This window comes from Petromyzon marinus, chromosome 5 (assembly GCF_048934315.1).
Source record: "Petromyzon marinus isolate PM22_M1 ecotype Great Lakes invasive population chromosome 5, UKy_Petmar_22M1.pri1.0, whole genome shotgun sequence".
NCBI classification, from domain to species: Eukaryota; Metazoa; Chordata; class Hyperoartia; order Petromyzontiformes; family Petromyzontidae; genus Petromyzon; species Petromyzon marinus.
In genome coordinates this window covers 8482538-8543485 of record NC_133671.1, presented here as the reverse complement: position 1 = coordinate 8543485, position 60948 = coordinate 8482538, and the positions used below count along the sequence as shown (strand labels likewise).

The following is a 60948-nucleotide window of genomic DNA, read 5'->3' as shown; positions in this document are numbered from 1 at the left end:
TCAGCTCGTTTTCTGTATAAAAGACATCTGGGAGCCAGAAATCTTTCCAATTGAGAGGGGGTCAAATACTTATTTCCCTCATTAAAATGCAAATCAATTTATAACATTTTTGACATGCGTTTTTCTAGATTTTAGTTGTTATTCTGTTTCTCACTGTTCAAATAAACCTACCATTAAAATTATAGACTGATCATTTCTTTGTCAGGGGGGAAACGTACAAAATCAGCAGGGGATCCAATTCGTTTTTCCTTCACTGTATTTTATACAGATAGGCAGTCAGCCACAGAGACCCATACACTAACACAGAATCCCACAAACTCGCATAATATGCAATGTGGACTTGCAGAGCGTCTAAGTGCGACCGCATATCAATGCGCTGTCCAGAAACAGTGGGTATGTTGACTTTATAGACAGTTATAGGCAGAGGGAAAGTGAAGTTCTTGAGCCTGAACTGTAACCACTGGAGGGAGGCGTTCGAGACCAGGGGTCAGCAACCCGTGGCACCGGAGCCGCATGCGGCTCTTTTAAGGGCCGCTTCGTGACAGTTATTTATTAAGGACCCATCGTCTCGTATTCATATGCATCGCGTCTCTTGAAATATTGAGGGTTTTTTTTTTACCGAATTCGAAAAACATTGTCTCTGCTTGTTATTTTGGTTGCCGACCCCTATTCTAGATTATGGAGGGTGGACAACAGATAGCAACGAGCGACCTCCCACGCAGCAACCATTCATGTTCCAATCTCGTATTTCAGACAAACAAGTGTCACATTTTTTCCACAGCGATTTGACCTCTGAACTCAAGAGCTGTGCCAATGTCTGCAAGTGGTCGAGTGCGGATTGTCTGCGAGGGGCTCGGGTGTGATTCATCAAATCCACCCGGGCCTCGATGGTTCAGCACATGACTCAAGTCGCGTTTTGTTGTGAGCTCTGTTGGTGACACACGCACGATGACCACCCCGCACCCCTTTATCCGCTCGTGGTTTTTTCCTTCCTGCGCGAGTTTCCCAACCCCCCCTTGCTGTGGGCTGTTTATTCCGGAGCTGAGCTCCACCGCAAAGCAAAGATCCGAGAGATCTCAAGTTGATAAAGCCCTGAGCCAATGGAACTCTGGCTGTGGGGGTCTCATGCCCTCCTGCATCCATAGTTGGGGGAGGGAGCTGATTTTTTGCGGTATTTAAATTTAGCCCATAACACTTTGCCCTCTTCCCCCCCCCCCAACACCCAACCGTTCCGTTTTCTACAATGTGGGCGAAACGTCACTATTAAGGGTCGCGAAGTATACATAGAGCAAATATGTTTTAACACTGGAGTGAAATTGTAACGCCCCTAGTGGGGACATAGGTAACGCATGAATGTTACAATTTATTTTGAAAATAATTGACGCCAACACACGCATGATTCGATGCGCGTATCGTGAGTGTATACATCGGTTTTAATCGACGCATCCTTCCAAGCCTGATATAACCAGGCACACATTGTCACTGGGAGCCTATGGTAGTCAGCACTCTCACGTTATAGATGCAATGCCGAGAGGTCACCACAGCCAATGACGTTGATAAGAATAATAATCAAAATTCATGAAGTGCCCTTCAAGTGAGAAAGACGTTTGAAAATAGATATGTTTTTAGTCGAGAGTTGAAGATTTGTAGTTTTTTTAAAGTCCTGACCTTGAAGGGCAAGGAGTTCCAGAGTTTACGTGCCTCAATTGCAAAGACACGATCACCTCAAGTGTGAATCCAAGACCTTGGGACAGTGAGCAATGCACAATCTGAGGATCTTAATGATCTTAATGGAATATACGAATATACGTGGCTGAAAGAGGTCATGAATGCAGGGAGGAGCAAGTCCATTTGAGGCCTTGAATACCAGCAAAGATAATTCTTAAAATCAATACGGGTACGGACAGGAAGCCAGTGAAGGGACAGGAGCACAGGTGTGATGTGATCCTTAAAGGATTTACCAGTTAGCACCATGGCGACCGCATTTTTAACATACTGCAACCATTGCTTCCTTCCATCGCTTGATGCCATTGTTTCCTTCCTGCTGCATGATCCCAAAGCTGCCGCCAAATCAACACCTGACTTCAAAGTTACCTTTGAGTGTCCCATCATCTGGCTTTAGGGTCTTCCCCATTGCTACACAGTTGAGGGCTCACTCCTGAAGTTTAAACACCACCATCACCACAATACTGTATGGCAACAAAAATGACACCTTGTAAACATGACTACTTGTAAAAAAAAGGTGTCGTTTTTGTTGCCAGATAAAAGGGTAAAAAAAACAATTATCATATTTTGCTACTGGCAAATGAGGTTTCCAATGGTGTGAATGCTTACCCCGAGCTCTCATACTCTGATGGTGCATTGTCTTTGAGTTGTGCGCCTTTTGGCGTCATCTGGTCCAACACCATGTGAGACTAGGCTAAGGAAAGCTGTCTCGGGTGTGGACCAATCAATTTCAAGGACAGTGCCAATACATGATCAGAGTTCATGTTTTTTGTTTGCATTCCGACCGCAGGTATTGTGGTCAATGCAAACATGACTCCTTGTAACAAAAAGGTGTCATTTTTGTTGCCAGATAAAAGGGTAAAAAAAACAATTATAAATCTAGACACATGTTTCTAAACGGTAAAGGTTTCCCCAATGTTCGAATTAGTGGTCTTCTCATCTATCTTTAGTTGTCGGGAGATCGAGTAGTGGTAAAACGAATTCCACATTACCGTGGCCAGGATTATTCTCCATAGGGCAAGGAGTTGTTGACTTCTCACCAATCGGTGCAGCATCGCAGGGTGTTTGCTAGTTCATCCCCCAACCTCGGAGTGACGATGCAGCAAGTTGACACTGCCTTGGTGCATTCACAGGACGAGTTCCATCTCAAACGGGAACGTGGGATTATGCCCCAAAGTCAATGAGAACCACTCTGCATGCATATCCCAGTACTCCATTGCTCACTTTTCGACTTTTGTTCCATTGTTGGTGTTGTTAATAACCATATTTATGAAACCATACCATGAGGTACGTACTGATTAGAAATGTACTTCTGTAGCCACATTGGTATGTTGCTTGTATTATCAAGTTCAGATTTCCAAAAGCGCTCTCATCTGCTTCTTTATTCAATCATTTTCATTCCAGTCCACCCTTCCGCTGTGTTTTCCATGTGTGTCCCTCCAAATTATATCACCTTAAGAAAGTTTTTATTCAGCAAACTTTGTTGTGCATTATACCTCTGATTTGCTCGTGTTTATCCTGAGCTCAACTGACACGGACGCAACAATGAATCAACACGAGCCACACAAACACCTCGTAAAGGGACACTTGAACTCAAATCAAATGTGGCATTCTCATCTAATATTATCGCGCAAGGCTATCGTGTAAGGCAGGGGTCCCCAACCCCCGGGCCGCGGACCGGTACCGGTCCGTGGCCTGTTAGTTACCGGGCCGCACAGCAGCAGCAGGAGGTGAGAGCGGTGAGTCCGCGCGTGGCCCCCCGCCCACATTATTTTATTATTCACCACTTCCATCCGCGCCTCTTTCCCACACTGCACACTTGTCTCAGTCACAGTGTTGTTAAGCCCACAAGCTCTAACCCCTAGTAGCCACAATGAGTAACAAACAAACGTCGCTGGAGAGCTTCTTTGAAAAAGGGGGAAAGACCCAATGATGAATCCACCCCCCCCCCCCCCCGGTCCGTGAAAAAAATTGTCTTCCACGAAACCGGTCCCTGGTGCTAAAATGGTTGGGGACCGCTGTGTGTAAGCCACTGCCTTTCACGGACAGAGTCTGCAGTAGTTTCGCAGTAGGGGGCGATGTTCCCGGAATTCTCTTTTTAACGAATTTTGACAGCGACACCAGTGCGGTGGGTGCTCAACGTTCTTCGTCACCCACGGTGTCGCGACACACCGAACCAAAATATCACTCGGGGCCCTTCATCTAGCAGTGGACTGATCATGGCCGATGGTGATGTTGAGTGTGGTGGATGCGCACGCGTCTCTTTCTCAAGTGACACGCCACTACGGACGGACCTGGTGCCGTCACGACAACGTGGAATTTCCGCAATCGCGTCGTTGGTCGCTCTCTCCCCCTCGGATCACCGCGTGTTTTTTTGTTTTCCCCAGTCCTCATCGACTCAACGAAATTATGGGTTTAATCTTAATTCATTGGCTCAGCCAGTTAATTGCCTCAGCTCGGCGTGCCTCGGCTAAGTTGGCTCAGCCAATTAACTAAGACGGAGGAGTTGTGTTGTTGTGTCAGCCAGTGCGAGGGTGCGTGCATGTTCGTGTGCGTATGTTTCAAGGCTGTAGTCATGGAGTCAACATTGGGGGGACCAAATTTTCCAGGGGGTCTGGGGGTCCTCCCCAAATTATTTTTTAAATCAATTTTAAAACGAATTTCCTGCCTAAAATATTAAATTCACTAACACATAGGATGGACTTTTTATTTATTTTTTACAATGTCTAATAGTGTTATTGTATTACATTGCTCTGTTTTTATATTTTTTTACCTTTTCTTGTATCATTGTATGTAATGGCAGATATTAGGGATTAATAAAATACAACCATAACCACAATCATATAAACAGAAATCTATTTTATAGCAATATATTGGGGGGGACATTTTGAGCATATTTGATTATAATGACGGCCTTGGTGTGTTTAATTGGTAATACTTGCTATGGGAGCAGTAGTGTCAGCGGATAACGCGCTGCGCATCAAACCCGGCGACCCGAGATCGATTCTCGCTCACGATCAACACCAGTGACTATTATCGGAACCGGTCCTGGGCCTCTCCTAGATCGACTCAGACTCCATCGCCACTGGGGAGACAAAGGTGGCCGGGCGTGGTGCTGGCCACCAAACCCCTCGTGTGCCGTTTCGTCCTTCATAGGTGCTCGCTAACAGCACTTATCCCAAAAGACAGAAACGGCTATACGGAGGATCTCTGTCTTTGTTTTGATTGATAATTGTTAGGATGGCTAGTCTGTTCGTCTATTTCATGATTTTATTTGGAATTCTGCGTCTGTCTATTGTATTCATTTCAATGTATGCGTATTTGTTTTATGTTTGTTTCTATGTGCTTGCCTATTCATTATTTAATAATGGCATAACGTTATCTTCCTCGCCTGGTATGCGGGAGGTTGTGGGTTCGATCCCGACGCCTGCTGTATATTTGGAGTTTGCATGTCTTTCTCCCCGTGGTAGTCTGGGGTTTTTTTTCTCCGGGTCCTCCAGTTTTCCCCTCCACATTTGTAAACGTGCGCTTGGAGTATCTGGCTGATATACATTTCCTCACGATAAGCCGCTTCATTGAGCTATCATTTATGGCCAGGCCCTTTAAAAAAAAAACGATCTAAATAGCTCAGTGGGCCTTACCTGGTAAAATAAAAACTTAGTGTTTTAAATCGTTTCTAAAATACCACGGCACATCTGAAATTTAGCCGAGACACACCGCTTGCAAAGCACTGCCAGACCAGTGCACGTGGGCTTTAGCCTTTCTTTGAATAATGTCTTGCCATTCTTTGATGTCCACTGTCGACCAGACGGCGTGCATTTGATTGACGCACGCGCAGTATTCACGAGGGTGGCCGCGGGGGCTTGAATCGTACACCTTTTAGTACGCGTTGGGCAAAGTAACCGGAGAAATTTTACTTTAACTTGCTGCGTATTTTTCACGCACTGTAAACGACCACGCAAGGTTGATTTTTTTTAACGGAAGCGGCCTGTGGTTTGGTTTTTAGCACACGCTCGTGGAAAAAAAAGGTTTGAAGTGTCCATCTTACTTTTTGGTCCATTATTTTGCAGCAATTTAAAGTTGTATTTTTTTATTTACACGCGTCAAGTCCTGGGTTTGTCGTGTGATAAGTCACGCTGACAGGGGTTATTTTAGTAGAATGTCTTCCAACATATCTCATGCACAATCATCTTCAGCCATGATGAATGCAGGTGCCGTCCATCACGGCCCTGCATTACGCTTTGTAACTGAACTTTAACACCCACAATGCTCCACAACCACGCACACAGTAATGAAGTTTCGAGACAAAAATGCGTTTTCCGTAAACTATTATCTATTTTTATTTCACTAGATAAGACCGACTGAGCTATGTAGCTCTTTTTCAAAAGTGTCCTGGCCACAAATGATAGCTCAACGAAGTGGCTTATCACGTGGAAATATATTGCAACCAAATACTCTTAAATGGATGTTTAGAAATGTGGAGGGATAACCCGGAGGATACAGATACAAAACCACACGACCACGGGAAGAGAGAGCATGCAAACTCCAAATATACAGGTGTCAGGGTCGGGATCGAACTCACCAACTCCTGCATATCAGGCGAGGTAGTTAACATCTCGCCACCGTGGCGCATTGAGCAGGGCTCCATCGTTTATATTGAGTGCTCTTGCCAATAACAGCAATGTGACGAGCAGGCTTAACTGCGGAGATCTATGGCGAACGAAACTGGTCCAGTTAGCCTGCTAAAACAAAGAAAGGCTGCTTAATATTAAAACTCGACAGTCGTCAACACTGCCCTTAAAAGTCAAATATATATGTAATCGGCGACGTTTCGGGCAATGGCCCTTCTTCATAGCACATACACGGGTTTATGATGTTTTTTTGTGACATAAACAATGGCTATTGTCTGCAACGTTGCTGCTTGTTTTGTTTTAAGGCAGTGTTGTTGACGAATGTGTCGCGTTTGTTGATCATTGCACTTGTGCACCATTTCCAAGGCAGCGTCCTCCAATAAAGTTGATGAATATTGGCCCAGAGAGCCAACGAAATTAACTACGTTATTTATTTACATGTGGCGACACAGAACAGAGTTCCGATGCTATGTACTTTTACTAGCAATGCATCACAGCTGAACATGAGCCTCTCGGGATGCATATGTATGTTTAATTTATTTCGCACTGTACATAGCCAACCGTGCTAATCGGATGTGTGGGGATGAAAAAACTAAACACAAAAAAACATTACCAATGAGATTTCGATCTAGATTCAAAATTGCATAGTTCCAGCAGCTTCCGAATATCGGATGAGGGTTCCAGACGGCCGCAGAAGCGTATCTTGTTGACATCGATGATTACATTGAGGACCATAGTTTGCAGAACTAACTTGGCACGTTCCCCCCCAACAGACTCTTGAGTCTCTCATTATTCAAAAACAAACTATTAATTTCAAATTTGAAATAAAGGAAAGATTTGTCCTCGACTAGACTGACCATATAAACACACTGTCGTTGACAATACTAGGGTTGAAAACAGATATAAAGATGCAATTAATGTTTGTGCCCAAGTTTTATTAATGATTTTCCCTCGATCTGTATTGGCATCGTCGGGACTGTGGAATGCTCACGTGTTTCTTTAAAACGCGTGCGTAGCTCCATCGGGTGCACAAGGCGAGCACAGAATTAAATAAAACATTTAGCAACCAAGACTCCCCCTGCTGACAAACACACAATGCATATTTATAAGATGGCATATAAATACAAGCACATCTCAAGGTGCTGTACAGAACACATTTTATTGGGACATACGGAAATTGGCAGAGGCAAAGAGGGTACAAGGGAAAGTGACCTTCTTTGGTTCTTTCGGTAAAGTCACGTAGAATGAGAATAAAATAATAAATTGATAAAATAAAATAACACAATATTCTCACGACGTTTCGGCCACAACACAAGCGGCCTTCATCAGGTGAAGGGACGAGACTGTCTGGAGGACAGCGCTGGAGTGAAAAAGCCATGCTCAGATCGCGACCTTTAAGCCTCAACTTTAGCAACACGGATAGCTACGGGCCCCGTTCAGACGGACAAGCATAAAGGTCGCGATCTGAGCGTGGCTTTTTCACTCCAGCGCTGTCCTCCAGACAGTCTCGTCCCTTCATCTGATGAAGGCCACTTGTGTTGTGGCCGAAACGTCGTGAGAATATTGTTATTTTATTTTATCAATGTATTATTTTATTCTCATTCTACGTGACTTTACCGAAAGAACCAAAGAAGATGAATCCTTGCAGTCACGAAAGCTTTAAATCGGAAAGTGACCTCCCAACGAGCAAAGGTTGACGGTGGGCCTTTCACTAAATGCCTTGGTTGCTGGAGCAGTATGTGGATAACACGAACAGTTAAGACGAAAAAAAATCTCACCTGTTTCCACGTTGTGCCGCTGGACCGGAGGTGATGGGCAAGGCTTGGAAACGTCATTGGCATCATCAGTGGCGCGCATGTGTAGGCGTGGCTTGCAGGGGGTTTCCTGCCTTTGGGAGGCCGGACGTGGGGAGTCGGCCTGCACTTCCATGTTTCCCTCGCTTTATGCGATAGTAGTAGATGCGTTTCCAAAAAATGGCGCACAAAGTGAAACCGCACGCAACAGCTGCCTGCCGAGCAGCGAATGCAAGCATGCACAAATATTGTCCCACATTAAAACCCATCAAGATTGTTTTCATTGAATTTTACCAGGTAAAGCCCACTGAGCTATGTAGCTCTTTTTCAGAAGCGACCTGGCCACAAATGATAGCCCAACGAAGTGGTTTATCATGTGGGAATTTATAGCAGCCTGATAGTCGAAACGCGTGTTTCTAAATGTGGAGGGGACAAACCGGAGGACCTGGAGGAAAAGCCACGCTGCCACAGGGAGAACGTGTGCGACTGCATAGCCGCATATGAGTGAGTTCAAACCTTACATAGCGCATTTTGGGTAGAAATAGGTTAGCCCCATCGCAGCGAAATTGCACAAACCGAAACCCGCATAAAGCCAGGAAAATCTTTGATCGTCCACAAAAAAGACGTTAATAACATTTAATTCATATTATCGATTCAATTATAATCTAATCATCCTAGCTCTCGTCACAAGGACTGGAGTTTTGGAAACCCTGGGGTGGAGTTTTTGTTGTATCACCCGTATATGTATACTCGCAGAGGGTGCGTAAGTCCCGCATGGGTGCCTTCAAAATGAATACTTCGGGTTCCTCCAATAACAGAGGGAAGGGCACAACCCAGGCTGATTGATGCAAATGTAGATGTTGCGTTTGTAATTATTGAGTCCCACAAATTAAGAGCCACTGTGTATAAGTGACTTGATAATAGAATCCCAATACAATCCACTTAAGCAAAATGGAAGTTAGATTTCTTGGGCATGCAATGAAAAAACAAGAGACTGAATATAATGTTTTGACTGGGAAATGTATAGGTACAAGAAGCTGGGGAAGACCGCAAATCAAGTTACATCACAAAGTTTAACAATTGGATGCAACTGGGTATAAATAGAGGCCATGATTGCAGACATCTTTGACAAAGGATATGGCACATGACATGGTATAAGAATTCACGGGCGATTTTCAATTCACTGCCGGATGAAGGTCTCCCCACCACACGTCGGTTGTGGGTATTGCTTGCCCATTCTTCACCTCGCTGGTCAACGCTGGTTGAAGGGGCTCCGAGGTACCCATACCTGTTTAGAAAATATCAATCGTCACCGATGTTAGCCATGGTTGAGATTCAAACTCGGGGTCGCTGGGTTCGTAGCACAATGCACCACCACTACCCCCCCCCCCCACAGTGTAATAATAGCATGCTCAAAATGAGCAGCGAGTGGCACTCATCGTCTGCAGTCCTGAATTGGTTGTAGAAATCCCACATTCCTTTGAGTGGGAATTTCATTCAAATCGCTCACAATGCACTCCAATTTCTGGTGCGTCAAAAGACGGTGACATTATATATAGCCTGCTCTTTTGGAATACCAGTGTTTAATATCCGCTTCGTATTATACTTCATCTGCGAGGTGGTTGGGTTACTCTGGGAGCTAATATCATGGCATGTATCTTTAACTTCTATCAAATCATACGTAGCCAACCGTGCTAATCGGAGGTGCAGCGGAAGGACAAACTAAACACAAACAACAATTCAAAGAGCACCGAGCTGCGACCACTAAGATTCTGGGTTTGAATCAAAGAAATTGAATCTCAGCCTGGCAAGATGGTAATGAGCTCGCCTGGTTTATAGGTCATGGGTTCGATTCCAACCCTGATGCTTGTATAATTCGGAGTTTGCATGTCTCTCTGTGGTCGTGCGGATTTTCCACCGGCTTTTCCCTCCACAGTTAGAAACATTAGAAACATACATTTGGACGCGGTCCCCAAACTTTTTGGCACCAGGGACCGGTTTCGTGGAAGGCAATTTTTTCACGGACCGGGAGGGGGGGGTCATCATTTGGGCTTTCCCCCTTTTCAAAGAAGCTCTCCAGCAACGTTTGTTTTTTTACTCATTTTGGCTACTAGGGGTTAGAGCTTGTGGGCTTATCAAAACTGACAAAGTGAACAGTGCAGTAAAGAGGCACGGACGGAAGTGGTAAATAAAATAATGGGGGCAGGCCACGCGCAGACTCACCGCTCACCTCCTGCTGTGCGTCCCGGTTCCTAACAGGCCACGGACCGGGGGTTGGGGACCCCTGATTTTGAAGATTCAGCAGCTAAACATTTCCACAATCCACTGCAATGGACTATCATTGGTGGCCAGTTCATTTGTGAAAAAGTTGAAGAGCTCAGTCGGCCTTACCTGGGAAAATAAAAAGTTTAGTCGACTGCAAAAAAAAACAATTAAAATGAATTTGGTCTGTAGCTTACTTCGGCTCTGGGAATTGAAGGTTTTACTTGATATATGGGGAACACCCTGTTCAGAAAATGCAAAACGTGTTCCAAGTGCTAAGAGGCATTTTGAAGAGACTTCTAAAGTTATTCTGTGACATCTTTTGCAGCCATTCTCTAATACAAGCCTGGTGCACTACTTGATGTGCACTATCGTCGTCCCGACAGTTCTGTACCTTTCACCTGAAGACGACCGCTTGCGTTGTGGCCGAAACGTCGTGAGAATTTTATTGTGTTATTTTATTATTTTATTCTCATTCTACGTGACTTTACCGAAAGAACCAAAGAAGGTGCACTATCCTGTCAAGACAATGCTCCACTATTCGATATTTTTAAAGGGAACTTCATATAACATTTTTTTATATCCTATAACGGATTTATTTTATCCACAAAACACTCTTTTCAATGTGAACACAAATGTCACGCAATAAAGATCCCCGTATAGCCTTAACAGACCGTTGTAGCAAGTGCTATTAGCGAGCACCAATGAAGGCCGGCACGACACACGAGGGGTTAGGTGGCCAGCACTACGCCCAGATGCCATCGTCTCCCCAGCGGCAATGTTTATACATTGCACCACTATTCACTGGGGCCGAGTCAACCTAGGGGAGGCTTGGGATCGGTTCAGATAATCGTCATTGGTGTTGGAAGATGGTGAGTGGGAATCAAACTCAGGCCACCGGGTTTGTAGTGCAACGCGATAACCGCCACACAACCGCTCCCCACGCACAAACATCACAAAAACAACAAGTTTTCATTAAGCTTATTTTAATAACTCAAACTAAGTTAGCAAAGCGTACATATCAACTACAGTACACAAATAAAAAAAACACAATCTAAAACCTAAAAATCATGTAAAATTTCAAGAGTTAAACTGAAAATGTAGTTTTGATGACAAAAAACCCAAATTTGGAATTCAAGTGTTTTTCTCGAGTACGTGTAGGTTTTCTCCATAACCCCATTCCACCAACAAAAATACTCAAAAATATATTAGCTAAACATCCCAAACAGCACCATCCTGAAAGTCTTGAGACTAAACGAGCCTTTCATAGGTAAACATTAATGAATGCTTGCAATGTTTTGTTTAACGTATATGGTTTTTGAGCAATGTTGTATTCGTCCTGCATCTGCGACAATTTCTGAATGTGGGTGAAACATTTCCAGGGTTTATTGAACACTTTGGTATCTTATAAGGCTGACTTCATTTCACTTGAATACTTTCTCAACGCAACTAACGAGGCAGTTTCAACCTCCAGTATCTGATCTTATTAACTCTTGTTCCGTTACTACAGCAGCTGTATTGTTTAAAACAGCTCGCATCACGTGTACCAAACTTGATAAAGCAGAATTGTAAGCAACCCAGCATTTAGGTTTGGTCTATCGATGCTCAACGTATCGTTTCTGAAATCTTTCGATCCCCTATATTGTCCATATCTTGCCTTGGCTTCTGCAGAATATGCACTGTTACACTACAGGCAATCCAGAAAATGGCAGCCAGACTTATCACGAAGCAAGTGACCTCCAATCCGGAAATCCACCCACTGGCTCCCTGTCCATCTAAGTATTGCCTGCAAAGTAATATTTAAAATATCCTTTATGGATTCATCTCCACCTCTTCTCATTACACTATCCTCCTCACCCCCCATTTTTCCAGTAACCATCTCCTAATGCCATCAGTCCAACTTCACTCAAGAGGTGGGGGGCAGGGTTGCTCCTCCTCTGCATCCCTGTCTGTAATTGTCCTCATCAGCGTTGCCAGCTCCCCCCCACCTCAATTTAAGACCTTGTTTAAATCAACACCGAACTTTGCACTCTGATTACGATTCACTATTACAAATGACTTCTGTGTAATTTTTAACACTGTAGTAACTCATCCCTTTCAATCTTTTTCTTTGGTGCCATGCCTCAACGGCAGCTCCTTAGATGCAATCATCTCCATCCTATTCTCTGCCCTCTTCATTTCCACAAGACCCTCCCTTCGGCTTTTTCAACATCCCAATCTTCGGCCTCTCTCATTATTTTCCCATCCACTCTTCCTTGTACAATATCCTTTATCAAAGCATTCCTTTGTAGAATGTGTCCTATCCAGTTCTCCCTCCTTCTGATGACTTCCATTATCATTATTTTCTTGATGCCATTAAAGATGTCTTCGTTGGTCTTCTCTTTCCAGCTCTCTCTCTCTCTACATCACTGATGAGCAACCCAGACGAGTCAGTGGGACACACGAGCGGCCCTCCTTCACATCAGTGGGCCACAAGCTTCAAAACTTGCTTGTCCACTCATCATGCCATCACACATCACTCTAGACACACTTAGACCAGGCCACCACGAGTGGCTCCACCAGTCGTAGGTTGCCCACCACTGGCTCTAGATCCTTCTCCACCGACTCCATCATTTCTCAGTCTTCACGTATCCGCTCCAGGCAAAGCAGCGCTCCGCACCTTCATCTCAACCATCTTCCTTTTTCAGTTTCACAGATTGTTCTTGTCAACAACTCTTTCTTGCCGATTACCTGTTTCACCATATCAATCCTTGACCTATATCGCACTACACATCCATTTTGCATGATAAATGCTCCCAAGTAACTGAATGTCTTCACCTGTTCTACCAGTTGTCCAGCAATCGGAATATTCATTCTTCCTCAACCTAAACCTTGAAGTAGTAACCCCTCATCCTATTCAATAATAGTTTCAAAAAATTGCCACAAACGTTTCTACCCATTTTCACAACCTGTGTTGCACTGCTCTAAAGCGTTTTGATTAGATGTGGCGTTCAAAAGCGGTGCGAGTTTGATATTGTATCATTCCAAATATAAACTGCTATAGCAACTGGGTTTCCAAACAAAATGCACGTTGATGCTTGCTGTATTTTACCGTCACCATTAACTATCACCTCACATGGATCAATGGAGCGCCTCGTATGACAATAAGAGTGGAGGGGCCATTTTAGAAACTGTCACCAAGCCAAATGAGTGCAGTACAGAGAAAGGAAGCACCATGTTTCCTAAACACATCGCCGGATTCTTCTCCAGTTAGTGAGGCAGGCGCACATCTGACTGATCACTTGACAATATGAAATGAACTCATAAAGGAAAAAAAAATATACCAGTTTGAAACGATAAACCAAAAAAGGTTAACGGTTACAAGCCTGCAGACTGGGGCGGGTGGGCACATGCTGCTTCAGTTAGGTCGAGGGTGGCACACGGTAGGCACACTGAATAATCAACAAGGAAAAATGCAACTGGGGCATTTCAACACAAAGTGCTGGTCAACACCCCGATGCTCGACACCGATCTAAGCTGGCATGCATAAAGCATTTCCCTTTTTGTTCACCGTGTGTTTTACACATTCATGCGCATTCAGCATAAATTGAATCGATCCTTTAACTTGAGCAATGTAAACAGACGTACGTACACACTCTCCAATAGAGCTCAAATGATATGTGATAACCCGTCACTTGCATGAGCACCCACAAACTGGGCAACAAGGTTATGCCATCAGTACGGGCAGGAGGCTTCTAACAAATTACCCGTGTTGACTTGTGTGTTCTCCTCTAGTACGCACGAGTTTTCTCTAGGCACTCCAATTTTCAGCCACGTGCCAAAACACTCCCCCAAAACATAAATGGCTTATCACGTTCGGCACTCTTGAAAATAAATCTTGCCTTAAGACTCATCGATGTTTTCTTGCAAGTTATCCAGACAACGTTCTAGTCCACTATCCTATCACAACGCCAAAGCTGATTTTTTTTCCCCACCGCTGCATGTTCACTTGCTTGGCGTGCACGAACACAAAGTGTACCAAGGACAGTTTTAGGTCCGGATTTATGCCACACTTATCCCATTTGGCAGCAGTTATGTAGATACCACTACTAATTCTGCATTCAGATATTTGTTTTCAATTCCTGCCATTGGCTCAGTGTGGCCTGTGATGTTGATGCTTGTGAACGAAGACAATGTAAAAGACATGAGCCCTCAATACAATTGTGCATTATATAAAATGGACCATAAAAAAATTAAAACGTGCCAGTGATCATTACATGTGTATTCTTGTTGTAAACTTGCAACAAGGTAATGCTTTTACTGGCAGCAGTTCTGACGACACACACGTGAAGATATATGGACGGATTTGAGTTGGACCACAGAGTAACTTTTATACTTCAGTGTTAGTGACTGTCATTCGAAGATAATAAACACCTACGTCACAACAGCAATAAAAACAAAAAAAACATCAACTCAACCACTAATGGGGCACCATCAGGAAATCCGCCACGTCTATTTCTAAGCAGATTTAGTCTTTGCTGCCGGTCTGCCTCGCTTAGGGGCCGACTTGCCTGGCTTGGCTTGGCTCTGACCGCCCTGCGAGGCCTTAGTGGCCACTGCCTTTCCTCTTGATTTTCTGGCGCTTGCCTTGACGCTCAGCTCCTCCTCAATTCGGCCTCGTATGGCCACCTCCAGACGCTGAGACGCGCACAAGCACAACACAAGCGCACGCACGCACACACACGCTTCACTTAACACCAGCAATGCTACGTGAAGTTCACCAGCCATGCCACTGGAGCCAAGTACAAAACTTAAGTGGTAGAAATGTAATCCGTTGCCCGAGTCGGCATTTCTCACATGAAAGAAACTGGTCCAGTTACCTCCTTTGCCAGTACCAAAATGAGAATAGGTTTTCCCCTTTTTTCTGGCAACAAAAATGGTGTTAAGATGTTACAATACCAAACTGAAACCTTTGACAAGGAATCACATGTCTGCATTAACCACAATACTTGAGGTCAGAACCCAAACAAAAAAACTCTGATAATATATGCATTGTCTTTGAAACTGATTGGTCCACACCAAGAGTATGTTTTTTGTTTGCATTCTGACCACAAGTATTGTGGTCAATGCCGACATGATTCCTTGTAAAAGGTTTCATTTTGATATTGTAACATCTTCACAACTGTTGTGTTGCCAAAAAAAAGGAAAAAAACTATTCTCAAACTGGTCTGGTGTAAACAAAAACATTTTTCAAAACATTTATCAATAACACTGCCTTAATAGGAAATATATAAACATCGCCAATGTTTTGGGTAATGGCCCTTCTTCATGTGCTATGATGAAGGGCCAATGCCCGAAACGTTGCCAATTATATTTTCTTTTTAAGGCAGTATTAATGAAGAGCATGTTGAGTTTTTGTCACTTGTGCTTGTACACCACTGCCAACCCACTGTCACCAAAATAAGCTGTTCGGTGTATTTTGTCCAAACCGTATGGTATAAAAATAAGAGGTAGGAAGTGGTCTTAGGTCGGACATGCCACTAAAAAGGATGATGGCCGATGGTCAAGAATGTTGATGGGAGACAAGAGGACGACCATTGGGGGAGATGGAGGGATGAAATGAGCTTGTGTGCAGGCGCTAAGGGGGATAATTGCATGACAGAACCACGAGATGGCAATGGCTTGGGGAGGATTAATCATGTAGATTAAATCATGGCTGACCATGACGACGATGATTCACATGTGATGAGCCAAAAACGACTGACCTCCACAAAATTCAAATTAGGTCAAAGAAGTTGTTATTCGTCTGCGATTTTGTTTTAGCTGCAGTGGTCCCTCTCGCGGAAATGCTTCATGTAAACGAGGCATGCGACGGACAGGTTTTGCTTTGCATAGCAATCTCGTGACCCCTTTGTGCAATAGAAAAAAAAACACAACAGAGCAACATTATTCATGTAAACCAGCTGAGATCCCATTGAGGTGATACGTGCTGGGAATCTGCAACGCTAAGTAGGGCGAAGATATTTTTTGGGTTGATTAAATAACACAAAAACCGTTAAATATTCCAAATGTGTGAATTAACCATCTCACGATAAATCACCATTCCTAAGGGATCAAGGAAAAACGTTATCAGCAGCTACCTATGTGTAAAACGCCCTTAGGCAAAGAGCCATTACCCTAGCATTAGCTAAACACTTGATAAATTTGTTCAAGTACAAGAAAATGTTTGTTCAAAGGCATGAAAGTGCTCTCGATCTGTGTTTGTCCACACAAGTGTTGTATTCATTAGGCACAATGCCACTTGCCTTTGAAATTATAAATGAGCTCGGCTGTACAAAGGTGAGACTGTGATCATAAAAATACAAGCACAAACCTAGACAAGACACATTTGAACAGTCAGTGTGCCTTTCCAATGTGACTTGGCGTGAAGATTGTTATTCTCAAGTGTTTTTTGTGTATTGTTACCGATTAAACCCTGTTAAATATGGCTGATAAAAGGCAAAAACACATCGGCAAGTGATATCTCTGCTGTTTCTACCGTCTATGCAAAAATAGGGTCCGATTTAGGATGATAGGATCCGATTTACGATGGGGTTTCTAGGAATGCATTATCGTAAAAGTCGGGACTGCCAGTATATAGTTAACTGCCAGCAAGAAGATAAACGCTGACTGAATCCCAGTGCATCTGATTCCTCAGTTTATATAAATATGCTATTCTTTAAATGCTTAATATCTGTATCCAGCGACCAGTGGGAATAAATTGGTAGATCGAAACGATAAGTTTAACTGAGCATTAACGGTTTGGCACTGGAGGAGAAACCTAAAGTGAAGTGACCATTTCTGAATGTGGTGCATGCTTATATGAATGTGGGGTTCACACAATTAGCACAAATTATAATTCAAATTTTAAATAGCAGAGTTCACTCCCCACAGACCCATTAAGCTGCTTACCTTCTTCAGCTTTTGGGACTCCACAACTTTAGCTTTCTTTGGGGCAATGACACGACCTATGCACACATGCGCACACACACAGAAGCACATCAAGAGGTTACAATGAAGCATAAGAATGCTCCAGACTAAAATGTGTCAACAGTCCGGTGGAGAATATAAATGCATGTGCAAGTCGACTGAATTTTTATATCTGTTTTTTCCAGGGAACAATGTGGAACTCTTAGTTATACAGGGACGGTTGATAATTTAGCTCTACTTAACTCAAAGGGTCACTTTGTAATTTAGGAAATGGCTCATGATATCAGAACAAATTAAGATCCACTTTACAACTTGAGGCAGGTTTGCCAATTCTTAAAAGGTGCAGCCCAGCAATTACTTGCTTAGGCCACTGCTGGCAGAAGGGCCTCCCCTACAGGAAGCACAAGAGAGCCCCTCTGAAGGATATCTGGACCTACTCTTTCACACTGGTCAGATAGTGTAAAAGGTGGGAGTACCCACACTGCACCCCACCGCACGTGACCTGCCAATCGGGTGGACAGAGGGCCCGGAGGTTAAATAAACTTGCCGCATTATCACAACTGCCCTGCCAGGAGTATGATAGGAAGTCTGGATTAGATTGCAAGGACGGTGTACTAATTATCACACCACAGGCAGCATCTTAGCCTTCATATGAACCTTATGGCGGGACCCCGAATAAACTGAAGTCAAAATCGTAATTAATGTATTTATTTATGGTGACTCCGTCCCACCGCGCACATAAACGCCGCGACCCACCAGAAATCAATCCTCTCGTTCTTCACCAAGCACCCGTCGCCAAAATTGCCGTAGTAATAAACAAAACTTTGAAACTTTAATTAGTGCATCGTGTAGAGCTCGTCGAGAGGAAGAGATTGCCGTATCATTCGCCTTCAATAGACATAAGATGACGTCGCAACGCAGTTTATGCGACGGGGGCTTATGGGACCCCGGGGTACCACCATGAGTTTCATATATAACCGATCATTCATTTTCTTCTTACACAACACTTTGAAACAAACCGATTAGCTAAATTTCGATTTAAAGCTTTCGTGACTGCAAGGATTCATATTCTTTGGTTCTTTCGGTAAAGTCACGTAGAATGAGAATAAAATAATAAATTGATAAAATAAAAAACAATATTCTCACGATGTTTCGGCCACAACACAAGCGGCCTTCATCAGGTGAAGGGATGAGACTGTCTGGAGGACAGCGCTGGAGTGAAAAAGCCCAGCACTGTCCTCCAGACAGTCTCGTCCCTTCACCTGATGAAGGCCGCTTGTGTTGTGGCCGAAACGTCGTGAGAATATTATTGTGTTATTATATTTTATCAATTTATTATTTTATTCTCATTCTACGTGACTTTACCGAAAGAACCAAAGAATATGATTAGCTAAAGCTAAGCATCTGAATTAGTTGCGGTCTTTGTTCTCTAAAAAAAAAACTGTGTCATATTGGTTACTTACAGTCGATGTACTAGGAGCAAAATGTGTTCAGAACATGAAAATGCAGTCAATGGACGGCACACCTCTTGACCGTCGTAATGAACAAAAGGAATTGGCGTGTGTCGTTGCTCAACACGGTGTATGAGTGGTCACTCGCGTGTCGTTCTCCACTGTGTGCATGAAGCACCGACATGACAGACAGAAAGACAATTTCCAACCCCTAGCATAATCTGGATGGCCCCCCTCGAGAAACAAAGTACCCATGGTGAGCGCATATTGAGACCACGCAAATACACCAGTCTCTCAACAGCCGACTTTCATTTCGGGTTGCGAATGTCCTTTATTTTTCATTACTGGTAAGCATTTTGGATAAAACCCGGTAAAAAATGGGTTACCCGTTTTCATCCACATTATATATTTTTTTTTACCTTTCAACTGAGAAAATGAGGGGCGTTGCCGTGGTGTCATGGTTAGCACACGCCAACTAGTCTACTGACAGGTCACGTGTTGGGATAAAGTGTGGGTAAGCCCACCTCTTCCAAGCCGCACACGCGGTCAGCGAGGAAGAGTAGACCAAATATCACACTACAGGCTCCCTCGAGTGGCTTGAGAAAGCTGCACCTTTAACTTTTAACTGAGAAACGAGGTCAAATTTACCACGCGGTGGCATAGGCCGCCCGTGCCCTTTGTAGGCTGGCGCGTGCCAATCTTTGCATTACTAACATTTCCCCCGAAAACGTAGTCACCAGTTCCTGACGTCGAGAACCGGTAACCGATGAGTACAAACGGTTACCGGTTTACGGGTGCCGATAAACCTTTAACGGTTCACGTTACAACGCCACCACACACGCCTAGGGGAGGCACAGGCTGCGCCGAAATTTCTATTTCATGGCGAGTACCAAGAGAGAAGGAAGTCCAATATTTTCTGGGGTTCAGTCGTTGTTTCAAGGGCGATCATAGCAAACATTACCACGACAGAAATGTTGTGGATGTTGTCGATCGTATTTCATTGGAGGCCGTGGTGGGTTCGATCCCAATTCGGATGCCTGCGGTACATATCCTCGTGGATTTTGCGGTGTCTCTCCCTCGTGGATTTTGCGGTGTCTCTCTCCCTCGTGGATTTTTCTCCACGTCCTTCCCGCTATTCACCCCCACATTTAGAAACGCGCGTTCAGACTATTTGGGTGCTATAAAATACCACATTTATAAGCCATTTCGTTGAGCTATCATTTGCGATCAGGTCGCTTCTGAAAAATAAGTTAACGCCTCAGTGGGCTTTTTTTTTGTTACCGGTAAGATTTTTTTTAAAAAAAAAGTTTAGTTGTATTTCTATAGTATTAAGTCATGTTTACTTTTCCTATATTTTGTACCCGTATCGTGTATTTTTTTATTGTTTATCGCCGCAAGGTTCTGGACCCGCCCCTCTTGGACATGTCCAGAAATATATTTTTTATTGAGCGATGGTTTGGTCAGCACCAGGCTCGGCCACCTTTGTCTCCCCTGTGCTGATCTTCGCACACACACACACACACTGCACCAAATAGCTAATCAATTAAATAATGAAGATCGAGTCGGGGAGACCCAGGGGCAGGTTGAGACAATGAGACCGTTCGCCGCCGTGGCCGGGGAATAGAATTCGGGTGGACGTAAGGTTTGGTGGCGCAGTGCGCTAACCACTGCACCACCGCTCTCCACCGTACAACAATGTCGCACGATTTCAATCTTAACACACACACACGGGGGAGGGGGCTGCAGCCTTACTGAGGCTCAATGAGCCCCCAATTGCCATTGTAAGGTCTACTGTGCGATTGGCTTTGCAAGCCCCATGATGACGACCGCGAGGGAGGAGGAGGGAGAGGAGGAGGCTTTTATCTTTTCTCTCCCAAAAACAACGACAAAGATCGATCCCCCGTTATAGCAGTTAACGGAATGTTGATTCAATTGCTGTTGGCGAACACCAATAGTCGTATGTACACACACACACATATACACACACTGTATATCCCCGCACACGCACGATTACCGCAAGCGGACCCTAACCTTACCGTGGCTCGCCGAGGAGACGCGCGCGCTTGGCGCTCACGAATTAAGAGAGGCAGAGGAACGAGGCGGATCACGTACGGCGCACAATCGGCGAGACATCGTGCCGACACATTAAAGTCAACGGGCTGGGTTGATCATGGTAGTCACAGAACCCAGCCCGTTGCGGCGGGGGGGGGGGGAGAGACGGCAGACAGAGAACCGAACGCGCGCCAGTCGCACACGGGACACGCACGGACGCACGGCATCGCCAACAACAACGCGGAGACGGGGAGCGAATTAAGATTTAAATTCACGTGCGCCGGGAAGATCGCGAGACGAGCCTGATACCGAGAGGCCAACGTCCTCCATCTAGCAGTGGACGGACAATGGCTCGACGACGACGATGGTGATGATGGTGATGACGATGATGTGGAGCCTAAGGATCGCACGCCGCCATCCCAACAACAACGACGACGATGGTGATGATGATGTGGAGCCTAAGGATCGCACGCCGCCATCCCAACAACAACAACGACGATGGTGATGATGGTGATGACGATGATGATGATGTGGAGCCTAAGGATCGCACGCCGCCATCCCAACAACGACGACGACGACGATGACGACCGACGACGACTGCGGGCCGTCCGGCCGCACAATTATCCCTCGCCCACCTCCCTTCTTGGGACTCTTGGCCTTTGCGGGCTGAGCCGACTTCTGCTTCTTGCCCGTGGCTGCACGCGCCTTCGCCTTCAGCTTCAGGTTGCCCTGCGCCATCGCGACCCTCAGCAGCTTCGGGAGAGGAGGAGGAGGAAGACGACGCGAGAGCCCGGATCGATTCACGCCGCTATGCGACGAAGTGCTAATAAACGATGTCGATTCGATTCCGCGATTCGCCCTCCAGCAACGTGAAGCACCCCCCCCCTCCCACCGCCCCGCGCGCCCGCTGTGGAATCGCGTGGCTTGTCGATTCGTCGAGAAAGCGATCCACGCGTTTGTTGCCATTACATAGTGGGGTGGGGGTTTATTATTTCCCCACCTCTTAACCTCTCGAGAAATGCTGCGACGCGCTGTTAATAATACGGCGGATTTATATATATTTTTTCAAGGGGGGGGGGGTTGTTTTATTGGTGGGGGTTTACAAAGGGGGAGGGCGGTGGTGTCCGATGAAGAGACGTGCGACGGTGATGCCGTCATCCAGCAGTGGATTGATCATGGTAGACACTGAACATTAATACTGGATTTACATTTGCCGGAAGTTGTGATGATGCGTTGCAAGCCTTTTACTACTGCCTTGCTTCACTGAGCCACAAAGAGTCCCTGGTGGGGGTGGTGGGTCCCGTATGCTGTGTGTGTGCGTGTGATGTTGAAAACTTTACAAACGGAAAGGGAAAAAAAAACACAATTTCCGCCGGCCAATGAGTCAGTCCTGGCTCGCATGCGGCCCCTCTCGATCCCCCTCCCCCCCCCACGCCGTGTGATTGTTCGTGATTGTTCGCCGATTTAGATGCCGAGAGGCTCCTCAACGGTGGGCAGCCGCGGTGCCGCCATTTTGTTTTAAAATGGCCGCTGGGAAGAGGCCCCTCCCCCCTCCTCCCCTCCCCCCTCCTCCCCTCCCCCCTCCTCCCCTCCCCCCTCCTCCCCCTCCCCCAAATGCGAGAGGGGTTAAGGTTGAGGGATCACCTTGCCAATTCTACAAGGGCAGGAGGGAGATCACAAACAGCTGCAGGTTTGTTTTTTTGGCACAGGTATAATTGAGTTGCCCGGTTATAACTGGAGAAAGCGGGCAATTTTCTCTTTTGGGGCCCTTCAGTTTGGTCTCCCAAAATGTGGAGGGAGGGTAATTCTAGATTTAAAAGCTTTCACGACTGCAAGGATCCATACTCTTTGGTTCTATTCGGTAAAGTCACGTTTGTTTTATTTTTTACCTACGTGACTTTACCGAATAGAACCAAAGAGGGAGGGTAAGTTGACTATAAGGGCTACTAGGGCAGTGAGCATTTTGCGTACAAATACAGCAACGTCGATACTCGAAACCAGAACATTTAAAAATTGGAATATTTTTGTATTCAAACAAAACTTTTTATTTTATTTTACCAGGTAAAGCCCGCTCAGCTGTATTGCTCTTTCTTTTTGTTTTAGAAAAACGACCCGGCCACAAATGATAGCGCAACGAAGTGGCTTTTCATGTGGAAATGTACAGCAGACAAATACTTGGTGAAAACGCATGATTCTAAATGTGGAGGGAAAACCCGGAGAATATCCATGTGACCACGGGGAGCGAGACATGGAAACTCCATATATACAGGCGTCAGGGTATTTGATCGAATCCACGACCTTTATACCAAGTGATGGAGATAACGTTTCGCCACCGCGGCTCCCTGTTAGGGCTCCCCAGAATAGGAGGGGGTGAGTTAGCTGACACTTCTAGAAAAGTTAGAGCTGAAATTTGCTGCAAAAAAGTCGAGCCAATACAACGGGAATAAGCTACAAATTTACATTTTCAAATTTTATTGGGCCCCCAAAATACACATTGTAATGTTGGGTTAAAATAATGATCGCTGGATATGATTCCGGCAGTAATTAACAGTATATCACTCAAGAAGATGTGTAATGGGTATTACAGAAAGAATAACATTTAAAATTAAAAACTATTTTAAAAGCTGATGAATAAGAAATAAAATGTGCATGCAAGAGATCTTCCAAATGGCAATCCAACTGCCAGTTCATCTTCCTATGCATTGCCAAAATATTTTCTGTGATCAGGGTGACTCGGTTAACACTTCTGAGTGTCATATAGAACTTGAACCAGTTAAGATGTTTAAGTACTGTACTGTTCTAGAATAATGCAACCGCCCTTGTATTGCTAAGAAGTAATGTAGTGTATTATAAAATTGCTTGATTTGCAGGGGTTGTTGCAGAGTACTACTCTAGTGCAGTGGTGGCCCATACACCAAGCACTCTGATCCATTCTGGGGTATCTCAACAGGCTCTGCGAACACTATAGAGCAGGGGCGGCAACCTATGGCTCGCGAGCCAGATGTGGCTCTTTTGATGACTGCATCTGGCTCGCAAATAAATCTAAGCTGACATTTATTAACGTGATAAGTAATGAATAATTCCGCTGACATTAAAGTAAAACATTACAGAAATCACAGTGTTAAAAATAACGTTTAAAATATAAAATATTCTCATGCATTTTAATCCATCCATCCATTTTCTCCCACTCCTGCTCAGGGTTGCAGATGGCTGGAGCCAATCCCAGCTGTCCGACACAAAAACTCTATTTTTATTGGATAATGCGGTAGCCTACGGGTCGTTGTGAGGTCAATAAGTAAACTTCCGTCCTTTTAATCAAATAGTCAGCTAGATAATTTATGCAGAGCAAACCCTTTTGATGAAGAAGATGGCGAAAAGAAAAAAAAGATGAGGAGTACCGCACATTTCAGCACGAATGGACAGAAGAATTCGCCTTTGTGGAGAGAGCAGGTTCTGCGGTGTGTCTAATATGCAATGATAAAATTTCATCGATGAAACGGTCAAATATAGAGCGGCACTTAGACACACGCCATGCTACATTTGCATCCAAATATCCAGCGGGGGACAGCAGAAAGAAGGCATGCCAAGAGCTCCTGTCCAGAGTGCAAGCTAGTCAGCAGCAACTCCGTGTATGGACCAGACAAGGTGACGGGAATTCGGCTAGCTTTGCTGGTTCTTTAGCAATTGTGAGAAACGGAAAGCCATTCACAGATGGCGAGTATGCCAAAACATTCATGCTTGATGTGGCCAACGAACTTTTTGACGACTTTTCGGATAAAGACAAGATAATCAAACGAATAAAAGACATGCCTCTGTCAGCAAAAACTGTTCACGATTGTACCATAATGATGGCAAATCAAGTGGAGGAAACACAAGTGAAGGACATAAATGCAGCGCCATACTTTTCCCTCGCTTTGGATGAGTCAACAGATGTAAGTCACTTATCCCAGTTCAGTGTGATTGCAAGGTATGCTGCCGGTGACACACTGCGTGAGGAAAGTCTTGCTGTTTTGCCAATGAAAGGGTCAACAAGAGGGGAGGATTTATTCAAGTCTATCATTGAGTTCGCTAAAGAAAAAAAAATCTACCGATGGATAACCTTATTTCGGTGAATACTGATGGTGCTCCGTGTATGGTGGGGAAAAACAGAGGGTTTGTAGCGCTTCTTCGTCAACATGAAAAAAGACCAATCCTAAGTCTTCACTGCATTCTACATCAGGAGGCGCTTTGTGCTCAAATGTGTGGCGAGCAGCTTGGTGAGGTGATGTCACTGGTCATTCGGGTGGTCAACTTTATTGTTGCCCGAGCTTTAAATGATCGCCAGTTTAAAACACTGCTGGATGAAGTTGGGAATCATTATCTCGGTCTGCTTTTGCACAGCAATGTGCATTGGTTGTCTGAGCGAAATCCGGACTTTTCTTGAAATGAAAGATGTCGAGCATTCTGAGCTAGCTAACACTGAGTGGCTCCTGAAGTTTTACTGTCTTGTGGACATGACTGGACATCTGAACCAGCTCAATGTGAAAATGCAAGGCATTGGAAATACAGTCTTATCCCTTCAACAATCAGTGTTTGCATTTGAAAATAAGCTGGAACTCTTCATCGTGAATATTGAAACAGGTCGTTTACTGCACTTTGAAAAACTGAGATAATTTAAAGATGCGTGCACAGCAAGTGACCCCGTTTAACATTTTTATCTCCAGCAGCTAGCTGGCTTCACATCTGATCTCCAGCAGTCATTCAAAGCACGCTTTGGAGAATTTCGTGAGCACACTGGTCTTTTCAAGTTCATCACTCATCCACACGAGTTTGCAGTGGACAAAGCTGACCTGAGTTACATCCCTGGTGGCTCCATCAGAGATTTTGAACTGGAAGTTGCTGACCTGAAGGCCTCAGACATGTGGGTGAATAAGTTCAAGTCACTTAATGAAGATTTGGAAAGGCTTGAACGACAGCAAGCAGAACTGGCGAGCAAACACAAGTGGACAGAAATGAAAAAAACTTCAACCCGCAGACCAGCTGATTGTCAAAACATGGAACGCGCTTCCTGTCACATACCACACACTGCAGCGTGTGAGTATTGCTGTATTGACCATGTTTTGGTTCTACATATTCATGGGAGCAGTCGTTCTCACATCCAAAAAACATCAAGACCAACCTACGATCCCGTTTAACGGATGAAAGCCTCAACGCCTGCATGAAGCTTAACCTCACCACGTATCAGCCAGACTACAAAGCCATCAGCAAAACCATACAGCACTAGAAGTCGCATTAATGGTAAGAGGTATTTTATTTATTATTGGTTGTTGGTATAAGAACGTTATTAAAAAGGATACATTCAGAGATTTATTATATTCTAAAATTGGTGGTCTTAGTTAAAAATACACGCATTTAGTTGTATTCAGTGTTAAAAATATTATATGGCTCTCACAGAAATGTATTTCAAAATATGTGGCTTTCATGGCTCTCTCAGCTAAAAAGGTCAACGAACCCTGCTATAGAGTATAAACATCAAATGCTAGTGGCATATATTGGTAGATGCTATTATGTTCTTTAATGTTTGAATTCCTAGTCGGGGATTTTTTTGCCATCAGCTGTAAAGAAAATAGTTTTACCCTCATGTTAATGTTTTGAATTCTCCTGAGATCTGCAAAAAAGTGTTTACGATCCACCCATGGAATGCGATGTATGTGTAGCGACATATATTGGGTCACTACTGCGTCTAGCGCGAGTCACTGACAGGAGAGTGGAATTGTGCGTGTGAGAGCCTCAGACACAAGTGTATGTTATGGCATGGAAGGGACTCTAGGGGGCAGGGTCCCGGGTGGCTCTCAGGGAGAGACAGTCGAGGACGTGACAGTATAGAGGAACCCGGGAGGGCACGTGACGAGGAGAGGATATTGAGGGGGGCCGACAGGTGACGAGAAGGACAGGTGGTGTGAGGCCCCAGAACCTTCTGGGAATATCCCGAAGGAGGCGGGGCCGAGGGCGGAGGGAGCCCCGCTCAAGGTATAAAAAAGGGGGTCCAGGAGAGCAATCGCGGCTGTCTTATGGAATCAACTCGCCGGACTACGTCGCTTCGATCTTCGGTCGTCACGTTCGGCATCATGGGTCAGGCAGTATGTTCTGACCTGACCCGGTTATGTAGTTAACTCATTGTTACGTTAGGTAGTAGCCCTGTTGGGGCCGTGTAATAAGTAGTTAACCCGTTACATTTAAGTAGTAGCCTTGTTGGGGCCATATAATAATAAACGTGTTGCCTCCAAATTCAAGTGGATGCCTCCATGGAACTCACTACATATGTATTATTGGCCACAGCTGCCGACACTCTAATGATGATTTTGCCAACAATGTTGATCATAATTATGTTGGTGATAATGGGCTATGCATTGCCATGCATGTGTAGTGAGCAACTTCAGAGACACGACTTGTAGAGGGCTCCTTATTTATTTCTCACACTTTACAGGCAGAGTCACTGAACAACATATACACTGGGCTACGTACATCTGACCCACTCATACAGCCACATCGCCGGCGTCTAACTATATAGCAGCCTGACTGATACAGCGACGACGATGATGGGGACCGTAAAGCGGATCGGCCATACGGACGGACGATGATGAAGAGACGACGGTGAAGACAGCGACGGCAGCCAGGACCCGAACCCCCACAACAGCCCCGAACCTCCGGTTACCTCCCTCTTATATACTCCGCAGCGTGGCCAAGCCCCGCCTCTGGCCACGCCCCCCTTCTAAAACTCTCATGCAGGTTCCAGGAGCTTCCTGACTGATCACCGCCTCTGACCCTTGGCCCAGTTACACCCCCCTTATGGTTGGCTGTTATATTGTGCACACATACCCGTAGTTACCCTTCATGGTCAACAGATGGCACCCTGTCACTACGCATGTATGACAGTTTTCTGCGTTCTGATATAGGTAGAGGTAAATAAGGCCTCGCTGAAATATATTGTGAATGTTGCCAACAATTTATACAATTTTGAGGGCCTACAATTGTTTTCCAGGCCAGAACAACCACTGTGGACGTGCAGGAGGTACGATTGGTCAAAACCTACTGGACAAGGCCGAATATAATATCGAGGGGTACAGCTTGCCTGTGGAGAAAATGCATCATAACTTGTATAGGGACGTGGCCTCAGATGCATTTGGCAAGTGTGAAAGAGGCTAGAGAGAGTGTAGATAAACAAGCATTATTTATTGACATGAGCCACTGGGTGATTTTTAGAGCAATGGTTATAATAGTAATACTGTAATTAAAATGTATAATGCGCATTCCATCCTAGGATCCCAATGGGCAATGCATGAAAAGCAGGAAACAAAAAACAGAACCAGGGCAACCGACCAAACTAAAGAGAGGGAAGGCCAGTTTAAAGAGATTTGTTTTCAAAGCAGACTTAAATATATCCACCGACTCCTCTGATTGCCTGATTTCAAGTGGCAAGACGTTCCATAGCTTGGGTGCCACGCTAACAAAAGCCCGATCACCAAAAGAGCGCAACCTAGACCTGGGAGTGCTGAGCAGTTGGAGATCAGAAGATCTTAAGGACCTTGATGGAATATATACATTTATTAGTTCCTCCAAGCAGTGTGGGGTGAGCTCTTTTAAAGCCAATGAAGAAAAGAGGACTGGTGGAATGTGCTCACGTAATGGTGTACATCTAAGGATTCGAGCAGCTGCATTCTGAACAAGCTGAAGTCTTGTTCAACTCGGGATGACACAAAAGCATGCTGCAAAATCATCAACGGCAATGGTTGCCACAAAATATCCCGTTGTAAAAATCTCGTTATTCAAAATATGAACAGGTCTGATCACAGTTCCCCCTAGTGGGAAACTGGGGTAGCAACTATCAATCAGCTCAGATTGAGCTTACCCGAGTACAAGCTGTCACGCTCTCTTAATTTAAAAAAAAGTGTGGGATCTGGACGTGATTGTGTCGGATGATTGCGTGGTGGTGAGATGGTGTAATAGACTAATAATGAGATAGTGTGGTGAGATGGTTATATTCTATTATATAAATATGTTCAGGACAGTGGTGTAATGTGATCGGCGGAGGGGGTGCGGCAATCGGTCAGGTGGGACCCCAGTACAGGATTTGATTTGTCTCACACGGTCGTACCGAGGCTTTATATCGCGGCTCTTTCTGCCTAATCACATCACATACCTGTCAACCCCTTATCAGTACCAGCCATTTTTCGATTTAAAGCTTTCGTGACTGCAAGGATTCATCTTCTTTGGTTCTTTCGGTAAAGTCACGTAGAATGAGAATAAAATAATAAAATAAAACAATACAATTCTCACGACGTTTCGGCCACAACACAAGTGGCCTTCTTCCGGTGAAAGGATGCAACCTGTCGGGACCACCTGTCGGGACGACAGGTTTGTTCCTTTCACCTGAAGAAGGCCACTTGTGTTGTGGCCGAAACGTCGTGAGAATTTTATTGTTTTATTTTATTATTTTATTCTCATTCTACGTGACTTTACCGAAAGAACCAAAGAAGTACCAGCCATATAATAATGCAATTTATAACGATTGAGGTGATGCTGCGAATGTGCAGAGGGATTGCATTCCAGACTGTTGGGGCAGCCACCGAGAAGCGGCGGATAGACCTGACCGTCCTGGATCTTGGTATCAAGAGGAGGTCGTGAGTCACACTGCGAAGGCATCTCCCGTGTGCTGTGCTGCAAGTCGTCAATAATGAAGAGAGGTACGGGTGACAGACCAATTCAGACCTTATTGGTCACCCCCTGGCCTTACAAATCTCAACGTTCATCCTCCAAAGTCCCATCACAAGGGAGAAACATAAACAAAAAATGTTGTAGGCCCGTATTGAAACGGATGTACGCCGTATGGACCTGAAACACTAAATTTCCTTGTACAAGAATACAGGTCAACCGTATGTTTTTCATTACTTTCACGGTCTGTTGGGGAGCTCCGTCTTTTCAAAATGCAGCCACTACTAAATGAAAGCATTTTCAATAAAATAATTTTAGCTGCGTTTTAAATAAGTTTTGGTTCTTTTACACTGTTGAAAACATATCTCATTGTGGTTGTCAAGGGAGACCCAATTCGTCGCTTTGGTCACCAGAAAACCAAGGCACCCCCTGCCCCCTCGCTCGTTACGTGGCTGGTTCAGGAGCGAAATGCCAATGTCGAGGTCTGCTCATCACGAAAGGGTTTCAAGAGAGAGTTCACGTCCTTTTGCTATTCTTCCGCTGAAGCACAGTGGTTTACTATATGGTCCGTGCATAGTTTGGTTTGCATAACGACAGTCACACTGTAGTTATTCTTTATTTTCCAATTACGAAGGAGATGTGTGCATTGGTCTGTTGATGTTCTGATAAAGTTGATGGTTCCACCAGCGTCTTCGTGGGGGAATGCCAAAGCCAGGAGGTGTGCGATGTCTGGGTCTCGAATGAAGTGTTTATTATGGACATCTGCATTGTTCCACTGTTCACCAGCGTTCTTCCGGATCTGGATTCTAGGATGGTAACAGCCCAATCCCAGGAGGGTGAGGACTTCAGTCGGTAGCAGAGAATGTCGTTGAGGTCTTGGTTGATGGGTAGGTGGTTGACTTTGGCAATACAACGTGTAAACTCTGCAGTTTGCATGGATATTTGAGATAGTGAGATGGTGTAATAGACTAACTAGTGGGATAGTGTGGTAAAATGGTGTCATGAGATGGTGTGAGATTATGGGGAGTAGGGGTGATAGTTGGTATAATAGTGTAGCATTATGTAGTGGTGAGATAGTAGGGTGAGATGATGTGACGTAATGGTGTGGTAACGTCGTGAAATGTGATGGTGTGATAAAGTGAGGAGTGATGGTGTGACCAGTCGAAGTGATGGTGTGTCGTGATGAGCTATGATGGGCAGATTAATTTCACCAACAGTTGATCTTATAGTCCATTATTGCTAAGCAAACGTAATGCTGGATAGACAGAACTTCGTCACTAGATGTTATTTCTTGCCAACTTTCAATAATCGCTCATGAGTAATGCAGAATCAGAATCAGATTATTTATACTGGAGGAATCCGATTAGCTATACAGCTATTTTTCACACGTCCAGTGGGGGCAGTTCATAACTTTACTAAAACAAACAAGACAAAAACACGAGAATACATTTCTGGTGATAATTGCCGGCAACTAAAATCACCCCTGTAGATCATGGCCGTTTTTAGCGAGTTAACTCGCCATGGTGGGTATGAATGGGTATGAACTTCATGTTTTATAGAACCACCTATGATCACGTGTGATATAAGGTTAACGTTAGTAATAGTATGATGTTGACACAGTATATATTAGTTTTGGGATCTGTTTTAAATACAACTGTGAATCAAAGCTGTCACCATTACGTTTTGTTGCTGTAATGCTGAGTTGTTGTTCATTACGTTTTTCAGCCAGCTGGCTAGGATTGGGTCAAACTTAGCAGAGCATAGAACTAAGTGTTTCTAACCTAAAATCAAAAGAAACAATGGCATATATAAGAATGACAGTTAAGAAACAAACAACATATACTATTAAAAAGGATTAAAATAAAATCAGGAATCTATGAGCACGGCAAAACAACTCATTCAAATCTACGAATCCAGCAATAGCAACAACCATAAATACACGTGAGATTCATACCACATGAAACAGGCTTAAGACTTCTAAGGAAAAGTAGCATACAAAATGTATAATCACACAGTTTCTGTAACTTATATTATAAATTTCCATAGCTTTACACTCCAATATCCAATATCATCAGCAGTAGCGATGCTACACTTGCCTTTATACCCTGGCTCATGAGTGCGTGCTTTTGAATATAAAATTAGGAGTCTGGTTCTTGCCAATGTGCATTTTAGGTGGGTGCGAAAGAAAAGAAAACGGTTAGTCTTTCTTTAAATTGTAAACCTCACGGATTTGTGGAAAAATGCTCGCAGGACCTTTGCCCTTCGTTATCTTTGCTCCTAAAACAGAAAAGAGGCAACCAAATAGCCATGATCAATCTACTGCTGGATAAAGGCTTCCCCACATCGTCACTTTCCTTTACAGTCCAGCAATGCCCAGGGCTGGAAATGGGAAGAAATTATTGGGTTCGCAACGGTTGCAAGATGTTATCTCCCTCGCCTGGTTTGCAGGAGGTCGTGGGTTCTGACCCACTGTACAACTGACCACATCACCGGAATCTGCTAGAACTTCTCTCTGGCAAAAATAATGGGAAAAACCAAGTAACAAAACTGATGAATGAAGCCATCGAGGAATCATCCTCAGTGTGGAACTCGCATCTGGCTCCAATTCCAAATGGCTCACATGGTGGAGCCTAAACAGACTGAGAGTGTGTTTCGACAGATGCAACTCTCTCATGAATCATGGGGCTTTTGCAAATCATGCATCATCTCCTGAGATGCCCTGCAGCACCCCAGTGCACTCCTCAAAATTTGGCAATGGTAACACCAGAAGCGGTGGCCTATAGGTTGGTCAGGAGACACGAAGAAGAAGAATGTGCTCGTGTGTGGGTCTCTGTGCACATCTGTGGGTATCGATGTGTCTGTGGGTCACTATGTGTGTCTGTGGGTCTTTGTGTGTGTCTGTCGGTCTCTGGTCGTCTGTGGTTCTCTGTGTGTGTCTGTGCATGTCTGTGGGTCTGTGTGTCTGGGGAGCGATAGTGTAGCGGTTAGCGCGCTGCGCTATGAACCTGGCGACCTGGGTTCGATTCCCGCTCACGGCCAACACCAGTGACAATTATCTGAACCGGTCCCAGGCCTCCCCTAGGTCGACTCAGCCTCAAATGAGTACCTGGTGCGGTGTGTAAACATCGCCACTAGGGAGACAAAGGCGGTCGGGCGTGGTGCTGGCCACCCACCCCCTCGTGTACTGTTCCGGCCTTCATAGGTGCTCGCTAACAGCACTTGCCCCTACAGTCTGTTAAGGCTATATGGGGGATTTTTGTCTTTGTCTGTCAGAATCTGTGGTCGTCTGTGAATCTCTGTGCTTGTCTGTGGGTCTCTATGCATGAATGTCGGTCTCTGAGCGTGTCTGTGAGTATGTATGGGTATCTGCACGTGACTGTGGAACTCTGTGTGTGTCTGTGGGTGTCTGTGCATGTCTGTGGGTTTCTGAGCATGTTTGTGGATTTCTATGAATGTCTGTGGGTCTCTCTATTCGTCTAGGGGTTTTCTGTGAGTAAAAAAAAAATAATCTTTCAATCTTTTCAGAATGCAGTCAGATTTTTTTTTTTACTCTCAATATGGTGTTCCGGATTGTTCTGGCCCATGGGTCAGTTTGACTTTCTATAGAGCATGTTACACGGTGCCTATGTAAGCTTTCTCCCACCAAACGCTCCAAAAATAAAACACCCATGCCCCCACAGCAACACACAGTAAATGAGTTTATTGTTCTGTTTGAGCGTTGTCACTGGGTGTAGCTCTGCCGCTGCACGAGGTACACGTCTCGCGTGAGGTGGCTGACGAGGCAAGGCATCTGCTTCTTGCCATTGTACTGTTCTTTCTTCGAATTCGATTGGAAGTCTCGCGCAATGCGGCGGGACACGCGCGTGAGAGACTGCACAAGCTCGACGCGCTGCTCCCAGGCTCGCGTCAGCTCTTCTCGCACGAACTCGATGAACTGACAGCTGCTTAATTTAGGCCGGTATGAAACGTAACCTGGTCAGATGAGGGAGAGGAGAAGGAGCAGCCGGGAGAAAAGAAGCACATGGGTAAACACGTAGATATATGTGCTGTATTTATTATATGAAAGTGGAGCACGAATTATAAACTCAACAATTTTGTGCCAGAGGCAAAGCTGTCGAGAGTGCAGGCAGTGCAACTGCACCGGAGCTCATGGGCCAGAGGTGTCCAGGTACTGGGTTACAATAAGGGGGGAGGGAGAATTCGAAAGGGCCCCCCATTCCATTACATGCACAAGGGTCCATGCCGACCACGACGCACCAGTGGAGCGTATGAACAATTTTTTGTAAGAAGAAAAACACTTCTCTGTACACACCTTCCGGGGTGGAGAAAAATGTGAGTGTCTCGGGTGGTGCAAACAGGTCGTCATTTAGAATGCAGGCCTCGTCCAAGCTGCTGCTAGCATCGTCTCTGTTTCCAGACTCCTGAGTTTGCTCGCAGTTCTCGCCTTCCTCCAGCTTGGCGCCGGAGTCGGTGCTATCGCCACGGCAAGCCTGAACACACGGCCCCAGTAGAAGATGCAAACATAACGGAATTTTATGGTGGTAGGTGGCCTCTAACCTTAAATCGGCGTTCAGACCTGCACATAGCACCGATACTGCTCTGGTAAGGGTGGTCAATGATTTACTTTTGTCAGCAGATAAAGGCGCTAGTCAGCCTCCTCATTCTGCAAGATCTAAGCACGGCATTTGACTCCATTGATCACGGACGGGGTTCTCCTTGAGCAACTGGAAGTTTTAATGGGGAACTCTGGCATAGCTTTGTTCAGATTCCACTCTTAATTAAAGGATCGTAGGTACTACGTTTTCAAAGGATGGCTTAAAGTCACCAATTAGACCGGTTCTCTGTGGTGTTCCGCAGGGATCTGTGCTTGGCCAATCACTTTTTAACATCTATAAAGGCACCATTGGGTACTCTGCTGCAACATGTTGTCTACTCCTACCATTGCTATGCAGATGATACTTAAATTTATATCTGGTTTGGGCCAGACTATGCAATAGCATCATCTGCGCTATCTGCATAACTATAAGTAGTGAATTCATGGTTGCGCCAAAACATTTTGCTACTAAATGCCAACAAGACCGAAGCCATATTCATCGGCTCCCCTCAGCATTTTCTAAAATTGGTTCGCCTCGTTTGTTGATTGATGGTCAAGATTTCAGTCCCTCACAGGAGGTCAGAAACCTTGGTGTTCAGTTTGAGCGGTCATTATCCTTTGAGGCACATATATCTAAGGTGGTTAAAATGTCCTTTTTCCACCGAAGAAATATTGACAGAATGCATCGCTTCCTGTCACCTGCTGACTTGGAGAGACTGGTCCATGCTTTTGTGTCGTCCCGACTCGACTACTGCAACGCCTTCCTGGCTGGGATACCGAGCAAAGCACTGGGCCGACTCCAGCTTGTTCAGAATGCAGCTGCTCGAGTGCTTGCACCACGTACACGATTACACGAGCACATTACACCAGTCCTCTTATCTCTTCATTGGCTACCGGTCAAATTCCGAGTGGATTTTAATATACTGCTCTTAACCTATAATGCTTTAAAAGGGCTCACACCACATTACTTGCAGGAACTAATACATTTATATATTCCATCAAGGTCCTTAAGATATTTTGATCTCCAACTGCTCAGCACTCCCAGGTTTAGGTTGTGCTATTTTGGCAATCGGGCTTTGGTTAGTGTGGCACCTAAGCTATGGAACGCCTTGCCACTTGAAATCAGGCAATCAGAGTTGGTAGATATATTTAAGTCTGCTTTGAAAACCCATCTCTTTAAACTGGCCTTCCCTCTTTAGTTTGGTCGGTTGCCCTGGTTCTGTTTTTTGCTTCCTGCTCTTCATGCATTGCACATTGGGATCCTAGGATGGAATGCGCATTATAAATTTGAATTATTATTATGATTACAATTATGCCTCTTAATACACAATGCTGCTAATTTTCTGGCAAGCTCAACTGGGACACATTGGCTGGCAGCTTCTGCCTCCAACAGCCCTGTCCACCGTTCAAGTAGCTGCCACCCTTTGCCCACATCACGAGGCGAGCATGACGCCAGAACATTTGGGCGACAGCCTTCGTGAAATGGGGACTGCCCTGACCAACACAGGATGTTTGGTATGTTTAGCTCATGAATCACCATCCCATTCCTATTCACAGCCATGCACTCACCTGTATAATGAAGAGCTTGAGTTTGTGTTCCCAGGCTTTGTTGTTGAACAGGCTGTAGATGTCCTTATAGTGCACCTTGGTGCCATCGCAGCACATGAAGTGTCCATGCCAGCCGTGGCTCAGGATGACGCACACGAAGGCCTCTGCATTTTTCCGATTTTCCGCGACTGTGCACAAATAAACATAATTGCCCACGCTCAGTTAAAGTTCTGACAAATGGCAGAGTCAAGCCTTTTGTATGGAAATAATATAATAATATACACTTCTAAAGAGCCTTTTACTCAGAGATCACAAGGCGCTGTACAAAAAACACATGCGTGCGCGCAGGCTCACACAAATAAAATCCAACCCCAAAACAAAGGATTCCAGAAAGAGAAAAAGCCCGCAAAAAAATGCTTCTTAAGACGTGATTTCAATAAAACGAGGGGGGGGGGGGAGTCAGCAGAGTGAACGTCAAGTGGAAGTGAATTCCACAGCCTGGGGGGGCCTCGCGAGAAAAGGCCCGGTCACCCATCATCCTACAGAGACGTGACCTCGGCACACAGAAGAGGCCAGACTCGGAAGACTGAATGACTCTTGTTTGAACTTATGGGCGAAGGAGGGCCTGTATATATGAGAGAGCAGCGTCATTGAGAGCCTTGTAGGTATGGAGAAGAATATTGAACTCTACTCTTAACCGGACTGGTTACCAATGGAGAGATGCCACCACGGGGGGGGGGGGGGGGGGGGGGGTAATGCGATCAGCAAGAGGGACGCGCGTACAAATCCTGGCAGCCGCATTGCAATGGACACGAGTCGGCGAGTGGACACAGTGGATTGGAAAGTGTGAGGGATAACTCGAGGTGGGACAATGGTGATCGTTGAATTCAAGGAGACTGTGTGTCATCCGTGCGACAAGATGAAGGAAATGTCCACGACTCGTTCAGGACTAGAGCTGGGCTTGATTTGTCAGATCAAGTTGACGAATGGAATAAAAGCTGTAAGTGACCACGTTCTGTGAACCAAAAATGGCAGCCTCACCAACGTCCTGCCTCCCGAAGGCAGGACGTTTCCGGGCTATCTGATTAAGCCGAGAAATCGAATCGACAATCAGTGGAGAAAATCAAATCCGCAAATAATTAATCGAAGAGCAGAGCAACAATGGACCAACAGTGGAGGCAGGCACTGGCCAATGTTCGTCTGAACAAGGAGACTCCTTTAACTGTTACTGTTGCTCTTATCATAATTGTCACAGAAAGAAAGTCACCTTGAACTTCCGCTTTTCTTTATGAGCTGAGCGTAGTGACAATAGCCGTCTGAAAGACCCTCTTAAAATCATAAAAAAATAACTTCCCGTGGATGGGGAAAGTGCACTTTCGTTGCGCAGCTCAATAGCATGCCTGGTTCAAAAAGTTAGGAGTCACTTCTACTTGTTTTTATAGTTTGTGCTTCTAAATAAGTGGTTCTAATCTTTTTTTAGTTTTGCCACCAACTGCCTTACCCCCCTAATCAATACCTGCGCCCTCTTCAACCTTTTGCAAAACTTCTGACCAGCGTGCAATAATAGACCCACGTACCTCTGAAGGAGCTCTCTCTTTAGAGAGTGGAGGTCCTTCCGTGAGCAGTGGCATGAGCAAGCCATCGCCACATCATTACCTCCTACTATTGAAACGATTGTCAGACGAGAGGTATGATTGCGAAAGACTCACATTTTGCTGACCGTTGGTGTCGGCTAAGCTCGAAGCAGACAAACGGCTGTGCACACGACTCTGTGTTTGCTATCGTAACATCCTTCATATCTACATCTTGGCTTTGTTGAGAAAATAACAGGGCTTATTACTGTAGAGGTGTTAACTACGCACTGTTCGATAACCTGCATTGCCACCAGGTATAAAAGGGGCAGTGCAGCGTTACCTCTGGGTACATAACGGTTGGGGTCAGACAAGGTGAAGTGGATCGTAGCCACGGTTTGGTAAGAACCAATCAGCCAGTTCCACATGGGAATGTGTGATTGGTTATAGCTGGCCACGAACGAGTATAAGGGTGACCCAACAGAGCTCGGGGAGTTCTCTCCCTACACGAAGACCGAAGCCCGGGCTGAAGACTAGCTAGGACCCTGGACCCAGCCTTCCAGCCCTTCTGAGGGCTAAGGCTCGGGGACCCAGTGGTCAGGACCCACCGGGCCAGCAGTGGGTCAGATAGCCTCCCCTAGGTCCCAGCCGGAGGACTCTAGGATGGCGGTAGACGTGTAAGTCTCGCCAAGATAGGAGGCTGTACCTCCTTAGGTATCAAGGAGACCTGTGTGTAGGTTACGCTGAGTCTGGAGGCTGTACCTCTTTAGTGTATCGGGTGAGGGGACCGGATACCCCTCCGTGTGTGTTGAGGACTGTATAAGGAAATAATTAAAATAAACAGAGTGTGCCTCCTAAGAAGTGTATTCGTCTTTATAAACACTACATTACCATCGGTGATGGATATGAGCACTGATGATTATGCGAACGATGTTCCAGAGAGGGTAATTTGGCTGACTCTTCCATGCTGACCAGGTCTCTTGGAACAGGTGGAAATACCCACGCTTAACCCCACCAAAAGTTATCTGTTGATCAACTATTGCATTGTACCAATTTATTATGTTGAGCAGCCAAGGGCGATGGGATTTAACTGCCGAGCCGGGATTACAGGTCCTGTGCGCTAACCGTTACATCATAGTAGCATCCCTGGATGTTTCTGTTGCACGTCGTCGCTTTAGATGTTCTGTGTTCATATTTTGTTTGTTGCGTTTGCACCCGACTTAAGAGCCGCATATCTCACAGGGCTATGCCTAATAAATGAAACTTGAAACTTGAAACTGTCACTCCGATCACGAAACTGCATTATTTATTGAGACATTATAAAAGCTGATTAAAAAAAGCAATTAGGACATCTCATGTAAACAGCCTCTAAGAGCAAGCTGTGGCAAAAAACTCTGGGTCCTATGACATTAGCCAAACCTCGTATTTATGAAAACGAAAAATTTGCATGAAAATTATTCGCAACTTTAAGGAATAGATTTAATGACATACAAAGCTGTGCAGCATTGCATGGTGCAAAAGCTGTCCACCTTAAATGGTAATTTGTGGTTTATAACCATCGACTCAAAAGAGTTAAGAAAATAGTAACTCATCCCAACGGTGCAGCAGTGAAACAGAGACCGGTTTTGTCCTAGTAAGGATTTGTCAGACCATAGAACGTAAAACGACGCAATGCCTGATCCATAATCACGAAGGAGACATTACAGCGATACATTCCGCTGCTCCTGACGCAGTTATCTGGCTTGACCATCTGATTGTGAAATTGTCGTTGTTGCTCTGCATATACATCAGCCATACGAAAGAAGAAGTATAGTACATGTGTAAAGACTGTGTCAGTAAGTCTCGAGGTGAAGACAGGGTGTCAGCGAGGCTGGATGCAAAGACAAAGTGCCAGCAAGTCTGGAGAGGTCCTTGGTTGGAAAATTCCCCAGAGTGTCCAAAAGAGACAGCTGTGGAAATTCCCCCGGAGAATCCACGAGGATATAAGCAGGGCAAAAAGGGATGTTCAGGGTCTGTGGAAAGGGACACGGGCCATCGTCGCTGTCTTCACGTCATCACTGTCTTCAAGTCATCGCGGTCTGCTCGGTCGTACGATCTCCACGTCGGCGTCATCTCACGACGACGGGGTCCTAAGCTACGTTACGTGAAATAAAAGGAACCTCTAAAGTTCGAGTCCGGAGACATTACACATGTACAGTCATCATTGTTCGCTGCTGCAATATGCCTCCGGGTGGCCCTATAAATAGAAAGGACTTGCACCTGTATGGCCCCAAGTCCTGTTTACCGTTGGAAAGTTTGTTGCACAATAAACGTGGACAGTTTCCTGTTCCTACCCACTCAGCAACGCGTCACTGATGATTCACTTTTTGAGTCGCAACGCTACTCAGCGAACATGATTAACAATCGTAAGAATCTGGAGCACCTCGAGTCATTTACCCTTTACAGAATTGGCATGAGTCTGTATTAGCTTTCAAAAAAATGTTAATCAGCAGCATTTGTTTAAGAAAGCAAACTTTTGGCCAGTTTTGACATTCTGGGCTGCATCAGCAGAGTCAGACTTGTTAAACAGATCCTGCTGTGTTGCCAGATGTTATTGGTAAGAGCACTTCATCTAAACAGAATTAGACTTTACCCTAGGGGACTCCAATGAGCTATGAAGCGCTCTTTCACAGATGTCCAGTAGGGCAGGGTCAGCTAGTTAAGCAATGTGGGCCCCAAATTCAATGCAAAACTCCACAGCCCGCATGCCCAGCCACTGCATGCCTAAACATCTTTTGTTTGGCCAGATAGAGGGGTTAAACGGGCGCGGCACAGGCTAGAGAAGAGATGGAGTGATGTGGTACAAGAGGATGTGGAGCTGAGTGGACTTGCCGATGACTGGTACCAGCCGTGTCAATATCAGCCTCTGTGGAGGAGGCTCGTGAAGGACGCTACTGAGCAGTTGGAGGCAGTCGCCCTCCAACAACAACGGATGGCAGAGGAGCGATGCTCACAACAAGCGGATTGCCAGGTGGCTAAAGCACAGCAACTTGGCACAGTAGGGGGCACAGGTGGTGCATCGGGCAGCCATCTCAGTCAGTCGACCCGTGGTACCTGAGTCTGCCTCGTGACCTCCTGCCAGCGGGCGTTCGACACTTCACGTGGCCACAAAGTGCACATAGCCTGGCACAAGCATGGTGGTGACGTCACCGCCACTTAGTGGCGAATGGCGGTTGTTGTTGTTGTTGGCCTGTGGGCGCAGCACTGGCGCAGTGGTTAGCGCACTGTGCTACGAATCAGTCGACCTGAATTTAGATTATGCCCAAAACTAACATATACATCCGAATCAGTCCTGGGCATCTCCTTGGTCGACTCAGCCTCAAATGGTGTGGTGGTGTGTGTAAACGTCAACACTGGGGAGACAAAGGGAACCTGGTGTGACGCTGACCATATGACCCTCATCGTGTGTCACGTCGGCTTTAATAGGTCCTCCTACTAGCACTTGACCCATCAGCCAATGTGTCTATTCAGTGAATTGTTATCTTTCTTATTGGCCCAAAAACGGACCTAACGTCAGAACGTTACTCAGGAGGTGATGCAGTGGACTCACCTTCTTGGAGCGCCTTCATAATATTATCGGAAGTTTTGTCAAGTAACAGATCGACTTCGAATCCGATTTTGCCCAAAAGCCTGGTCATTAACTGTTCATCTCTCTGGGAGCCTTCTCTATCCTGCAGCTCCAAGCTGCTCATGAAATGCACCATGTTAATGATCAGCGCCGTCCCACTCGACACCTCCAGGGGTGAATCATCTCCACCGGACAATACCATTTCACACGTCTCAAGCGGCATCTTCTCTGTCCCTGCACAAACATAATGACGATTGAATTAGTGCTTTGGTGAAAGTCAATTTGTTTAATAGAATAGAATAAAAGACCATCCTGGTGACGCCGTTTATAAATAGGGCTAGGATTTTGGGGAATTGTATTTTTTAGAAAAATGTCATGGCCCAAGGTGTGGGAATCAGACAAGAATTCACGAAAACGGTCACAGAATAAGGTATAAGTATCTCTCACCATGAAGTAGGGTATGTAATAGTTTCTACAGCTATTTTAAACATTGCACTCGATTTTATGAAAATAAAACCATTTCCAGGACCACCGTGACCTCCATGCCAAAGTTTTAGCCTTGTATAGTATGCATGTTGACCTGTCCATCCCTGTCAACACAAACTGTTTACCCGTATTCTTGTACAGGGAAATTGAGTTTTCAGGTCCATACGGGGTAGAGGTGTTTCTCTCTTGTGATGGGACTTTTTAGAATGAACACTGATATTTATAAGGGCACGGAGTGACGAATAATATCTGAATTGGTCTGTAATAAGGTAGGCCCTGACAAGGGGTTGACAGATGTGTGTTTCGCACCATGCATAGCCAACCGTGCTAAACGGGTTATGTAACCACGGGATATACATCCTCTCGGTGTCAAAGTGAAAGGTAAAAACATACCCATCCTCAATTGCGAGTAGGGCAGAGTTATCTCTGTTGGCGGCCCTGAGCCAGTGATGACGATTCAATATTCCTATGACGAGGGTCAGTATATCCATAGTACTCTGATGCATCCTCAAAACATGCAACTGGCCATTCGTGTACAAATAGAAATGGAAGACGATGATGTTGGAATTCCTGTCAAGCAAAAGGTTACTGTATTCTTTGGGTCTTTCGGTAAAGTCGCGTAGAATATGAATTCCTGCAGTCACGAAAGCTTTAAGTCAAGATTTAAAAGGTTACTGCTTTCCCGTCATAAAAAAATATACATTTTAATTTGTATCGTACTGCTATTTATGCTGTCGAATGGGCTCGATAATATTACAACTAGTATATGTATGTGGTGCAGCTGTTCGCGCACTGCGTTACGAATCCGGCTACCCGAGTTCGATTCGCGCTCACGGCCAACACCGGTGACGATTATCTGAACCGGTCCTGGGCCTCCCCTAGGTCGACTCGGCCTCAAATGAGTACCTGGTGCGATGTGTGAACATCGCCACTGGGGAGACAAAGGCGGCCGGGCGTGGTGCTGGCCACCCACCCCCTCGTCTACCTCTACGACCATCATAGGTGCTCGCCTTCAGCACTTGCCCCATCAGTGTGTGTGTGTGTGTGCGCGCGTTGTATGGTAAGTACTTACTGCCAATGCCTGCTTGCGACACTCGATGTGAAGTGAGCCGCTCCTTGTTGAATGCAACCCGCCTGCTCACTCGCCAGGCGTGCTCAACAAGCTCTGCAACGTAATGTTCAGCGTCCTCGCCCCTGTATAAGGTGTTGAGGCACGTGGCTGGCTGGCTGGCTCGCTACCTGGCTGACTCACGCACGCACACCTGTACAGGGTGTCCGCGGTCGATTTCCTGCCGTGCAATTGGGCGATTAGAGACATACGTGCCTTTTTTATGCACCTCCCCCCCCCCCCACTACCACTCATATCCCCCACCCACACAATCCGTGCTTGACTGCGCGTGCTAATCCTACAATCGAGACTTGGAAAAGTTACAGGCATTGCATGTTTCCGATGACAGCGTGTTTGTGTACGTGTTGCCGCCCCGGGAGATCGAACGGGCGACCTCCGGATTACGAGTAGAGCGTTTCTGGTGCCCATTGCACGCAACCGGTGTGCAGCGTTCAAGCTCTTGATACTATTCATGTACGACCCTTTGTCAATCCACTGGTTAATGAATGCCTCATGGAGGGGGGGTGGGGGCTCATAATGGACATATTTCAACTGCCTCTTTCACTGTTCTCTCACCCCCCACCACCCTTCCACATATCCACATTCTCGAAATACCTCTGCCTGTCTCTTCTACTGGAAGCTACTTTCACCGCTGTCTTCGCGTGCGTCATCAACGTTTTCATTGCGGTCTGCGATGTCGCATTCCTGCGCCTCCAATGAGCACGACGTACGGTGCGAAAGAAGTTCAACATACTGTACATAGTTTAACAAATAGGCTTTCACGACCAATATTATCCATAATAAAGTTTTTTTTTTGGGGGGGGGGGGGGGGGTTAAATCGCGTAAATATAAATGTGTCATTAAACCCACCACCTCGTCACGCCACGGTGGCAGGATGTTAACTATCTCGCCTGGAATACAGGAGGTCGTGGGTTCGATCTCGACACTGACGCCTGCATATTTGCAGTTTGCACGTCTCTCTCCCCGTGGCCGCGTGGATTCTTCTCCGGGTCCTCCGGGTTTTCCCTCCACATTTAAAAACATGCGCTTAGAGTAGTTGGCGGCTGTCAATGTCCAAATGATAAAGCGCTTTGTTGAGCTATCATTTGTGGCCAGGTCACTTCTGAAAAATTGCTCGATAGCTCAGTGGCCCTTATCTGGTAAAATATTGGGTTTTTTTCTTCAAATTTTCTTGTTGTGGTTTTCACACCTGATGATGATTGCTTGTGTTGCAGTCGAAACGTCCTGATAATTTTATTGTTTTATATTTGTATTACTTTATTGTTTCCCTTCTACGTGACTTTACCGAAAGAACCAAGAATATTCTTTAAAGAGTTTAAATATTGGCAAGAACACTATATGTAAACAAAGGGGGCCCTATTCAACGCAAAAATTTACAACCAAAAGAACGTGGAGTTTTCACCGCCGACTCAAGGAAAATAACATAAATGTGTTCCACTTCATGCTCGAGTCGAATTGTGCCTTGCCGATTGCTAGGTGCAAGCGACCAGTCCAATGTCAGTACTGATATGCAGCAGAGGCATTTCCCGAAACTTCGCCTATTATATACTTTTCATTCTAAGGCCACAGTGTTATTGACAAGTGTGTTGAATTTGTTAGTTGTGCTTTTGTGCATCTATGCCAAATCAGCATTACCAAATCACGTATTCAGTCACTTGGCGTTGCAAAAATGCTTTATTTTTATTTTTGTATCACCGTTCATCGCGTGAAAAAATCCCGGGTAAAAAAAAATATCTCATTAATTCTAGATTTGAAGCTTTCGTGACTGCAAGGATTCATACTCTTTGCTTTTTTCGGTAAAGTCACGTAGGTAAAATAAAATAAAAATAAAATAAAACAACTAAATTAAATCACGACGTTTCGGAGGCAACACAAGCTTCCGTCTTCAGGTGTGACAGATTGATACAGCGAACAAAGTTCGCTGTATCAATTGATACAGCGAACAAAGTTCGCTGTATCAATCTGTATCAATACAGCGAATTTTGTTGTGTCTGTTCCACCCGAAGACGGAAGCTTGTGTTGCCTCCGAAACGTCGTGATTTAATGTAGTCGTTTTATTTTTGTATTATTTTACCTACGTGATTTTACCGAAAAAAACAAAGAGTGAATATATATCTCTGTTTGCCGGTTTTCCGCACGTACAGAAACGCTTCGTGATAAACGTAATTTTTTCACTATTTAGCTGTGACTAATAAAGGGAACAGCCACCCGTGTAATGATTAGCGCACTGGGCTTGCAATCCAAATGTCGCCGGTGCAATATAATTGCCCAGCTCGGCCAATAAAACAATGGGGGAAAAATTTTACAATGGGGGAAGTTTCTGGAAGCCTCGAGCTTGTGTCCACCCGGCGGAACACGTGGATCCACCCCAGTTGATCGGCAGATCTCGTGCGGTGGAGCAATGTGTGGGTACTCCCACCCAGTGCCGGATTAAGCTTGTGCGGGGCCTGTAGCATGATGTTATAAAGGGGCCCTAATTATTTTTAACACAAAATGTAAAAGACAAAAATTTAAAACACAAACGTTTTACTTGCATAGTAAAGTTATTGTAGTTTTTTTCATTTGCTATACAGCCAGATAATACGACAAATCGCTAACCTTAAACACCCGGTCGTTCATAAAAGTTGAAGGCAGTATAGTACTATAGTAATAGAGCAAGTGCAGAATCACTAGGAACCGGAATTGATAGCTTGAAAGCATTTAGCGCGGGACCCTTGAAAGTGCGGGGCCCGTAGCTACTACTTCATGTGTAGTAGTAGCAACTAGTAGTAGCTACTACTACACGTGTAGCTACTACTACACGTGTAGTAGTAGCCACTACTAGTTGTAGCTACTACTACATATGTAAATTTACATGAGGACGCACTTTCTCTTCGATTTATCTTTCTTCTTCGTCTTGCACAGTAGTAGTAGGTGTAGTAGTAGCTACTACTACAGCAGCAGTAGCTACTACTACTACATATGTAGTAGTAGTAGCTACTACTACATATGTGTAGTAGTAGCTACTACTACAGCAGTAGCAGCAGTAGCTACTACTACAGCAGCAGTAGCTGCTACTACATATGTAGCAGCTACTGCTGCATATGTAGTAGTAGTAGCTACTACTACAGCAGCAGTAGCTACTACTACAGCAGTAGTAGTAGCTACTACTACAGCAGCAGTAGCTGCTACTACATATGTAGCAGTAGCTACTGCTGCATATGTAGTAGTAGTAGCTACTACTACAGCAGCAGTAGTAGTAGCTACTACTACAGCAGCAGTAGCTGCTACTACATATGTAGCAGCTACTGCTGCATATGTAGTAGTAGTAGCTACTACTACAGCAGCAGTAGCTACTACTACAGCAGTAGTAGTAGCTACTGCTACAGCAGCAATATAGCTACTACTACTACATATGTAGTAGCTACTGCTGCTACAGCAGTAGCTACTACTACTACATATGTAGTAGCTACTACTACATATGTACTACATATGTAGTAGTAGCTGCTACTTTTGCTACTAGGATAATCCGACACTGCTCCCAACTTTTCCCAGACCCCTGGGCGGCCAGTGTTCGAGTAAACTCTCTAGATCAGGGGTCGGCAACCTGCGGCTTCGGAGCCGCATGTGGCTCTTTACAGACTGCTTCGTGACGTTGTGTATGCATGTATGTATTCACATGAATTGTGGCTCTTGAAATATTGTGATTTGTACCGAATTTATTGAGAAAAAAAATGTCTCTTCTTGTTATCTTGGTTACCGACCCCTGCTCTTGATCTTCTTATCGTCGAGGGCCCTTCCACGAGCAGTGGCCGTGAGCAAGCAATTGTAGGGTTGAACCTTTACCTTCCGACTCAGAAGCGAGGGCAAATCTACCAGGCGGTGACTCATGCCACCGTGGCGCGTGCCAACCATCACCACGATTGCGAGATGTTAACTACCTCGCCTGGTGTACAGGAGTTCGTGGGTTCGATCCCGACCCTGATGCCTGCTGTATATTTTGTATGATTGGAGTTTGCGCGTCTCTCTCCCCGTGGTCGCGTGGATTTCTCCGGGTCCTGCGGGTTTTCACCTCCACATTTAGAATCAACACGCGCTCAGAGTAGTTGGCTGCTGTCAATTTCCACGTGAGCGATCATTTGTGATAGCCAGGTACTTCTTAAAAAAATATATATCGCTCAGTGAACCTTACCTGCAGGTGAAATAAAAAAAATAGTGAAATAGTTGCATTCATCGTTAAATTTCCACTGGAAATAATTCGCGGTTTCTGGCATCCCAGTGGGTTTTGGAGGTTTAGCAAATCAACACAATCCACCAACCCTTGTCTCGAAAGCACTGCGGCACAGGTGCGTGTGTGTTACTCCCTGCGAAAGTCGAATGCAAGAATGAAAAACACCTGTTAAGCGGTACTTTGGGGCTTGATCGTTGTGCAATGTTAACAATTGCACAATACCAATTGTATTCTGGAGCCCAGCTTGTTTCCAGGTCACATTAAAATAATAAAAGAAAATCTGACACTTTCACATTGGCCCACAAGCACAATGCCCCTTTTTCTTATCAGGGAAAATCCCCATGGAGACACAATACTTTTTTTTCAGGAGGATCTTGTTCTGGGACGTTTGGCCAACAACATTCATGGGTGTTTGGCGTGCGGGAGTAAACCAGAGTACCCGGAGAAAACCCACAAATTATTAAGGGTGTGTGTCAGTCCAATGCTTGGCGCATAGATTCAATGCCATTGCCTTGCTGCCATCTCCTAAGACGCCTTTCAACTCAACGAAATTGGGAAGATTCACAAATGTGTGTGATTTGCCGACCATTGTCTCCTTACTTCAAAGGGATGGATCGCTGACGTGTATTATTGCGTGCATCCGAATAGAGTGTTTTCATGCCCTCTGTGAATTGTTTAGTGCTCACTGACTGCCGAGTGAACTGTTCGCACACAATTCGTGAACATTGCCCTTGACTTCTGGCTGAGTTGACAAATAGCGATAACGGCTGAACGGGCTAAAACAGCGGGAGAAGTTGATTTATTTATTGAAGGTGACAAATGCGGGGCCCTGGTTGCCCAATGCAATGTTATCTCTCCTGTCACATAGCCCCGTGAGAAGACGGATGACTGGGAAAAAAAATACGGCCCGATTGATCACTTCTCGTAAAATCTAACTGGAGTGTAGATATCCTGTTTGACATGAGCTGTTTGCAGTGCCCCGTTTCCCACTTCTAAACGGTGCATGTTCTTTGTCGTGCACATTACACACAGAGAGTGCTTGCCACAAATGAACGACAATACCTTGCTGATATGGTCAAGAAGCAAAAACCATCACGCGAACCTTGCACAGAAATGCAGATAGTTTATCCGTTTGCAATTAAGTTTTTTCTTCCATCTCTATTCACTCCAGACCGCTCGCTGTTATGTATCTATCTGGACACCGGCTGAGGAGGTAGAGATAGAAGAGAGAGGTCTTGAGGCTGGACTTGAAAAACAGCTGGTATCCGACCGACAGCGAAGATGGCCGGTGTGTGAGTTCCAGACATTGAGAACAGCAGAGAAGCAAAAGGAGCAACCTTATCATCTACTGGCACGTGCCTCTGTTTAAATATGCGCAGTAAGTTTAGGATTTTTGCTACGGCGCAATGATATTATTTCGCTCATTTTACCAGCGTTCATTTATGAGTGGAGTGAGCAGTTGTAGCGAATTGTGTAACAATGCATTGCGTGCGGTTTCAAGTCTGCTCATGAGTAGACTTTACGTTACTGTATGTAGTCAAGTTAACTTGCTCTCCATCTGACGCCAGTACACAAAACAACTGCAATAACCGTGACAATTGTTCTAGGTCAGGCGTCAGCGAACCAAAATAACAAAAGGAGCCAATTTTTGTTTCTTTCAAATTCAGTAAAAAAACTAAAAAACCCCTCCATATTTTAATAGCCTGCAATGCCACGTGATTAATACGAAACGGTGGTCCTTAAGCAGCTTGCCGATCTCCTTATTCTAGTTCCGTCTGTATGATCGCACACGCGTGACACATACCCACCTCATTTTAATTAAGCACAGATCTCCCGCCCACAGCGCATGGGTTTGGAATGGTCAAGGAGCTCCTTGAACAAAGACAACGCCAAGGGGAACCGTTTAACTTTAAACGTTGGTTTCAGAATGCCACATTCTCTCAATGAGGATCACAGATGTGCCGGATACACGACAAACGCAGCAAATACTCGGCATACAAATTACTCATGAGACAAAAATAAATCATGCTTAAAGTCATTTTCTGAATTAAACATTCTAAAAGCCATTTTATGTTTTAAAAAAAAATGTGCACAGACTTAGAGGTCTTGATATGCCGTGGAAGAGCGATAGAAAAATGTTATAACTATACATTCTTTTTAATTTTACCAGGTAAGGCCCACAGCTATATCGCTCTTTTTCAGAAGCGACCTGGTCACAAATGATAGCTCAACGGAGTGGCTTATCAAGTGGACATTTATAGAGCAGCCAAATACTCTAAACGCGTGCTTATTCTAATATGAAGAGGAAAAAAGCCGGATGACCCAGAGAAAAATCCACGCGATCACGGGGAGAGAGACATCCAAACTCCAAATATACAACAGGTGTCAAGGTCGAGGATCGAACCAACGACCTCCTGTATACCAGGCGATGTTGTAAACATCTCACCACCGTGGCGCCGGATATGGCTTGGTCGCCCACAGTATTCGACCCTGATCAAGGCTTCGGTCTGTTTAATCTCGTGAGATATTTTATGCTCTGTGTTTTTTCGCTGTGTCCCCCATGCAGTGTTCTTGAGATCCTCGGTGAAAAAAGGCGTTATGTAATTATTTATTTGCACGCGGTGGCGGATGTGGCAATGCCTTGTAATTTTATCGGCTTACCTTGGGCTCCAGACAATTGCGCTGACGCAGAGCGAAAAAGGGGAAGTTGGCTCTGTGTGGTTACCAAATAGTCACGAGGTAAATAAACCATCACTGTGAAAAGCGTTGCCACCACCCTTTGTCAACGCACCGCCTGTGTAAAGGGCGTGTCGGTCGTAGGGGTTGTTTGACCATACTTCACCAGGCTGAGCCTATCTCCAGCCCTCCCTGCGGTGTTGCAGGGTGCTGGAGAGGGGCTAAGCCTCCCTGCCGAATACTCAACATGCCCTTATACAATCTTACATTCAAGTAAAAAAACCAAGATCGTTTCACTATTAAACGCTGGTAGCAATAGAGCGACGGATGTCACAGACTCTCCACGTATACGTAACTAGCTTTACTACCCAGCGTCGCCCGGGACTTGGATTCACGACGCACGGCCGCCTTTGTCTCCCCAGTGGCGATGTTCACACACCACAGCAGTTACTCGTTTTGAGGCTGAGTCGACCTAGGGGAGGCCCAGGACCGGTTCAAATAATCGTCACCTGTGGTGGCCGTGAGCGGGAATCGAACTCGGGTCGCCGGGTTCGTAGCGCGGCGCGCTAACCACTCCACTACAATGCGTTACGCTTCCACACACACAGACACACACATAGACACACAGACACACACATAGACACACAGACAGACACACAGACAGACACACAACAACAACAACCGCCATTCGCCACTAAGTGGCGGTGACGTCACCACGACGCTTGTGCCAGGCTATGTGCACCCTGAGGCCACGTGAAGTGTCGAACGCCCGCTGGCAGGAGGTCACGGGGCAGACCCAGGTGCCACGGGTCGACTGACTGAGATGACTGGCTGATGCACCACCTGTGCCCCCTACTGTGCCAGCCTGCTGTGCTTTAGCCACCCGGCGCTCCGCTCGTTGTTGTGAGCGTCGCTCCTCCGCCCTCCGTTGTTGTTGGAGGGCAACTACCTCCAACTGCCCAGTAGCATCCTTCACGAGCCTCCTCCACAGAGGTCGATCTTGACACCGCTGGTACCAGTCATCGGCAAGTCCACTCAGCTCCACGTCCTCCTGTACCACATCACTCCATCTCTTCTCTAGCCCGTGCCGCGCCCGCTTAGCCCCCTCAATCCGGCCGAACAAAAGCTGTTTCGGCATGCGTTGGCTGGGCATGCGGGCTACATGACCCAGCCATCGCAGCCTTGCCCGCCGGAGGAGCTCACCAATGGGACCTTGCCCAGATGTTTCAAGGATTTGTGAGCTCCTCACACAATCCAGTCTGGTTAAACCCAGGATGGATCGTAGGCAGGCCAGCCTAAATGTTTCTAACCGGCGAAGATGTTCCATTAGGGGGGTCCACGTTTCGCAAGCGTAGAGAAGGGAGGGAATGACCGTGGCCGAGAAGACCTGAAGCTTAGTGCGGAGCGACAGACCAGGTAGCTTCCACACAGCGTTACGCAACCGATGAAAAGATATTGCCGCTCGACTGATTCGGAGTGAGACCTCTGCTGTTAAACTGGAGCCAGTCATAAGCACACTACCCAGGTATGGGAAACTCTCCACTCTCTCCACAACTGCCTCATCACCGATTGGGAGTTGTGGGGGTGGAGTGTCCGATGGTACAAAATACCCAGGCAGGTGCTTAGTTTTGGTGGGGCTGATGGTAAGGCCCCACCTCTTAGTGGCACGCTCCAGTCTCAGCAGCAGCGTCTCCAACTCCTCCTCTGACTGAGCAGCTAATTCCAAAATCATCAGCATACATAACGTGGTTGACCAATAGGGAGCCATCCCTTGACCGCACCCGGGCATCGATCAGCCTCCCATTATATCTGTACCATATGGAGATTCCCCCGGTACAGCTATTGAAGGCTTCACGAACTACGTGGTCAAAATAGATGTTAAATAATGTGGGAGCCAGAGGACATCCCTGTCGCACCCCAAGGTGTACAGGGAATGGCTCTGACTCCCGGCCACGTAGTTTTACCTGGGCCCGCTCACCATCATGAAAGTCCTTAATGATCGTGAGCAGAGGGTCAGGTACTCCAAAAGCACGAAGAACGACCCAGAGCCCAGGCCTACTGATGGTATCATAGGCCTTGACCAGGTTAATAAAGCAGAGATGTAGGTCTTGTTGGAATTCCCTACACCTCTGCTGTAGCAGACGGACAGAAAATATGGCATCTGTGCAGGACCGCCCTTTCCTGAAACCGCATTGGGGCTCCGCAAGCCTCTCCTCAGCGTGCCTGGCAAGGCAATGCTGAATAATCCTTGCCAGGACCTTTCCCGGCACACTGAGGAGTGAGATGCCCCTGTAGTTGTTACAGTCTGTGCGGTCCCCCTTCTTAAAGAGGGAGACCACCAGGGCATCCTTCCAATCCTGCGGAACCTGTCCAGCGGCCCAGACCGTTGTTATGATGTCATATAGGGCAGTCTGTGCACAAACGCCACCCTCCCTCAGCATTTCGCTTGGTAGATCATCTCTGCCCGCTGCCTTTCCTGGTCTCAGACTCCGGATCGCCTTCAGTACTTCCTCAACAGATGGCACCTCAACCAGCCACTCACAGAGGGTGACTTCTTCCAATATTTGAGGCACCGCAGCCTCAGCAGGGTCATCCTCACTTTGTGCAACGATGTTTTCCTGGCTGAGGGATTTTCCCTCCCCCAGGACCTCACAGAAATGCTCAGCAAATCTGCAAACCTGTTCCTGGGGGTCGGAGATTGGATACCCATTTTTTCCCCTAATGATGGTAATAGGTGTGGCGCTGCAGGTTACTTTTTTGATGGAGTTAAATAGAGATTTGTGATCACGGGCCACTGAGGCAGACTCCATCTCCTCAGCAACCCACGACCACCACCCATCCTTGCAGCGCCTCACGGCCCTCCGAACCTCCGAGCGAAGGCTGCGGTAAGCCTCCTCATTCTCTGACGTGGGATTCTGTAGCCGATGACAGTGGGCCTGTCGATTTTCTCAACCATCCTGAACACCTCCTCTGTCAGCCAGGGTCTCTGGGGAGGTCTGGACCGCGTACCCAAAGCAGCCATTGCAGCTGCATGAGTCACAGTCCTAAACCTCGCCCATTTACCCTCGACATCAGGAGGAGTCGGGGACGATGCCAATCCCAGCCGCAAGCGATGATGAAATTCTCGCTTGCAACTTTCATCAGATAACTGAGACCAGGCCACTTTAGGTCGGAATGGGGTCCTGGGTGTACACCCACCACCGGAGTGGAAGAATGGCAGGCGCATCTTACAGATGACTAGTCGATGGTCAGAGGGCAGATCAGCTCCACGGTAGGTCCTGGTGTCAAGGACATAGGCTCGCATCCGCTGGTCCGTCACTATGTAGTCCAGCAGATGTTCTTGCTTGGACCCGGCATGCATCCATGATGTTGTGTGGATGCGCCGATGCCGGAACAGCGTGTTGGTAATTACAAGCCCATGGGCTGCACAAAAATCTAGCAGCCTCCTACCGTTGTTATTGAGCTGATCTGGCCCATACCCTCCAATCACTCCAGACCAGGTGCCAGTATCATGACCAACTCGGGCATTAAAGTCACCCAACATGATGACTCTATCCCGAGGGGCCACTTTAGCCAGCACCTGTGACAGGAGGTCATAGAAGGCATCTGACTCATCGGCTTTGCCTGCATCCCTCCACGGATGTTCATCTTCGGTGGGGGCATAAGTAACCACAACCACCATTCCTCGCCTCCGGTTGATGGGAAGGCGAGCCCAAAGTAGCCTGGGGCTTACAGCTTCCCACACCTCACCGCCACGCTCCCACGCCCCCTTCATTATTTTGTTCAGAAGAAGGGCCACTCCCTGTTGTTTGGCAGTCTGCTGCCCCGAGTAGAGGACTGTCCACCCCTCATGGTGGCAGGAGCCAGAGCCGGTCCACACACACAGACACACACAGACAGCGCGCTAACCACTACACTACAATGCGTTACGCTTCCACACACACACAGACACACACATAGACACACACACAGACACACAGACACACACACAGACACACACAGACAGCGCGCTAACCACTACACTACAATGCGTTACGCTTCCACGTGCGTGGGTCACGTGACAGATTTGACGTCACAGCTCACTTGCCGTGCAAAATATATATATACATTATTGAGCTCCCCCCCCCAAAAAAGTTAATTTTTATAATGGTTGCATGGTGTACAGTCTGGAAAGTACCCACATGGCAAATTAAAATTTTGTTGCATGTCGGGAAGTACGCTAAACATTTTGAACAGACACATAATCACAACTTTGCCTTTTATATATATGGAGATTAGAGTACGTATAGTCGTAAGTTCAACTTGGAACGCACTGCCGCACGCCATCCGCTCACTCGCAAAGAGAAATGCTTACGTGGAGGCGCGAGAAACAATTACAGACAAGCGGGAAATGCACCTGGTGAGCGCCCAAAACATCACATCCCACGCTCTGCGGTATTATTAAGGTATGGTCGGCCAATAAATGGGGGTGTTCACGTGTGGTAGGAAACCGGAGCATCTGGAGCAAACCACGCTTGCGATGGGGGGAACACTGTCCCTTAAGTCGAAACGAGCCACGGTATAACACCTCATTGCCCAAGGCAATGGAGTATCACATTTGTTTGCAAGTATTTTGAACCTGTTCTGCACAATGCGTAAACTCTACTCACCGTGTTTTGTGTGTAGAGTTTCCTCAGTGTGTGGTGTGAGTGGAGTTCACTCAGTGTGTGTTGTGAGTGGAGTTTACTCAGAGTGTGGTGTGTAGAGTTTACTCAGCGTGTGGTGTGGGTAGAGTTTACTCAGTGTGTGGTGTGAGTGGAGTTTACTCAGTGTGTGGTGTGAGTGGAGTTTACTCAGAGTGTGGTGTGAATGGAGTTTACTCAGAGTGTGGTGTGAATGGAGTTTACTCAGTGTGTGGTGTGAGTAGAGTTTACTCAGTGTGTGGTGTGCGTGGAGTTTACTCAGTGTGTGGTGTGAGTGGAGTTTACTCAGTGTGTGTTGTGTGTAGAGTTTACTCAGTGTGTGGTGTGTATAGAGTTTACTCAGTGTGTAGTGTGAGTGGAGTTTACTCAGTGTGTGGTGTGAGTGGAGTTTACTCAGTGTGTGGTGTGAGTGGAGTTTACTCAGAGTGTGGTGTGAGTGGAGTTTACTCAGTGTGTGGTGTGAATGGAGTTTACTCAGAGTGTGGTGTGAGTGGAGTTCACTCAGTGTGCGGTGTGAGTGGAGTTTACTCAGAGTGTGGTGTGAATGGAGTTTACTCAGTGTGTGGTGTGTTTGGAGTTTACTCAGAGTGTGGTATGAATGGAGTTTACTCAGTGTGTGGTGTGAATGGAGTTTACTCAGTGTGTGGTGTGAGTGGAGTTTACTCAGTGTGTGGTGTGAGTGGAGTTTACTCAAAGTGTGGTGTGTAGAGTTTACTCAGTGTGTGGTTTGTGTAGAGTTTACTCAGTGTGTGGTGTGAGTGGAGTTTACTCCGAGGGTGGTGAGAGTGGAGTTTACTCAGAGTGTGGTGTGAATGGAGTTTACTCCGAGGGTGGTGTGAGTGGAGTTTACTCAGAGTGTGGTGTGAATGGAGTTTACTCAGTGTGTGGTGTGAATGGAGTTTACTCAGTATGGGGTGTGAGGGGAGTTTACTCAGAGTGTGGTGTGTAGAGTTTACTCAGAGTGTGGTGTGAATGGAGTTTACTCAGAGTGTGGTGTGAGTGGAGTTTGCTCCGAGGGTGGTGAGAGTGGAGTTTACTCAGAGTGTGGTGTGAATGGAGTTTACTCCGAGGGTGGTGTGAGTGGAGTTTACTCAGAGTGTGGTGTGAATGGAGTTTACTCAGTGTGGGGTGTGAGTGGAGTTTACTCAGTGTGTGGTGTGAGTGGAGTTCACTCAGTGTGTGGTGTGAGTGAAGTTTACTCAGAGTGTGGTGTGTGTGGAGTTTACTCAGTGTGCGGTGTGAGTGGAGTTCACTCAGAGTGTGGTGTGAATGGAGTTTACTCAGAGTGTGGTGTGAGTGGAGTTTACTCAGTGTGTGGTGTGAGTGGAGGTTACTCAGAGTGTGGTGTGAATGGAGTTTACTCCGAGGGTGGTGTGAGTGGAGTTTACTCAGAGTGTGGTGTGAATGGAGTTTACTCAGTGTGTGGTGTGAATGGAGTTTACTCAGTGTGGGGTGTGAGTGGAGTTTACTCAGAGTGTGGTGTGTGTAGAGTTTACTCAGAGTGTGGTGTGAGTGGAGTTTACTCAGTGTGTGGGGTGTGTAGAGTTTACTCAGAGTGTGGTGTGATTGGAGTTTACTCAGAGTGCGGTGTGAGTGGAGTTTACTCAGTGGGTGGTGTGAATGGAGTTTACTCAGTGTGTGGTGTGAATGGAGTTTACTCAGAGTGTGGTGTGAGTGAGGTTTACTCAGTGTGCTGTGTGAGTGGAGTTCACTCAGTGTGCGGTGTGAGTGGAGTTGAGTCAGAGTGCGGTGTGAGTGGAGTTTACACAGACTGTGGTGTGAGTGGAGTTCACTCAGTGTGCGGTGTGAGTGGAGTTTACTCAGTGTGTGGTGTGAGTGGAGTTTACACAGACTGTGGTGTGAATGGAGTTTACTCAGAGTGTGGTGTGAGTGGAGTTTACTCAGTGTGTCGTGTGAGTGGAGGTTACTCAGAGTGTGGTGCGAATGGAGTTTACTCAGAGTGTGGTGTGAGTGGAGTTTACTCAGAGTGTGGTGTGTGTAGAGTTTCCTCAGTGGGTGGTGTGAATGGAGTTTACTCAGAGTGTGGTGTGAGTGGAGTTTACTCAGAGTGTGGTGTGTTTGGAGTTTACTCAGAGTGTGGTATGAATGGAGTTTACTCAGTGTGTGGTGTGAATGGCGTTTACTCAGTGTGTGGTGTGCGTGGAGTTTACTAAGTGTGTGGTGTGAGTGGAGTTCACTCAGTGTGTGGTGTGAGTGGAGTTTATTCAGAGTGTGGTGTGAGTGACGTTTACTCAGTGTGCGGTGTGAGTGGAGTTCACTCAGTGTGCGGTGTGAGTGGAGTTTACTCAGAGTGTGGTGTGAATGGAGTTTACTCAGAGTGTGGTGTGAGTGGAGTTTGCTCCGAGGGTGGTGAGAGTGGAGTTTACTCAGAGTGTGGTGTGAATGGAGTTTACTCCGAGGGTGGTGTGAGTGGAGTTTACTCAGAGTGTGGTGTGAATGGAGTTTACTCAGTGTGTGGTGTGAATGGAGTTTACTCAGTGTGGGGTGTGAGGGGAGTTTACTCAGAGTATGGTGTGTAGAGTTTACTCAGAGTGTGGTGTGAATGGAGTTTACTCAGAGTGTGGTGTGAGTGAAGTTTACTCAGAGTGCGGTGTGAGTGGAGTTTACTCAGAGTGTGGTGTGAGTGAAGTTTACTCAGAGTGTGGTGTGAGTGGAGTTTACTCAGTGTGTGGTGTGAGTGGAGTTTACTCAGTGTGTGGTGTGAGTGGAGGTTACTCAGAGTGTGGTGTGAATGGAGTTTACTCCGAGGGTGGTGTGAGTGGAGTTTACTCAGAGTGTGGTGTGAATGGAGTTTACTCAGTGTGTGGTGTGAATGGAGTCTACTCAGTGTGGGGTGTGAGTGGAGTTTACTCAGAGTGTGGTGTGTGTAGAGTTTACTCAGAGTGTGGTGTGAGTGGAGTTTACTCAGTGTGTGGTGTGAGTGGAGTTTACTCAGAGTGTGGTGTGAGTGGAGTTTACTCAGAGTGTGGTGTGATTGGAGTTTAATCAGAGGGTGGTGTGAGTGGAGTTTACTCAGAGTGTGGTGTGTATAGAGTTTACTCAGAGTATGGTGTGAGTGGAGTTTACTCAGTGTGTGGGGTAAGTGGAGTTTACTCAGTGTGTGGTGTGTGTAGAGTTTACTCAGAGTGTGGTGTGTGTAGAATTTCCTCAGTGTGTGGTGTGAGTGGAGTTCACTCAGTGTGTGTTGTGAGTGGAGTTTACTCAGTGTGTGGTGTGTGTAGAGTTTACACAGAGTGTGGCGTGTGTAGAGTTTACTCAGTGTGTGGTGTGAGTGGAGTTTACTCAGAGTATGGTGTGAGTGGAGTTTACTCAGTGTGTGGTGTGTGTAGAGTTTACTCAGTGTGTGGTGTGAGTGGAGTTTACTCAGAGTATGGTGTGAGTGGAGTTTACTCAGTGTGTGGTGTGAGTGGAGTTTACTCAGAGTGTGGTGTGAGTGGAGTTTACTCAGTGTGTGGTGTGAGTGGAGTTTACTCAGAGTGTGGTGTGAGTGAAGTTTACTCAGTGTGCGGTGTGAGTGGAGTTCACTCAGTGTGCGGTGTGAGTGGAGTTTACTCAGAGTGTGGTGTGAGTGGAGTTTACACAGACTGTAGTGTGAATGGAGTTTACTCAGAGTGTGGTGTGAGTGGAGTTTACTCAGTGAGTGGTGTGAGTGGAGGTTACTCAGAGTGTGGTGTGAATGGAGTTTACTCCGAGGGTGGTGTGAGTGGAGTTTTTCTCAGAGTGTGGTGCGAATGGAGTTTACTCAGAGTGTGGTGTGAGTGGAGTTTACTCAGAGTGTGGTGTGTGTAGAGTTTCTTCAGTGTGTGGTGTGAGTGGAGTTTACTCAGAGTGTGGTGTGAATGGAGCTTACTCAGAGTGTGGTGTGAGTGGAGTTTACTCAGTGTGTGGTGTGAGTGGAGTTTACTCAGAGTGTGGTGTAAATGGAGTTTACTCAGTGTGTGGTGTGAATGGAGTTTACTCAGAGTGTGGTGTGAGTGGAGTTTACTCAGAGTGTGGTGTGAATGGAGTTTACTCAGTGTGTGGTGTGAATGGAGTTTACTCAGTGTGGGGTGTGAGTGGAGTTTACTCAGTGTGTGGTGTGAGTGGAGTTCACTCAGTGTGTGGTGTGAGTGGAGTTTACTCAGAGTGTGGTGTGAGTGAAGTTTACTCAGAGTGTGGTGTGAGTGGAGTTTACTCAGAGTGTGGTGTGAATGGAGTTTACTCAGAGTGTGGTGTGAGTGGAGTCTCCTCAGTGTGTAGTGTGAGTGAAATTTACTCAGAGTGTGGTGTGTGTAGAGTTTACTCAGTGTGGGGTGTGAGTGGAGTTTACTCAGAGTGTGGTGTGAGTGGAGTTTACTCAGTGTGTGGTGTGTGTAGAGTTTACTCAGAGTGTGGTGTGTGTAGAATTTCCTCAGTGTGTGGTGTGAGTGGAGTTCACTCAGTGTGTGTTGTGAGTGGAGTTTACTCAGTGTGTGGTGTGTGTAGAGTTTACACAGAGTGTGGCGTGTGTAGAGTTTACTCAGTGTGTGGTGTGAGTGGAGTTTACTCAGAGTATGGTGTGAGTGGAGTTTACTCAGTGTGTGGTGTGTGTAGAGTTTACTCAGTGTGTGGTGTGAGTGGAGTTTACTCAGAGTATGGTGTGAGTGGAGTTTACTCAGTGTGTGGTGTGAGTGGAGTTTACTCAGAGTGTGGTGTGAGTGGAGTTTACTCAGTGTGTGGTGTGAGTGGAGTTTACTCAGAGTGTGATGTGAGTGAAGTTTACTCAGTGTGCGGTGTGAGTGGAGTTCACTCAGTGTGCGGTGTGAGTGGAGTTTACTCAGAGTGTGGTGTGAGTGGAGTTTACACAGACTGTAGTGTGAATGGAGTTTACTCAGAGTGTGGTGTGAGTGGAGTTTACTCAGTGAGTGGTGTGAGTGGAGGTTACTCAGAGTGTGGTGTGAATGGAGTTTACTCCGAGGGTGGTGTGAGTGGAGTTTTTCTCAGAGTGTGGTGCGAATGGAGTTTACTCAGAGTGTGGTGTGAGTGGAGTTTACTCAGAGTGTGGTGTGTGTAGAGTTTCTTCAGTGTGTGGTGTGAGTGGAGTTTACTCAGAGTGTGGTGTGAATGGAGCTTACTCAGAGTGTGGTGTGAGTGGAGTTTACTCAGTGTGTGGTGTGAGTGGAGTTTACTCAGAGTGTGGTGTAAATGGAGTTTACTCAGTGTGTGGTGTGAATGGAGTTTACTCAGAGTGTGGTGTGAGTGGAGTTTACTCAGAGTGTGGTGTGAATGGAGTTTACTCAGTGTGTGGTGTGAATGGAGTTTACTCAGTGTGGGGTGTGAGTGGAGTTTACTCAGTGTGTGGTGTGAGTGGAGTTCACTCAGTGTGTGGTGTGAGTGGAGTTTACTCAGAGTGTGGTGTGAGTGAAGTTTACTCAGAGTGTGGTGTGAGTGGAGTTTACTCAGAGTGTGGTGTGAATGGAGTTTACTCAGAGTGTGGTGTGAGTGGAGTCTCCTCAGTGTGTAGTGTGAGTGAAATTTACTCAGAGTGTGGTGTGTGTAGAGTTTACTCAGTGTGGGGTGTGAGTGGAGTTTACTCAGAGTGTGGTGTGAGTGGAGTTTACTCAGTGTGTGGTGTGTGTAGAGTTTACTCAGAGTGTGGTGTGTGTAGAATTTCCTCAGTGTGTGGTGTGAGTGGAGTTCACTCAGTGTGTGTTGTGAGTGGAGTTTACTCAGTATGTGGTGTGTGTAGAGTTTACACAGAGTGTGGCGTGTGTAGAGTTTACTCAGTGTGTGGTGTGAGTGGAGTTTACTCAGAGTATGGTGTGAGTGGAGTTTACTCAGTGTGTGGTGTGTGTAGAGTTTACTCAGTGTGTGGTGTGAGTGGAGTTTACTCAGAGTATGGTGTGAGTGGAGTTTACTCAGTGTGTGGTGTGAGTGGAGTTTACTCAGAGTGTGGTGTGAGTGGAGTTTACGCAGTGTGTGGTGTGAGTGGAGTTTACTCAGAGTGTGGTGTGAGTGAAGTTTACTCAGTGTGCGGTGTGAGTGGAGTTCACTCAGTGTGCGGTGTGAGTGGAGTTTACTCAGAGTGTGGTGTGAGTGGAGTTTACACAGACTGTAGTGTGAATGGAGTTTACTCAGAGTGTGGTGTGAGTGGAGTTTACTCAGTGTGTGGTGTGAGTGGAGGTTACTCAGAGTGTGGTGTGAATGGAGTTTACTCCGAGGGTGGTGTGAGTGGAGTTTTTCTCAGAGTGTGGTGCGAATGGAGTTTACTCAGAGTGTGGTGTGAGTGGAGTTGACTCAGAGTGTGGTGTGTGTAGAGTTTCCTCAGTGTGTGGTGTGAGTGGAGTTTACTCAGAGTGTGGTGTGAATGGAGTTTACTCAGAGTGTGGTGTGAGTGGAGTTTACTCAGTGTGTGGTGTGAGTGGAGTTTACTCAGAGTGTGGTGTAAATGGAGTTTACTCAGTGTGTGGTGTGAATGGAGTTTACTCAGAGTGTGGTGTGAGTGGAGTTTACTCAGAGTGTGGTGTGAATGGAGTTTACTCAGTGTGTGGTGTGAATGGAGTTTACTCAGTGTGGGGTGTGAGTGGAGTTTACTCAGTGTGTGGTGTGAGTGGAGTTCACTCAGTGTGTGGTGTGAGTGGAGTTTACTCAGAGTGTGGTGTGAGTGAAGTTTACTCAGAGTGTGGTGTGTGTGGAGTTTACTCAGTGTGCGGTGTGAGTGGAGTTCACTCAGAGTGTGGTGTGAATGGAGTTTACTCCGAGGGTGGTGTGAGTGGAGTTTACTCAGAGTGTGGTGTGAATGGAGTTTACTCAGTGTGTGGTGTGAATGGAGTTTACTCAGTGTGGGGTGTGAGTGGAGTTTACTCCGAGGGTGGTGTGAGTGGAGTTTACTCAGAGTGTGGTGTGAATGGAG

General features: G+C 46.1%; 2 protein-coding genes across 3 annotated transcripts; both read right to left on the bottom strand.

Moving 5' to 3' along the window:
- Nucleotides 1-1612: 1612 nt before the first annotated feature.
- C5H19orf53 (chromosome 5 C19orf53 homolog) lies at nucleotides 1613-21693 on the bottom strand. 2 transcript variants are annotated; one of them, XR_012935591.1, is made up of 4 exons: nucleotides 21498-21688; nucleotides 17342-17397; nucleotides 10380-15088; nucleotides 1613-9437 (listed from the first exon to the last, which is right to left on the bottom strand). XR_012935591.1 is itself a non-coding variant. In XM_032946832.2 (3 exons), exons 1-3 carry the CDS (start codon nucleotides 21598-21600, stop codon nucleotides 14909-14911), a joined length of 339 nt encoding a protein of 112 aa, XP_032802723.1. In that variant the 5' UTR covers nucleotides 21601-21693; the 3' UTR covers nucleotides 11381-14908. The 2 variants fall into 2 exon arrangements, 1 of the variants encoding a protein (XP_032802723.1); XM_032946832.2 differs by lacking the exon at nucleotides 1613-9437 and having other exon boundaries at nucleotides 11381-15088; nucleotides 21498-21693.
- Nucleotides 21694-33238: 11545 nt separating this feature from the next.
- LOC116939000 (caspase-3-like) lies at nucleotides 33239-42554 on the bottom strand. Its single transcript, XM_032946830.2, has 5 exons — nucleotides 42432-42554; nucleotides 40856-41107; nucleotides 35717-35883; nucleotides 33866-34043; nucleotides 33239-33525 (listed from the first exon to the last, which is right to left on the bottom strand). Exons 2-5 carry the CDS (start codon nucleotides 41094-41096, stop codon nucleotides 33275-33277), a joined length of 837 nt encoding a protein of 278 aa, XP_032802721.1. The 5' UTR covers nucleotides 41097-41107; nucleotides 42432-42554; the 3' UTR covers nucleotides 33239-33274.
- Between the last annotated feature and the right edge of the window lie 18394 nt (nucleotides 42555-60948).

Bases quoted from the DNA above. Each gene is read 5' to 3' on its own strand.
- C5H19orf53 (XM_032946832.2), bottom strand. From the start codon at position 21,600: ATGGCGCAGGGCAACCTGAAGCTGAAGGCGAAGGCGCGTGCAGCCACG. The intron at 17,398-21,497 runs GTGGGCGAGGGA...ATGTGTGCATAG, and splicing joins CAAGAGTCCCAAGAAGGGAG to GTCGTGTCATTGCCCCAAAG. The intron at 15,089-17,341 runs GTAAGCAGCTTA...TGCGCGTCTCAG, and splicing joins AGTCCCAAAAGCTGAAGAAG to CGTCTGGAGGTGGCCATACG.
- LOC116939000 (XM_032946830.2), bottom strand. From the start codon at position 41,096: ATGCCGCTTGAGACGTGTGAAATGGTATTGTCCGGTGGAGATGATTCA. The intron at 34,044-35,716 runs GTGAGTGCATGG...CCGTGTGTTCAG, and splicing joins TCAAGCTCTTCATTATACAG to GCTTGCCGTGGCGATAGCAC. The intron at 33,526-33,865 runs GTGTGTACAGAG...TCATCTGACCAG, and splicing joins ATTTTTCTCCACCCCGGAAG to GTTACGTTTCATACCGGCCT.